A 72,089-nucleotide genomic window follows, 5' to 3' on the forward strand; every position below is an offset into this window, starting at 1 on the left:
CCAACATGATGACAAACAGGGGGCCTGGTCTCTCTGTTCTCTGGGTTGGGTAGATAGATAATATAGATGCACATGCACAATCAATCTGCTCAATTCACTTCCTGTGTGAGACACCATTAAAAAAAATACGGTCTGGACCCTGTTTGGTAGATCACACTCTTTCTCTCACAGTAACTGTCTCTGATTTACTGTCAGGTTGGCAGAGCTGTTGCTGGCCTGCAGACTGGCCGGGCTATTGTTTTCATTTCCCTTCCATTAAGCACAGCCTTGGGAGAAATGAGAGGGAAAGGAGAGGAGAGTGGAGAGGAGGGGTGGTTAACCATCTTGGGAGGATCTGTTGCTACTAAACAGTGTGTTTTTCATAACAGCTGCTGTCCACAGGGGAATCTTGGCAGGCTACATCAAAGGCTCATTCACAGCCCACCTCTACCATCTGACACACATACACAATCATGCGTACAGGCATACACAAAGTCAGAGGGACACGCTATCTTCCCATTCATTGTGCAAAATATGCTTTGAAAAAAAAGGACCCTATAAAAGGCTAATTTTCAGGTTAAAGGAAGTTGTGTTCCAGCCTTTATTACCTAAGCTGTTAGCTCTCAGCAGTGAGGGCTTTTTACGATTGTTCTGGTTTTTGTGTAAATGAATTAAAGTTCCATTTGAGTGGCGCCCCTTGTATATGCCAACACATTCTTCGGATTGAGAGCTGAGCTGGCCTTGCTTCAACACATCTCTCTCACAGACTCTTGTTAATAGGCAGCAGTCCTTTCAATCCCTCCCCACAAGAGAGAGAGAGAGAGAGAGAGAGAGAGAGAGAGAGAGAGAGAGAGAGAGAGAGAGAGAGAGAGAGAGAGAGAAAGCCAATGAGAGTGTTTTTATGCAGAATTTTTACCAGAGCCCTCAAAGGCTGAGAGGATGAGGTTACAATTTATTTCCTTGTTAAGTCTCCCACTGCTCTGTGAGATGAACACAAGCATGTCCCTCTGCTGCCATCATGAGGTCGAAAAAATCCACTACAGCCTATTTTTAAATCGATATCACAGCCATATTTCTTGAATGAACATTTTGATTTTGGGAAAGTTTTTCCCATTTAGCCGTAGTCCGATACACATGGATGCCTTTCTTATACCTCTGAATTCAGTTGGATGATGAGATTAGTTTATAGCTAAATAAATATATGTTGAAATACATGAGCTCCACATGCCAACTTTTCTACCTGGGACTATTTACCTCTTTAATTAAGAGTATAATGAGAGTAGACACACTGAGGAAAAAAGCAGCTTACCTCATTGATATATATTTTAATGTCACGGACTTGACTCGCCCACAGTGATATTGTTTTAGTAGACAAACAACAATGAAAGAAGAGGAGGAAAACATTAGTCAAGGTTTGTTTGGCCTCAGGAACATGCTGGTCTCGGGTTACATAAAGCCACTGTAAAGCAAACACAATCTTTTATTTTAAAGTAACTTATAATGTAGGGCACTGCATCTAATATTACTTATTATTATTATAACTAATAAGCCATATCACAAGTTGAAAAGACACTTATAAAAATGTTAAATGGTCCGGCCTTAACTTAAACATGAATTATAGACACCCACAATTTCAATAAGGTCTGTTTCCATGACCCACTACCTTTACTTGTTGTTGTACAATTTTTGTACATGTGTAACATGCTGTCGAAAAGTCAACCATGACTCCCAAAGAAAACACAGAGGCATATGAAAAGGCATCTATTAGTATGTGCGGCTAAGTAAATAAAGGTATTATTCTAAGATAATAACCTATATTTCTGTATTTGCAGTTAACAATGTATATGTCTCTCACACACACACACACACACACACACACACACACACACACACACACACACACACACACACACACACACACACACAAACTTGCATTACAGCTACCCTAATATAATGGGTAATGTTATGCAGTCACCCACTGTGGATAAATATGTATTACATAGTTTCCACTGTGTTGTAATCAATCTTTGAAGACTGTGGAACGCTTTTTGCCCACAGCAAGCACAAATTACCCAACATCAGTTCACTCAATTGATGTGTCACAACAGGAAAGAGCAACCTTTCAAAAGCTGGTACAATGAGAAAATAACCCTAATTTGTTTCTGTTTAAATGACTAAATAAGCTCTACTGCGAGGGAAACTGGAAACATATAATTTCAGCTAGACACCCTACACTACAATACTACAAATTCTCATCTTTATTTTGTTTCCATTGAATGACATCAATAATAAGCAGCCCAGTGGCCACTGAATATGATAACATATTGGCAAGCTGCTACTGTAGGACCTGAGACTGTACTTATACCAAGTTATAATACGGGTAGATGAAATCAAGCATTCTGATTGGTTGAGAGTGAGTCACAGGGTGTACTGTATAGAGCCATAATGTACTGTGCGCCTGTTTACATTTACCAGAGCGTTCCATATCAGTGCCCACTCAAAATAACAGGTAGATTTTGCGCGACCGTTAGTTAGTTTTCATTTCAAGCTTGACAGTGAGCAAACAAACGAGGAGAGCAGATAACACTCTGACCAAGCAGACTCATTAGCGGGGAGCAAGTGCGTAAAACCGGAAACTAAGATGAGGAATGAAAAAGGTTTGATAGCTAATCACAAAATTGTGATGATTTCCAGTGAGAGACAATTACCGTCGGTAATATACCGACTCGAGGCAAGTTCTCTAAACATCATGAGGGGAAAAAGTGACGGAGAAAAGACGAGAGCACTTCTTTACATTGGTGGCTTAGGGTCATCCTCCACCCTGCTTTCAACCGGCCTGGTCAGTAAATCACACACTCTCTCTCTCTATGGTGTGTGTGTGTGTGTGTGTGTATGAAAGCAATAAGGTACTCGAGCCAGTACTGTATCTACAATAATGTACAGTTCAAAGGTTTGCCGGCCCTCCACTACGCGTCAGGCCTAGCAACACCCTTGACCTGTACATTATTGATGAAACAGTATTGCCTCTCGTACCTTATTGCTTAATTACAACCTATGTTTCTTCCTCCTTTGTATGGATTACAATTAAACATGAATGCAAATGCTCCTGTTATCACATGTCAATGCCCCAAATACTGTATCACATGCAACCCTTTGGGGATTGTTATCCATACAGGCACACACAGAAACACACACACGCAGGCGCGCGCGCACACACACACACACACACACACACACACACACACACACACACACACACACACACACACACACACACACACACACACAAACACACCCAACTCTGGAGTACATCAAGACAAAGACAGAGCACACTGACGTCAGTGCAGCAGACTTTTTTCAGTCTGTCAAGTTTGAATGACGACATTATGGGCTTCAACACACCTGATGATGATTGTGATGAATGAAGGATGTATCATTAAAAACAGTAATTAATGATTTCACATGTACACTTTTAGATTTTCAAAGTGTCAGTAAGGATGGAGTGTTGTTTGTCAGTCAGTCTGTCTGTCCGTCTGTCTGTCGTGTGTGTTGTTGAAATCCTTCCCTCTGGATCTCTCTCTATTGTCCCAGAGGCTACTCAGCTGAAACAACACTGAGTGGAGGATACTTAAGAGCCCAGCGCTATCCTCTCTTACACATTCACACAGCGCCGCCAAAATCATAAGCCCTTCCACTCATCTCCTGCCAAAACCTTTTCCTCGTGGCACGAAAGTATCAGCTACGTTAGACAACTGCTGTGATGAATGAGCAGAGATTCTTCCACTTCGGTGTTTGTATTAACCTTTCTACTGCTATCTGTAATTTAAAAAAGAGAGGTCCGCCAGTGGGATGAATCTGCCACCTGACACATGAATTGGAAGTCTGGGTTCTCCCCTACAATGTTGCAGTATGTCACATGTTGCAGTATGGCACAATGGCAACAGTCAAGTCTTTGGAGAGATCAAAGCAAATGAGTGAGATGGAGATTAGTAAATAAATTAGCACACCTGTTGAATAACAAGAGCAGTGAACTTGCTGTTGCTGATGGGCACATAAACATGTTGGCATGTCTGTGTTAACTGTATATCACTGTGTGTGAGATTAATTTTCTGTGTGCGCATGTGGTTTGAAATACAGGAACCTGCAAATGAGGTAATCATTTAAAAACATACACAAGATTCAGAAAGTACGAGTTTTAGTTGGCCTGCACTTCATGGTGATAATGATCATGGTGACACAGCAACAGGAGAAAAGAGTCCAGATGGAGTGTGAGAGGAGCAAGAGAGTGCTGTCCTTCAGACAGATGGAGGCAGTGGTGCTGTTTCTGAAGACTGAGCCCCAGAGACAGGGTCAATAGCCTGTGACGCTCTGCTGCCAGCAGGCTCATATTCTGGGCTTTGTTCTCTGTAATCTGCTAACCTGTGGAGCATCCGGACAGATGAGACACATTGAGAGGGCTGTGAGCAAGAGCCCAAGCCTTCAGATGGGGCACCAACAAAGTCTCTTTCATTAACCTGACTTTCCTGAGGATTTACACCCTTTTAAAAGGAGTTAGCTGTGTGTGTGTGTGTGTGTGTGTGTGTGTGTGTGTGTGTGTGTGTGTGTGTGTGTGTGTGTGTGTGTATGTGTGTGTCACAATACTTAAGAATGTACATGAGAACAGATTATGAATTGTATCCCCATAGACAGTATCACTGATATGTTGATGAAGTCTGAACCTTGATGTCTCTCTGCAGCGCTTGAAGTAACACAGGTTACAGACAGACAATATTGTTAGAACACGTTTGCACAAAAGAGGGCAGCAAAGAGTGAGCTCCAAACCTCAAGAGGAAAAGTCACCATATGCAGAGTCGCAGTGCACACATGCATGAAGCACATTAGGTTGGTTCATCACACAGAAAACGTGAGCATGTGCTTAAATAACCCTATCTTTAGCCAACGTCAGGACTGGTGTGTGTGTGTGTGTGTGTGTGTGTGTGTGTGTGTGTGTGTGTGTGTGTGTGTGTGTGTATGTATGTATATATATATACATATATATATATATATATATATATATATATATATATATATATATATATATATATATATATATATATATATATATATACATAGATAGATATATAGATAGATATTATATCTATATCTATAAGTCTTTTCAGAATAGAAGTGTATAATGAGGCTGTACCAGGACACACTGCAAAAAGACAGAAAGACATGATCAAATAAAATGAAAAACTAAAATGTTTAATCAAAATGTTGAGCTTGAAAGTTCATTCATATTTAAACAATCACATTTACTGTAAAATATGCAAAGTTATTCAACTGTTTGATTTGTGTTACCTGCAAAAGGTATTCGTAGATAGTAGACACATGCACCTACAGTATGCCCAGGCACACTCCTGCACTAATGAGTGGATGTTCATGAGTGTGGAGTGTGTATCAGCGCTTGAGCTTAGGAAGACTACAATGCGTCCAGTCACACAATCGCTCCATGTGCCTACCACGGTCTGTAGGAAAGAGTCAGAGACACAAGAGAGTGCTTGGGGATAGAAGCCAGCCACACAGAGAGGTGTGTGAGAGTGCAGCAACATCATTATTTTATGAGACCTGTTGTGAGTGCTCTGCACCCAAAGACAACTTATAGAGATATAGCCACTATGGTGAAAATGATACGATTCAGGTTACCAGAAGGCAGACACGCAGAGAGAGGGCAACCTAAATATACACAGAGTGCAACCCCCCCTCTCACACACAGATGTTTATGCATAAATAAACTGACAGTAATTTCATGTTCATGCATGACCGCTTCTTTGTGCCCGATACATCTCCACCCATCTGCAGGAAGAGACGTCCCCTAACAAGCTAACAAATATTTGAACTGACAGCAGTCACGTTTTGCTGAATCACCCATGCACCCTGTCCTGCTCCTCAACAGCAGACAGGGGTTTTATTTGGAAATGAAGGCGGGGCCGAGAGTCAGTGATGTCATTCCTGGTGACAAATGGCCCATGGCACCTCTGCAGGGGAGACAATGGTGAGGAGGGAGGATTGGGGTGCTAAAGTCAACCCATTGAGCATATTCATGGACACACAGTGAGAGTCTGGCATCTTTGGCTCCTGTTACAGACACACTGGATAGATACATCAGGCTGATGTATCCTGTCTTTGTACTGATGAGTATCGTTACAGGTGACCTCCATTTGCTGCTAAGGGATTTATCTCTTTCTCTTTCTCTGGTGGGCCCCTATCACTCACAGGCAGCAGTGTTGCTAATTTATACCTGGTAGACCTTATACCCTCAGTTCTCTGAGCCGCTACAACAGGAAACAAGCAACATAACATACTGAGACGTTTTTCTTTTGCTAATAAAGGGCATGCCTAAACAAACAGTTTCACGTGCTATTTTGCCTCAATAAATGTTTCGGAGGAGAATCATAATGTCTGACACACACACACACACACACACACACACATACACACACACACACACACACACACACACACACACACACACACACACACACACACACACACACACACACACATACACACACACACACACACACACACACACACACACACCTACAATCTGACCCAGCATGCATTGAGTGCAACTACCAAAACCTGAAAAATGACATGCCTAACACGCACATGCCACCCGCCATCTCCTTCCTGGTTCACATCATCTAATCAAATAAACCTATCACTCCTATCACTTATATAAATATAAACTCAACCTTCTAACCCTGTTTACATATTTTTTTTTACCTTTGGAAAGTGGCTGTTTCTCATGGTTTTGGCCCATTAGATCCAACTAAAGGAAACCTTAATGATACAGCTTGCAACATTATTTAGACAATAGTGTGGATCCAACTTTGTGGATAGTTAAGGGAAGGCCCTGTCTTATTTTAACATGATAATATCCCTGTGCACCAGGTTCATAAATAACAAGTGATATGCGTTTGGTTTGAAAGACCTTGACTGGCCTACACAGAGCCTTGACCTTAACCCCATCCAAATCCTTCAGACCTTATCGCTCAACATCACTGATGCTCCATGCAGCCAGGTTCTTGTGGCTGCAGGACGCTGCTAAAGCAGCATATTAATTGAAAAGAGATGTTCAAAAATGTTGGTTCCGTTTTTTTTTTTGAGTGGCAGCGGCAGACCTGTCAGCTGGGAACTGATGCTAACTGTTCTGCTGATTATCTCCTCCCACCACATGGTCCTTCAGTATACATTCACTTGAATGTTTCCATTTATATATATTATAAATGCCTACCAAGTTTGTCTTTCCACCTGTTTGTGCAGAGTGACATGATGCAGAGCTGATGAGAGTGGAAGCAGTCTGGTTCAATCGATTATTTATGAGTCTTCCTCTAGCCAAGAGTTTGTCTGCCAGTGCAATAATTTACTGTGTCTGCAGTGGTCTGAATACTCATTTTGTTATTGGAATATCAGATTCAGTTCAGAAGGACATTGAGATCATAGAGAGAGGAGGGACAGTAAACAATGTGAAGAGAGAGAAGAGAGAAATACACATTGAATAATAAGTATCAGCAAATGGGTGGATAGGATGAAAAGCAGATAGGAAACTGAATTGCATTTAAAATCATTTGAGTGCTGCATTAATATGATCATGAAAAGCATGTAGTAAAACATGTAGTAAAACTGTTTATGGTTGACCTACTAATAGGGTTTCACATGAATGGGACAAAAGCTAAATCTGCATCTTCTTCAGTCTACTGCACTTCCTGCTGTATCTTGGGCTGCCACCTCCATCAATATTTCAAACACTGAATGTCTTTGTGAACTGTTCAACAACTCTAAAAACAGCACATTAAATCACAACTTTCATATGTGAATCGTTTTGGCTCACATGGGCTTTCCTAAAGAAGTCACACAATTCCAGCAAAAGACATGAAAGTGCTTTACTGTTAGATTGCAACAAAATGATGAATACGTACATAAAAAAATCAAACTTGGATGAGGCGATACACACTCATAGGATCAAATTCATTAAGACAATTCAAAAAATGATACTGATAACAAAAACCTTATGAGCAAGGAATAGTCAGTGGATATATCAGATAAGATGTGCCGTAAAGAGGGAAGAGGATGAGAGGAAGGTGGGAAAGCAGTTAGTTTGACATGGATTCACCCTGACTCCTGCCACATCTGATTTTCACCTCTTTGTGAGTAAGTGAATGTATGTGTATTTAGGAATGAATGTGTTTTGAGAGGAAGAAAAGAAATCTACATTTTAACAGGTTTAAGGTTTTGGGGAAAGCAACATGAGGCATGATTTACACTTAGGAGGAGAATAAAGAGGAAGAATGCACAAGAAACTGTTGCAATCAACGGAACAAGGAAGCCACTTTGGTGCGAGTAGACACTTAAAACAACAATAATTTTCTCAAGTTGTGAAAGACCATTTAGCCAATTCATTATTCAGGTCCAGTGCTCACTGAGACGAGGTTAAAGCTGTACCCGACACTGCTGCCCTCGATGGTGGCTGAGTCAGGATCAATGTCATGGCACAGCATTTCTCTGAATGCCTCACATGAATTTTTTAAACTAGAAATCATGAAACTTATTTGTGTGCGTCGACTCCACCACATTATTAGAGCCGCAGGACGCAATTCGGATGAGGCGAGAGAAGCTGCGCAGTTGGGATGAAAATGGCCCTGAGGTTGCAGTCTAATAAAGCCAGACGCCCGAGGGAGAGAACAATCAGAACGTCATCATCACATGCACGCAGCTGTTATATAAGCAGCTGTTGGTACAGACAGTGATAACACAATGTTTCCTGATTACCACAGTGTGGTGATTACACAGACAAGTATACATTTGCTAATGTATATTCAGTGATTGAAAACACACTGTGGGCAAAAGTCAAGTTTTCTGTAAAATGATTAGTTGATGTTTATAAAGAATATCTCATGTATCTTATGAATAGTCCAATAAAATCCAGACAAGACAAATGTGTCACACTGCTGTCTCAATCAAACTCTGCATGTCTTCATTTCCTGCTTCACCACTCTATAACATTGGATATTTGAATCTCTCTTTACCTCTATTCTAGGTGATTATGTGATTGTCCACTTAGCAAGCTGCTGAGTAGCTCTAATTATGGAATTCAATTGGAATCTCAAAGCAGGTTTTTATTGACCGGCCATATGGATTCACACTGACTGGTGAAAGCCTTGAGCCGACAGGCGGAGCAGCTACAAACTGTCAGGATGCCTTCAACATGACTATAAGTAAACAAGGTTGAACTCAACTTCCTCTGAATGTGGGTCAACACAGCTCAATCCTCACTGACATGAAGATTAAGCAGGATCATATTGCTAATCTGACACAGAGGCACCCCAATACTACAATACACCTGCTAGACATGCACAGACAAAGCTTTAAATGCAGCACACATGCATTGTTAGTTTTTTCTAAATAAAACAACTAGTATCGGACTTTACTCTCCATCAGTCAAGACCGCATTGTATTACAGTGCCATTATCTGTCATTTAATTCCTTTAATGAAGTGATGGAGGCTTTGTCGGTGGACTCTAGAATCTGTGGCTTTATTTATTATTTATGCATGCCAGGCTTATTATTTCTAATATGCTATTTAGAAAGAAAGCTGGTATGCTTGTTAGAAGTATAGATAGATAGATTAAATAACAATTTTGATATGTGTTAAACAAAATACTTTAAGCTGATTTGAGGAACAAGCAGTTGCATTATTGAATCTACAGTTAAATAGCTGAACAAACTATTTGGGCCTTGAAGACATATATTTACAAAGGTGAAAAAGATAAAACATACTATGTAAAGATTAGTTTTTATAAGATATTGTATATACTGCTTCTCCTGCATTTCCTCCTGCTTCAGACTCCAACCTCTCCCTTCCTTTCCATAAACAGAAGGGGGCGTGGTGTTAGACTGTAATCGATTCAAGGACATGTCCTCAGCCATGTCTACAATGGCGATGGCTGCAGCCCACTGCAGTGTGCTGTTATATGAATGGGGACCAGCAGCAGCTCTAACACTATTTTGCAACAGCCCATTAAAGAGATGGCTGTGGTATAGAGATAACGGTGGGCGATTTGGGAACATCTTAAGTACTGGTGGAGTATTTAGTTTCCATCACAAACGCCTTTATTAACCATTGTTTTCCCAAAACATAGGCTACATTAAATACTAAACATAAAAATAAAGTTATGTTAGACATGCAAACATGGTTCACAACAAAAGAGAAAATAAAAGACAGCCCACAATATAGATTACCACAGCCAAAAGTCTGCAGATGTTACAACACAGGGTTGCATATGATGTACAGAAACACAACTAACTGTGTGGCACTCAATTCAGTGCCATACAATGATTATTAATAAGACAAACGTGATTTAGGCTTTCCACAGTGACAGAACAGTAAAACAGGACAGAGAATGGAACACATCTTATCAATAGTTATTAACAGACTATTTCAAATATATGGTGGCTTTAAACCCTGCCCCTTTCCTTGATCTCACTAAAAGTGCATTAGACCTGCTTTGACTGAGTCTGCTCAGTATCAGCTACAATCATTAGTCGCACCTGGCATTGCCTGTCTTGCCCAGATATGTCCCCCTGTCATTGGCCAGAGTCCATGTTTTCGTCCATCAGCAATCACAGGCTTTTCTTAAATTTGGGCTCATATATTACTTTCCAACTTCCCAGGATCATCAGAAGACAACTTTTCCAATGTAGCTTTCAATTTTGCTTTGAAAATGCTTTAAAATACACACACCATAGAACAGTAACAAGATAGGAAGACATTCAAAATGAAACATTAAGACATTTATATACATAACTATATATATATCATGGAGTTCTGATGAAAAATGTCATGTATTCATTGAGGTGAAAATCGAATTAGACCAGAAGCCCTTCATTTTCTTTATGGTCGGGATGCACCAATAACCACAGCAGTGTGGGCTATGGCTAAAACTTAGCACTATATCAACTCAGTGCTGGCCATCTATCACCTCAGCAAAACTAAACAACATCAGGTACATTGACAACCATGTCAGATTTAGAGACAAGCATTACTGATGGATTCACAGTGGAACTGCTCCAAAAACTAAGTGGTTCCAGGAATAGTGTTTATCCACATCGCAACCTGATGGCCTCATTAAATGGAGAGCCTCCCTCTGAGGCCAGGATGATGTAAACAAAAGGACAAAGTGATGTTCAGACTACAGTCAGAGCACTGGAATTAAAAACATCCTGCTCGTTGTTCATCTTCTTGCTGACCTGAGTCTCAACTTTCTCAACTTTCTACATGGCCAAAACAATTTATAATATCATACCCTTACAAAAAGCATGATGAATACTTGCATTTCAATTTAAACTAATTTTCCACCGACATTTAAGCCTGTTTGCCACAAAGTACATGATCACACAGTCTGAAGCAGGTTTGGAAGACTGACCGTCAGTGGATTAAACACGTATGGATAAACTGTTGTCTGGAAATGGTAGGTTGATAATTATCAATCAAGGTTTATGGTATGAAAATTAAGTATCAAACAGCGAGGTGGCTTAAAACATTTCAGGCAGGTGTGAGGAGCAGCACTATCCATGCACAGTGGTGAATGGATATTATCTGTACAGTTAAACACATTTGTCCGTGTAATAGCTACTTTGTCAAAAACACTGCATGAAAAACCATTACACAGTGCAATCAACAATATAAATGAATACACATTGTGTTTTCAATGTATCCGTTAGAAAAGAATTACTGTGAAAATAACATCTGTTTCATAATGATCAACCTGAAGAAGAAGAGAAAAGGTCTGATCGTAATCTGAGGTAAATTTAACCTGGCAAACATTGCTACTAAATGTGTTTTCCTTGGTGGGACAGCCACCCTGCTCAAGTGGTTCCTCCCTATCACAGTGTGAGAATGTGGAAGCCCATGCTTTATAAACTCTATGATTTGAAGAATGATGCAGTTATAATTAAGCTGTTGTTTTTCTCGAGAAAACATTTTCATTGCCTTTTAATTTTGGTTCGGGAGCCTTGACTTTTGAATTTGGCAAAGTATCAAAATATTTTTTGCAATAATTCAGCAACGAAATATACAGTACAATGTGTGTTGAATAGGTGCAACTATGGCTGCATGGTTTGTGGCAAAGTATCTTGTATGGATCAAAAGCTTACAAGTGTAGAGAGACTAAGTATTTCCCAGTGCCTGTATGCTTTATTTTTTAGGTTTAAGGATGGTAGCCATCAAATGCATGTAGTCTAGTCAAGCCAAAAGAAGAACCTACTGTAATCAAAATAGTCACTGCACAACATCCCACCCCAAGGCTTTAAATAAGGCATTTCCAATGGCATGACTGTGGGAATTTGTTATATCTTTATTTAAATATTTTCATATAAAATAACCTGCCAAATATTTCTGTACGTGTGTGTGTTTCTCCCAGCCTGCAGGAGACTATTAGGAATATGCTATAGGTTCGCTTGATATCCATATCAGCCTAGATGCTTTCTGCTTCCTATCAAGACAATATATTTGCACGCATGCAAACCAAACTGATGATTTAAACATCTCTGTCCCACCAAATCATTTTACAGCATCTCCCGAAAGGAACAGTGATGCCCAAAGTCGGCAATGGTTGGCATGTTTCCCGTGGCACGTGTTTCTACATTACATAACGTGACCATGCCCTCCCAAAGGGCACCAAGCTGCACAGAGAGCCCTGACATCAAGGCAAAAATATCCAACAGGATCCTGCAGGCATCCACTGTAGTCTTCGACCCTAAATCTGTTACAACAGCGGGGCAAATATTTGAATTATTATGGCAAATTATTTTCACTGTCACAGCTTTGTGTGTAGCTGGCAATGGCAGAAAAGACATTTTTTAACAAGCTACAGTCATACTTTAGATACCCGGGGATCAGTTGCGCGCAAATTACGCACGCAGTGTGTCACTGCAGACTACAAGCACGACGAAGCTCAGATAAAGTGAATCCATCCATTCTCCCATTCCCGCGGTGGGGACATCTTGAACCGGTGACGCCGCACTTTGTAGTTGTTCCCCTTATTATTGTCCCAGAACTCTGTCCCGCCGACACAGTATTTAATTGCAAACTGAAATGTGCCTCCGTTGTCGAGGTAAGTAGGCATGACTATCTTGAAACAGAACTTATCAGTGTCACCGTCACTTGAGTCAGGAACATAGGACGCCAGACTGTCCATAAATGTTATCCAGTTGTTCAGAGAATAACGCAAAGAGACGCTCTTTTCGAAAGCTAGATTCAACACGCGCACAAACCCGGAGAGGCTGAATTCGTCCACCTCCACGGTCTCTAACATGACTTTCACCTCCCTCACTTTCTGCTCGAAGCCGGGTAGTGTGCCTGGGTTGGTGAACTGCAACTCCATGAACACAGACTGCGCAGGGGCGCGAGGGAACTTTGTGTCCAAATGATTCAGGTGGAGGTGTCCTTTGGGTAGTTTGGCCAAGATGCGCTCCGGCACCTCTGGCTCATCTGTATCATTGAAGTGCTTCACTGAAATGAGCTCCAGGCCCAGAGAGTCGGCGAACCGGACCTTTTTCTGACTGGTTGGACTTCTGCTGCGGGATATCTCTAACTTGGCTCGCTCTGTGGGTGTGGGCAGCGACTTGCACCTCCGACGCAGATTTGGACTCTGTGGCGGTTTCAGGAAGATCTCTCTGCCCCGTGGTCTCTCCTCCACCACGGGGCTCTCGATGATTTCACAAGTATTCTCAATCACATCGAAATCGTCCCCATCTTCAAGCCGCGGGTTTGCGGCTGCCAGGCTTCCGAACAGTCCGGCTATGCAGCTGTAGTTCCTCGGCAGGCAATTCTTTGGGGGCAGCATGATCACTACTGGATGCAGAGGCTCAGCTTCCATAAAACGCAGCACTGCAGAGCCGAAGCGGTCGTGATGGGGAAGACCGACGTGTAGAGAGATGCAGCCGTCAGGTGTCAGTGTCTCCCTCGCGGATAGGTGCTCCGGCTGCGTCAGAGGTTGACACTGTGCAGCTCTGGACCAATAAAACAAGCCGTTGTTTGCTCCTGGAAATCGGTCGCTTTAAGTTTCGGTGTGTGAAAAATATATCACACTGTCTAAAAATAAAATAAAAAGAGAAAAAATCACCTCTCGGCAGCGATCATCGCTGGTTTTCATTTCCATGTGGTGAACACGCAGTGTCCTCTCACAGCTGACTAGTATGACGCACACTGGAGCTCTACGTGCAGAACTGAACGTAGCAACCAACCAAAATGGTTTCCTCCTTCACAAGAGACAAACCGGTTAACTTCCTCTAATTCACATTGTGGCATGACCCTCGGTCTACTGTCAACAGGAAATACATGACTGATGTTAAACACACTTTGGTTGTATTTCGGGCATAGTCTGTAATGTGGTAATACAATTCGACTTCTTCATACCAACAGTATGATCACTAAGTCTCTAATATTTTAGATATCTGTTTTACTGTATTATATTCTACTGCTACATGCACCACAGGATTGCCGTGGCTACCGCGTCAATTAAGACGTATTGCATAACACTGATGCAATAATTCATCAGAGCTCGAGCAGCATTCGCTCCTCCCTCTTTTCTTTACGTCACATCTTCCCGGTGCAGCCTCTCCGGGTTGCTGTGGCGACGGCGTTGCAGCTCTCTGAAGGCATTCTTCTGCTTCTGTTTGGGGAAACTCTGCCAACCGGAAAGACAACTCGCAGAGATGGGTCGCAGCAGTTGTTTGTGAATGGTGCTTTCAGATAGGGGAATAGTGACAACATCCATTTAAAATGATTGTTTCCGGTGAGTAAAGATTGGTGGTTTCTAACGTTTAAAACACCACAATGTGACTTAACAATGTGCATGTCTTACAGGTTATTTTGGTATGTTATTTTTCTTCTTCTAGATATCACCATGAAGCTCACTACATAATGGCGACATTAAAAGAAGTGGATCGCACAGCTGTGGATAAATCAGACAGTGAGCTTCCAACACAGGAGGAAAGAGGGGAGCGGACACCAGAGAGGAGACATGTTGATGTCCTTCTCGATATGAGTGAGGAGGACTTCATGAAAGAGCTGGAGCCACACCAGTATCACTGCTACTCTGGCTGGGAAGAAGCTGTAAGTGAATAAATATCTTCTTACAGCAAAACCTTACCTTAATCTGATGAAGTGAAGCATAGGTTGTACCAACAATGCATGTGGATTAGTGTCTTCTATAACAGTTTGGAGTCAGCGGTTACAATAAGAACAAATGTAAAAAATATCTGTCGACATTTCTGATTCATTATATTTCCGCCCTTATCTATATAGTATTTTCCCCTGACTTACCAATATTAGTACTATTTTAACAGCGATCCGGCTCAATAAGTAATTATTTGGATGCATTTTCAGTTTAAACATATTAACATCATATTTGTTTTGAAAACAGGTTCATGGTTGGGCCAGAGTTGCTCCACTGAGCTGCATACTTTTGACTCAGAAGAGGGATAAGAAATCAAAGCATACTGACAACCCAACGCCCTTGCCTGCTGACCCAACAACGCCTGATGCTAACAGCTCCACCAGCATTGCAGAGCAGCGCTGTGAGTCTCGTGTGGGCCTGCATAACAACTGTAAAAAATCCATCCCATTAAACCTGCACACGGGATCGTGGAGTAACACTGCTGTGGCAGCTCTGCAGAAAGATGGTTCAGAAAGGCCTGTCCTCAATTCAATGCAGACAAACACGTCAAAACGTCCACTCAAAGACAAGATAGAGAAGGAAGGGACACTTGGAGAGACGTCTTTGCAGCCTCACCATCTCCCCTCAAGATACTCGGCCAACAGAGCCACTCAGCCTCAGACACACAGATATAGGGACGTATCGTTAGTTCCTATAAAAAACTTCACATTTTTCCCACCAATTATATCACCACCCCTGAGTCCTCAGAAAGTCAGTGTCCGGCCCTGCAGTGGCAAGAAGGCTCAAGAAGGAGAAACCAAAGAAGAAAAACATTTCCTTTTGGATGCGAAGAGCGGGACCAGAGGATCTAGAGTGGAACATATTGCCAACCCAGAGCTGCCCACTTACTCTGCAGTCCTGACCTCCAAGTACTGGACATGTCAGCACAACCCCCACTTGTTCTCTGCTGTGAGTGTTTCTATACCCAAGAGGTATCAAGTACCGATGTCTTCCAAACCTGACACAGCGCACCACACAAGCTACCCATCGGGCAAGAGTCTCACGCAGGCCCTCCTCTCCAGCCCTGCAACAGGGGGACAAGCCCATGCGTACCCAAGCAAGACAGTGTGTATGTAGTACGCAATCATTTGAAAGTCCCAGGTTCAACAAAGTAAAAACAACTTGTTTTATCTTTGTTTTGTTTTGTTTAATCACAAATGCCTCAGACTCACATTTTACAATGTTTCCATTAAATTAGTTGGAGAATAAATCGAGGCATGTTCATAAGAGCAGCTAACCGCTAAAGAGGTCACCATAACGGTCAAGTGAACAGATCAGTAAATGTGAAGCTATTCGTGTCCTTCGTTTTGTTCTGACCAGTTCCCACAAGTGCTTTTTCAGCTGTTCTAGTTACCTAGCAACAGTGCAGCTACCTCATGAGAAGCATGGCAGTGCGCCTGCCTCACACTCACAACTCTAATGTTTAAACCTCAGCCCTGAGCTACCGATCCGCCAGAGCTTACGTGTTGCATTGTAGCCTGTGACTCTACGTGATGACATAAACCGTTGCCAAACTACTGCATCTGCTCTGTCAAATGTAATTGTATCCAACTTCAGTAAGTAGGTGATACCTGATGATTGTGGATGTGTTCTGGGATATGCAATGTACAAAGCTATCAGAGCAGCATTATGCCGAGATCCTGAATACTGTTTGTCATGTTGGTCTCCAAAGGCCAGCTAACACTATTTACAACTGGTATGATCTGGTTACATGGCTTTATTTACGTTCGGATGATCTTGTTACATTGCTTTATTATGCTATCTCTGTTGAGCTGGCCTGATTAAATCATCCGCTTAGTGGGATTGTTCTGTAATCAAAAGAGCTGTCGCGTAAACCTAATGAGACAAAACCTTAGTCTTACCTGAACGTGTATGTAGAATAAAATGGTCCCTTAAAACAGATGTGTAAAGAGTTGCTATATCCAACACAGCCAGGATTCAGCATGTCTATATTCAGTAAGATGTCACCGCAGCAAGTTGAAAAGATGGAGACAAAATGATAGTATATGTTGTATCAGAAAAGGTACCAAAAATATTTAATTTATCTCCGTTTAGATGTTTAGGAGAACAAAATGGATTACACAGTGAAGAACGCCATTTTATTCGACTATGCTGAACCGACAGCTCAATTAAAGAATCAAGCCGACTGATTTAAATGTGAACCCTATTTGTATTTTGTGGATACCAATTGTGATCTCTCTCTCGCTCACACTGTTTTCTTCAACCTTTGTTTAACAATAAGTGACAAGGAGCACAATATACACTAAGCAGTTTATTAAGAACATTTGTAGTGCAGCTTCAACAATGAATCAAGGCAACCATCAACTCTACAGGCAACAAACTCAAATATTGCTAAAACAAATTTTGTGCTGGGAAAATATCTGCATGCAAAGAGAAAATAAAGCACTGTAACAGACACTTGAGACTGATAAGGCTTCTACATAGTTATGTTTAAAACAAATCAAATCTCTGTGCCACTCAGCAGGAAGAAGCTATGGACATATCACATTTCTTATTAAACACAGGTAAATTATCCTTCAAATGTTTGGACATGATGCAGAAAAATAGAGCATGTTATACTTGGGCAGTGTCATGTTCTGTACATTCTTAAGTTTCTACAAACATCTCTAAACTTCAACAGCATCAACCACCATTTAATGAAACCCTGCAAACTAATTCTCTTCAACAAAATGCTGCATAGCATTATTTTCATGTGACATATAACATACATCTTTCCATATAAACTATGGAGGACAGTCCAATATTTCAATCAAACATGATGAATGCCAAAGTTTGTGTTTTGTTTTCCATAATCTTGTGTAATTTAGATAATTATGAAGTATTTTAAAGCAGCACATTGTCACAGAACTAAAGCTAATACTTGGATTAAGGCACCAACATAACAAAATGAACACGTAATCAAGGCCTTGAGCTCAAGGAGAACTCGGTCCGAGTGTGGTGCCTGTGTTTAATGAGGTAACTCAGTGTAACAATATAATAAAATCAAAACATTAGGGTAAGTTACTTGGAGAGGAGATTTTAAAAGAAATAAATTAAAATACGGCGTCCGGTAAGGTTGGAAAATCTGATGATTTCAGCAAAAGATACTCAACAGGACTCCTTTCAGTCAAAATAAGGTGGTGAATGCATACGATGGTTCTGTGCTACTCCTTGCTCTAATCCACTATGTGTTTCTGTACAGTAACATTACTGGATCCTCAGCACAGAGTATGTGACTGTCTACACTTACACCCAGCTAATGAATAAGTCAAACACAATTACAGCGTAGTCTTACTGATTTGAACTGACTGCTTAGCTATAGAGGCACAGACACACACAAAAGTGTTTTACGCAACATCAAACTTCACAATCACATTTCAATGACAAGACAAACAATACATTTTTACTTGTGCCACATCTGTATGAGTAACGCTACGTTTCAGAGACACATCCTAACGCATCCTAATCCGGCAAAGTCTTGTTCACTGTTAAAGGCTTTATGGGGTTCTATTTTGGAAAACAAAGCCGATAGTATTTCCCTGGTCAAGTTTTCCACTGGCAGCAAAGCTTGCAGGATGTTATGAGAGTTTATAGTCTTGCTGCCGCTGACAAGGCAACATCAACAAGACAGCCATTAGATGCACAAGCTATTATGTTTCTGTTCTGCTGACCAAATGAATGCTTCATGCACATTTCCAAACATATACGTAAACTAAATGTACACAGTTATTTGTTGTACAGCTGAGATTACATTGTTTTCATGCAGAATATGCATATATGAGAGCTGTCATACAGACCAACACATGTATAAGCATTTTCTTGACAAGACACACAGCTAAACATGTCATCCCTTTTAAGTGCAGATCTTACATTGAAGAAATGTTGAGTCATTTTTGAGTCAGCCCAAAACAGTCAGAACCAGTTATCGTGGTTATACACTGAAATATTAAAAAGGAAACTGGCATTTCAGACAAGATACAAATACAATGTTACTTTATGTGCAAATAAATATGTAAACTTTCACAAGAGCTGATGAATCATGCCCATTGAGCAAATAAAGTGCAGCCGAGCTGTCGGGATAAGTACCTGGAAAGGCTCTGGACATGATGTCTCCAGTGGAATGTTCAAAGACATTTTCGCAGACCTCTTACTGCTAAGACTGCGGTCCGCTGGAGGACAGTGTTGACCGATTCCTCTTACAGGACCATGAGAAAGAAACCTGTACTGCAAAAGCTAAGGCATATTCACTAAGAGGGCCTCAGCTGTTGGGTTTCTCCGGGTGCTGAAGGAGAGCACAAAGTTCCTCACATGTCTGGGTTTCCACAGAGCTGAAATGGGACTCCATATTCCACGCCAGGTCTGCTGACAAGAAATCATCCATGACAGTCTGTGTTTCGTTGCTCGTTAGGAAGAGGTGACCCAGGCCCTCTGCCTGGCTGGTCACAGTCTGTGTCTCTGTGCTGTTCAGCAGTCTGGCATGCTCACCCTGACTCACAGGAGTCTGAGCAGAGAGACCTGTGGCAAATAAAGGGAGATCTGTCTGTGTTTCTGTATCCGAAGACTCTGTGCTCATAGAAAAGCTTGAATGTCGTAGAATGCTGCTCAGGGGCATGTGGCTTCCGGCGTTCAGCAGGAAATTTAGGTCAGTCTGAGTTTGAGTATCAAATAGCTCCAGGACGCTGGCTTGGGTTCGACTTGGTCCCTCACTTTGGTCCAGTTCATCCATCAAAAGGAAGTCTGTCTGGGTCTGGATGTCCAGGGACTCCAGCGGCATGTCACCACCCAGTCCTCCCAGCTCACTCTCCTCTGTCTGTGTCTGGATGTGCACAGCATTGAGAAACTCTTCAAAGTCAAAGTCAATGCCATTGTGTTGCTCCTGAACAGATCCTAGAACTGACCCACAGCCTTCAGATGCCACTGTTAGCACCTGGTGGCCTGACATGCTGTCAGACAGAATGTTTTCCAGGTCATTTAACAAGGTCATTGTTTGGGTTTGATTATCTGCCATGTTGTTTGAGTTGAGCTCATCTGTCTGCACCCCAAAACACATACCACCAGCTGACTTTGAGTCCTCATATATACTGCTTCCGGTGAGAGTGTCATTTATGTCCAGAGCGGTCTGAGTGGAGACACTGAGGGAGTCACTGCCGAATAGGTCAGAGCACAGGATAGCCTGTTGCTGAGCCTTATCATCTGATTGTGGCAGGGCAACATATGTCTGTGTCTGCCTGGTTTTGTATGGGGGTACAGACGAAGAGGAACAAGGAAGTTGACCCATGCACTGGCTCTCTGTCTGAGCTCCAATAGAGGATGTGGCTTTTGCCCAGGAAGAGAATGTCTGGGTTTCAACACTGACTGGCAGGAGGACTTGGGAACTCACGCTTATGTCCGTTTGGGAGCAAGACGACACTGAGGACTCGCCCACTGAGCACAACCCCATTCCCTCCCCAACCCCCATTCCGGGGGGCATTTTTGACAAGTACGATTTGTCTGTCTGAATGTTGGTGGAGGTGCTTCTTCCCCGTTGTTCTACCATGCTGGCCAAGTCATCTGTGCTGACAGGGTCCAGACTGACCTGCACCCCAGTGCTAATGGGCCCCAGGCTAGAGCGTGACGTAGGCATGCTCTCCTTGAAACATAAACTTTTAGCATCAAGTTGGGGTACCACAGCTCCATGTGGCAGGAGGTGAAGGGTGCTGACGGAGCCTTGGCTGTCCACAGCCAGCACTACAGACCTCAAAGTCCCTGTTTCTGTAGATGGAAGGAGGACAGGCAAGTGGGCCAGCTGCATCACAGGAACACTGACCAAAGCCATCTTGGGTTTTGGGAGTAGCAACTTTTGGAGGCTCTTACGGGGGTTGGAGTTCTGATTCACTGAGTCTGGGATATGAACAGTTGTGTCAGAAGGGAGCACAGTCTCTGTCAGCTCTTTAGTAGCAGGCATGATCTGAAAGGTTGACTCATTGGTCTTGACCTTTTCAGGACCACTTAACAATTTCTCCATCTTTCGCTTTTTTACTGGAGGAATTCTGGAAAAGAAACAAAACAGACAGAGAAAGACAGACAAATTAATGTTTAGCCAACCTAAAGCCAAGTTTCAAGACTTGGGGCTATGCAGGTACATGCCTGTGTTCTGTAGGAATCTCGTGACCTGTCCTGTAGATATGCGAGAGTAGAGCAGCCCTACTAGCATAGGGGCAGCCACATGTGCAGTGGTAGGTCTTCCCACAGTCTTCAATGTGTCTCTTTAGGTCCCACTCTGTGCTGTAGCCATTGTTGCACTTGAAGCACTTGTGTTTTTTCTCTGCATGCATCTTCATGAAGTGCTACAATGAAATAGATCAAAGACCACAAAATATATTGCATACAATTTGAAACATATTTGGTGCCGAGTTATTCATTAGGAGCTATGCCACAGAACCGAGACCTCATACTTATATTTCATTGATCACATGGATAAGATTGCATATCATTGGAGGAAAAGCTTACTTGTTTAACCAGGGAAAACTGGGAGAAGGGTCTGTTTGGCCCCCTGGGACAACCCTCAATGGGACAGCAGTAAAGCTTCTGGGAGCCCTTCATGTCCTTTCTGACTGTAGGATTCACAATACCATCCTGAGGGTGACAATACCAGCGAAAGACAAAAGAGAGAGAGGACAAAGCAGAGAAAAATTAGCATTTTTGGTTGTTTACATCATACCATTCCTAAGCTGTAATGGCTTACAGTAAGTGTTAAAGAATACTGCAAATTCCTAGATCACCAAGTCGAGAAAGGCCGGAAAACCGGTCGGACTTTCCAAGATGCAAGCTGAACTGAGATTTTACTTGACCCACAACATTTTTTACACCGACTGCTGTAAAAGGCATTCAATGTCAACTATGCTGAACAACTACAACATGTTGTCTTTTTTATCCCAGTTTCCATTCAAATGTCACTATGACTCTTGAAAATAAATTGATGGTTGTACATTTCCTTACTATCGTTATTCAGTGGGTAAATATGATAGTGTATTAAAAATGTTACCTTATTCCAGAAACCATATTTCTAGGCTCTGCTTTACATGACTGAAAAACTAATTAATGAGCTTGCTTGGCAGCACATGGGATATAACAGTTTGCTAGACCACTGCTTCTCTTGTAGTCCTGAGGCAGACTTGCTAAAGCAGCACGCTGTATATTTAAAAAGGTGCTCAATACGGAATCCCATATAGAACCTTTAAAGTTAATGGACAGCATACTTAATACTTAATACTTAATACTTAATGTAGTAACAGCACCTGTGCTGAATGTACGTTGAATGGTGAAAACAGACAACCCATCACCCTCCATAACAGTCATTAATACTGTAGCCTTCCAGTGGCCACCTCCATCTGCTGGAGCACTAGAGGGAGCAGAACAGCTAAAGCTGACAAACACCCTCTGGTTTATCATAAGGGGTTAGCTTAAACAGACAATTTGCTTGAAGTTGGCTCTAGTGACATCATCTGGTCGTAGGCTGAAGCCTGAGTCATGTCAAGACATTATTCGTCACCAGTAAGTAGCTGGCTGTGGCTCAAAAGAAGGAGCAACTCAAGATGCACGGTCCTCGCCCCACCAGGTTCAGTCCACAGCCTTTTAAGTGGACATTGACGAGGTTATTTCCTTTTTCTGGGATACCGTTCAATACAGTAATCAGAGTAACAGTCTAATTCTGCCTCTCCTGGTGCTGAGGTCAGTGATATAGTTATACAGTGATATAATATATAGTTATACAGTGATATAATATATAGAGCTATACAGTGATATATAGAGAAAGATCACTGAAAGCCCTAAACAGTTATTTTAAACTTACGAGGAGTCTGAACTGAGATGAGTGAATTCAACTTCGTCAAATAGAATGCCTAAGTCTTCACAACCAATCAGAACCAGGTTGTGAGTGATATAATACATTAATGCTGTGCATTGATCCAGTGAAGCAGATGTATTAAAAACACATATGGTGCCCAAGAACACGCAACATGCTTGTAGTCAGACTTTATGAATAATGCAGAGAAAGCATACAGAGTGAGCTTTTTCAGCAATTAAGAACTCTGTCATCATGTCAAACAGGATATCATTACCGCAGCGGACATCTCTTTTACATAGCTGTAAATTAAAAATAATATGCTGCTCCCTTCCTTTTCTGTCTTCAATTAAAAAAGGTACAATCTGGGATGCAAGTGCAGTTGGGCAATGAAAAATCAAAATACAGGATTGGATATCTGCCGTTACTCTTAAAGTAATAGACATGTCATTTAGTAGGTCTACAAGGATTAATGAACAGCAACTAAACAGACCATCAAAGTTACATTTAGATCATGACAGACTCAAACTTTAAAATACAGCTGATTGTACCTGTAGTTTATGTAGTCGAACCCCTGACCGGGCCTTTTAACACTCATCAAGCTGCGCTACATGAACTACTTCGAAGACCTAATTAAAATTCTTAAATTCACCTATTTTAAACAAAGAACGTAGTCTGTTGCAGGACAAAAGGCAGCCTTTCCCAGCAAAGGACTTCATTCATGGAGGGGAAACAGTGCATTCCTGCCTCCCACGAAAAGCCCAGTCCCAGTGAGGACAGAAGACCCAGGGTCAAAAGTAAACTTTGGTCCAAACGCTGTGCCTCCCTCCTCTTTGCTGACTGTTCAGTATTGGTAGTAGACTGCCTGTTAGAGTCAGACTCTCCATCGTGATGGCGTGGTCGTATTCCAAATAGGTGAAGAGGCCCTTACCATTACTTTAGAGCCAAACACAGAATTAACTCATCAATTTGCACAGCTAGGATCAGAAACTGCTCACGTTCCCGTCCTCGGCTACAAACAGTTCACAAGGCGAATGAAAGAGTGGAGCTCTTGCCGAGAAAACAAAATGATGATCACGTGCATCCCAATCATCACGTGCGATACAGATCGTTGGCGTTCATTGATTACGTTAGCTAGTCACGATGCAGCTAGCTCGATAACAGCAAACGTACGTCACGGAGCTCCTCGCAGAAAAAAAACACTAACTTTTATCAAACGTTAAACATAACAACGCGTTTGTTCAGCAGCACCCGTGCGTGTGACGTTAGCTAAAACGAAATTGTTATGGATGACTTGCGTTTTCGAGTTTATTTTTTCATGATAATTAACTAGTTAGCCAAGTTAGCATCGCAGTTACGGGAAAAGCATGAATTATATGAGCATGAACCAGGTTTAGTAGGCGTTTACCTTTATTCTGTGGGATTTAACGAGATGCATGTTCAACGCAGGTGTGTTGGGGAGTATCTTGCCACATCCTTCCACGGTGCAGAGGATGTTCGTCCTCGCTTCTTTGGTCAGCTCCGTGATGGTGGGTTTGATTATGTCCCGAGACTGCGACAGAAGCTCTTCGTGACATATTGGACTGCCAGTAGTTGCGCTGTCTCTGTTGTGTGCCTTGCTCGTCGCAGAGGCAGCCATGTTTCTATGTTGACAGTCCAATTTGTGTTTGGTGGAGAACCCCAGTAGCAGCATTGAATGACATGGAGATTATGTCCCTCAGCTTTGTCTGAAAGGCTGCTTCGCCAAGAGGGCTGGGAAATTGGAACAGCTGAGTGTACGTCATATCCGGTATCATTTTTATAATGTTATTGCTTTTATTGTTTATTTCTTTGCCATGTAATGTGTCTTGAGTACCTTTTTAAAGCGTTATACTACTACTAATAATAATAATAACGTTGTACTTCCGTTTAGTCTCTAATTTAGCTGCTTTCCTAATAAAGATGTGCATGTGGAGTATTTGTGTCTGGAGTATTTTTTATTTAATTGTTTACGTTAAACACAACACATTTCTTCTTACTGAAGAGTTTCATCTCACACCTAGGCTTTAATTGTGAAAACTGATACACAGGCTATTATGGGCTGTAGCTGATGACAAAACAAGTAATAAACTGGATCCAGTTTATCTATTCCATAGCGAAGCTCTAAAAGAGGAACTGAAGAGTTATAAAAAGAGCCTGACTAACACTACCTGAGCTTAAATTATTAGTCAATATTTGCTAGTCACAGACATATTAGTTATGCCTCAAAGTAATAAGAAATAGTTACAGAGATGCCAGGAGTAATTTAGAAACTGTATCGCCATTATATAGCTTGAACACCACAAAGTGCCCAACTTTTTTAATATATGACATTTTCTTTTAAATGTAAATTTATGGTAAAACGTTTTTATTGTGCGTTTCCTCTTTTGTGTGGTATCACATTCACATATTGACTGGATAGCCCATGCAGGGGTCATAGTGGGTGGAAAAGAAGGACTATTGCACTACAAAGACTAAATTTCTGAAAGATACCCATTTTATTTGGCTAACTGACTGCTGAAGTCTCATATTAGCTTGGGCTGAATTCTACAAATACATTTTAAAGTAGACTGGACTGTACAGTGGTGTTGGGAAGGGATCACTTCACTGGCAGTATTGACAGGAGAAACCATAAACTCTTTAAATGTATGTATGGGCATCGGAGTATTGTTTTAAGACAGACTTGTAAAATGTGCATCTGTTCTTCAAATGGTTTGCGCACAAACCAGTGTTTAAATTAACCCTGAAACGAGCAATGCAAATGCCAACTTGAAAAGCTGGTTTACTAAAGTTCACTTCTAGCAGACTTTTATACAAAGCCAACACTCCACAACACATTTTTGTAACACTATAGCTGTTGAAAGATAGTCAAAACCTATATATATATATATATATATATATATATATATATATATATATATATATATATATATATATAATATGACGAGTGTGGGGGATGAAATTACATGAAGACACACAATAATACTAAAAATATTGTTTATATATTCAATTTGTCCAAATAAAACATTTCATGGAAGTAACATTCTGACAACTAAACACTAACAAAAGATAATAAAATGTCAGTTATCTATTGCCAACTAATAACAGGTTTGCAATTGTAAGCACATAGGCATGGTCTTGAACAAGGAATGGAATTAAATGATAAAAGCAAACCATGGGTGGACTAGACATGGCGGTGCCACACTGTGAATCCTTTAAATCAAGGGCAGGTCTGCCATCAGTTCTGTGGTTGGCGCATTTGTGAGGAGGGACCAGGGCCGTTGTCTGTGATAACAAAATAATTTCTTCCTTTTTGGGGAATACACGAGAGCAGAGGTGTGACAGGGGTGGAGGCAATTCCTGTAAAATACATTAAAAAAGCAAACCTTAAAATTAGTAGAACACACTTCAAAATAAAAATTACAAGTGTTTATGATTTGGTTGGCATGGTTAAAAATGTCACACACAAAAAAATACAGGGACAGTAGGGTAAAACACTTTAAATGCACTGACTGGCATATTCATGATGGATAATTACATAAGAGCATTACAGAGGGGATATTTCCTCTAGTGTAGAGTGAATATGTGAATATGTGTGTGTGTGTGTGTGTGCGCCCTCCGGTGGTCATTTATGGGAATGCCAGGAAACACAAAATATTGCTTCCCTGTTTTTGATATTATTGATACCTGCAGATGCACAGTGTCTGAGTGACTCCAGAAGGTTAGTGCTTGCAAATTTGACAACACATCTGAAGGGTTCCTCCCGCTCTGTCATGGTCTTGTTAGAGTTGTCTCTGAATTTTGTCTCCAGCTGAGGAAAGAACACAAAACATAAGATGATCACAGCACAGAGTGATACTGACCTTTTTTTATTATTATCTTTGAACTGATATAGCAACTTATGCTCTTTGGCTTTGATACCCAACTGTTAAAACTAAAAGGCTGAGACTCAGTATTATCAAAACACAAGCATGCCTCTGGATACCTTGTAAACTGCCGACTGTAGTTGAGGTAACGTCCCACCACCAAAGGCCTCACAGGCCATCTGAAGTCTGTTGGCTGCAGGCTCAGCTTGTTCTTCTTCTATGTGCGGGTCTGTAAAGAGGACGAAAGCCAAATATGCAGAATCACAATGCAGAGTTCTTCCAGAGGAACACATGAAGGCCAAATACATTAGGGTAAAAACAAGCAATGTTTCACTATGTGTGATCATATACAAAATATTATATATAATATACTTGAGATAGTTTGATTATTTTCTGGAAGAGGACTTGGATACTTGGTGGGAAACACCTGGAAAACAAAAAGTAAAAACAAAATTCATCAATATAAATCATCAGATCAATCTTTTTGTAAACTATCGTCAACAGTTGGGCTTTTTATAATAAAACTCTTATGGGTTAAAATAAGTTAGGCTCAGAGTTCCTCTTTGTTCAGTGGATCCAGAGACACGAACTGTGACATTATGTAATCAAATATTTTTTGCATGTGCAATCCTGAACCAGAAAGTAGTTTGGCAACATGATTTAGGTTTATATATAACACCTTTGACTCATATTTAATGTCCAACAGGGATGACATTGTAAACTTTGTGAACAAATCAAGCTTCTACTACAAAAATGTAAATATGTAAGTATAGTTATACTTCATAAAAGGGTGAACCTGGCAACTTACATTTTTCCTCAACATGTGGACATTGAAGTCAATAAGATTATAACGATAAGTTTACTTCAAAATCAGAAAATCTTCGATAAATGATGGCAGAGTTCAGTACGAGGACAATTATGAACACTTCGATGCCGATCAGCAATCTTTGATTAAGTGGGTGAGACAAGGCATACAGAGCATTGTATGGTGGTTGTAGTTAGAAACAGCCTACCTGTTGATATTTCCTCATCAGAAGGTCCCTAATGGCTGTGAGTTTCCGTCCACTAAGGTTAGCATCCTTGATAGCTTGATATCTGGTGGACAGAACCAAGGCCTGCAAAGTACATCACATACTTAAAATGAAAAAACGGCGACCTGGCAACTGTACAAACAATGTCATGGATTGAACATGAAACTCAATCTTCACCTGGGATAACAGGGGCTTTTGCTTTGAAGTCAGGCTGGTCACAAAGACATATGGGCTTTGGAGATAGTGAACGACATATGTTGGTTTCAGGTGGTTGGGTCGAGAGAAGGTGTCTCCCCATGCAATACGAATCCATACAGCGTCATCTGTGTCCTTCTTTATTTTGACAGATACCTTGAATGCAATGTCAAAAGTATACTTTTAATACCGGATGTTAAACACAGAGGAGCCCAAACAATGTGTATCAATGATGCAACTATATCATTTATAACGTGTGTGTGTGTGTGGGGGTGGGGAGGATGGCTTACATGTATCACAAGCTCTCTGAGGTGGGATTTAAATTGTTCCTTGAACTGCGTCAGCTCTACAGAGTTAGCATCATCTGGAAAAAAGAGACATGAAAAGGGACAATAAGCAATAATAAGCAATAGTAAACTCAACTTTCTCATGACAGTTTGCAATTACCAGGAACAAACAGATTGTGACAAGACCATACGAAGTGCAACAATGTTAACCTTATTTTAAAACTGTAAAAAGAAGAAAACATGATGATCAGACGCCAGCAGGATATTTGACTGATTGAAGTTACCAAACGTTCAATCAGAAAGAAAGAAAACCCTGATCCCACCACCAGCAGCAGTGTTCAGCTGCCCATGGTCCAAGTATTTTAACATACCTTGAGGGTCCATGAGCTGGAAGGCATACCACATCCCCTTGTTTGGATTGTCGATTATAGCTAAGAGACAATGGGACACGAGAAGCGTTATTGATTGGCATGGCATGGTTAAAGTTATTAGTCTTGCCCAAATGAGCAGATCATTTCACATGACTTACATATCATCTCGAGCTCTGTGAGGTGTTTGATTGTCAACTCGTTTTCCTGAAACGTATCAAATAACAATGTTTAAAAGCAGAAGAAACCCAGATGCTAGCTAAATACACATTGATAGCTATTGCAAAGTATTGAGGAGCGTCTGTTAATCTCCAGTGAAGTTACATTAAACGTCATGTACAACAATGGATTTCACGGCCTACTTAAGGAAGCATTTTAAATAAGAAACATGCTGTCATTTAGCGTCTTCACACTGTATTTTATTGACTACAACAAGCCATACTTCAGGTAAGACGCCGTTTACCTCGCAAACTGCCAGCATCTTTTCCGTTAACGCCCATTTTGACTGAGTAAAATCCATGGATTTCTGCTGATCCCCGGTCAGACGGCCCCACTTGTCCAGCGTTGTTCTGAGCATTTGAGCCGGTATCCGCTTTATGAGTCGCTGCAGTAAACGTTTCGTAGAGTCGTCCATTCCAACCCCGGGAGTTATGATGTCTAGCTTCGCAGTTGTATTGGAGGATTTAAATTAAACCGCGTCCAGTTTGCACGGAAGCAGCAAGAGCACGATCCAAACAAACCGCCGACAGAAGAGCGCACACGAAATAGACCAATCAGATGTTGGCATAAACTCTGACGCTGCCTTTAGCGCCCTCTGTTGCGTTGGAGTGGTACTACCTCTGTCGCTGCTGATACTACAATCATTTAAAGGTATTTACTACTATAAAATGCATGCCTTTCAAATCCTACTTATAGTACAAATGTATTGTAAGTGAATCTAGGCTATAATATACGTTTATTCAGCAACATTTCCCCTATGTCACAAGATTGTTAAAACGAATGTATGAAAGCATTGTACTGCTATAGCTGGTCGAGATGGAGCTAATTTTAACTACTTTATATAGAGTTAGGTAAGTAGTTCCACAACTTGGGGTCGGCTCCCCTCCAAAAGGTGACGAGATAAATCTGAGGGATTGTGACATGGAATGGAAGTCTGAATGGGACAGGAAAGGAGGAAAAACACAGGCCTGATGCACAAATCGGTTTTCACTTTTTTGACTTTCAGTAACCTTTCTTGTAAAACATTCAAATATTTTGTATTATTATTTTGAATTAAACCATGTAAGAAGTTTCGAGGGGACACTACTTTTCTGTATCAATCGCAATAAAACGTAAATAGGAACTATATAATAAATTAAAGTAGTTGAGAATATATCCTTCCCTTTATATGTAACCATTGTCAAGATACATTTAAAATATTACTGCTGCTTTTCTTTGTCTCTGATGTTCACAGGATCCACACACTCCAGTCACCATGAATTCCATTAGGTTAAGTAAGTAAGGTCACACTGGACCCTTTGTCCAAAGGACTGAAACACTGCTGCCGTATCATATCTCAAAAGCTCTTGAGACGCAAAAGCAGCATATAGTGGAATCATGCAAATCAAGTATTACTGTCCATAACTGACATCGGCCATTATATGGCCTTTGAACAAAATAAGACAAGATGCACACTGTGTAAAGTGGTCACAACAGCACTGAACGATTGTAACAAGAGTCTAAAGTTAAGCGTATCCATAAGCAAAACCAGAAGTACGTTACGAGGAACTATCTTGCGTCTTCCGTAAACTTCCGTCATCAACTGCCCCGCCATTGGTGGATAAGTAAAAAGGCGGATGGTGATTCGCTGTTTACCTCTGTCACTCACTTCGCCAAACACTTACGAAAGCAGGCAGCGTGTCCTGTTGGTTCCTGCTGCTATTGTAGGTTACATTCATGTCAGTACAAGGCCAGCAGATTTAGTCTAAATTGTTGAGGAGTTATAGTAACCTGCGTCGTTATTCTACAGGGACGTCGATGAAATCGTAGTTCTTCAGTTACATGAATTGAACCTGCTGTGTTGTAAACGAGCGTCATCGTAGCAGTCCGCTAGCTAACGTGACGTTTGACCGAGGCTTGCTGAAAAACTTCCCAAATGACATAACCTTTCAACTGGTAAGGGCTTCACAGTGCACACTGTTATCAGATGGCGTATTGTGAACTAGTAGATTGACTGCACGTTTCGCTCGGTTTTGAGCAACTTGACAGTATTAATCCGTGTCAAAACAATGGTCACAACCTCATGGTCCCAGTGTCTTCTCGTGAAGACTGTCGTGTTTCCATTATTCCAGAGGGTTCAAGGTGAATGCAGGTAACATTGGATTTTCACACTGTTGTATACTCTTCCTCTCATGCTGCCTCTCTGTGTTTGCAGGTAAGTGTCCACCGGAGAAAAAAAAACAATCCCTATCGTCTCAATGACAGCTCAGGAAGGAGAGGGATGGGGAGGCATGAGTATCCTTTAGGAAACATGTCCTTTGCCTAAGTGTAGCAATGCTCAGTTGACATGGTGTGTATATAAAGCAGCGCTGAGGAAAAACAGTCAACCAATCAATTCATTAACTGTTTTAAAACAATTTTTTATAAAAAAAAAAACTCTGGTCCAGATCTGAGAATATATGCTTCTTTTCTTTGTTGTTATATCATTGTTGGGATTTTGGACTAATAGCCAGGCAAAACAAGCAATTTGAAGAAATTGTGAAGATAAATAAAAAATTATAAAAATAACGATTTGTTGCAGCCTCAATATGTTCTGCATATTCCAATGTAACGGAAAAGACCAGCACAGGAAAACTTCTGAATATGTTGCCACCAAATAACACCTCTTCAAGTAATATTCAACAGTAACTGTCAACTCAATCCCCCTCAATCGGTGCTCTTCTCGTTTGTATATTTTCAGTATTGCCGCAGTGGTTCAGTAAACCCTTAACTCAGCATGCACCCTGACCTGTCACCTCACCTCCACACAGCTGAGTGTAATGAATTCATAACTCGCCTGATGCAGTGCCACACGGAGGTATGTCACGCTCTAAATAATTGTGTTGCTGCGTTCTTCATATACACAAAGGACAAAGCAATGTAAACCTTGTTTCATCTCTCTTGCAGCACAATGTCATGAAGTTCTTTGGAACGTGTAACGATATGGACCGCGATATGCGTCACTGCCTAAAGAAAGAGGTGTGTCAGTTGTTGTTTTTTGCACTTTATGAATGGCTTGCAACAATGTCTCTGACTTTTGAACTTTGGTTTTCTTTTCAAAATATATATTTTTTCAATTTCCTTGTTTCTTCACTATTCAACAGAGACTGGAAAAGCGGGAGCGCAGCAAGCAGCATGCACAAGAGATGAGACAGAGGCTGAAAAGACCGCCCAAGGAGCAGCTCTGAAGGACAATTTTACTGCAACTATGCCACTAATCAGACAATGGAACATTGAATTAAGAATGACACGGTGTAACATGCCTCCTCTGGTGTTGTTATGTCAAGACAGAGGAATGGTTAGGACTTCTGTGTCGTGAATTCAAAGCAGTGTGAATTGTATTAGCATTGAAAGATCTCAAGTGGCCTGGTCTGTTAGTAGTACAAGTACTTTAAATGTTGAGGTCAATTACCACTATGGTTAAGATGCATAGCTTACTGCTACGTGAGTCCTCCTTTTATCACCTGCAAGGACTAAAACTTGCAGTGTTACGAGAACCTTTTAGGATTACATAAAAACAACAGCATCTAATACATTGGATCAAAGATTGCTGTTGGGGATCATCATTTATTCACCCTCTGCAGTACGCCAGTCTTGCAGTCATCAAAAGAGATAAGTGTAGCTGCTGGCAGAATCTTTTCATTAAACATTATTTATGTTGGCAGGACACACCAGGAATATTCTGGTAGTGGTTTTATTCATGGAACAGGGAGAGTCAATTTCAGGGTATCAGAGATGCATGTAAAAAAAGACCCAAAACAGGAAGGCCAGAGGCTGTGTTTCACTCTCAAAGTACACATACACCCATGGACATGCATATTGAACACACTCATTTATGTTTGGAAGTTTATTTGAATGGGGAATTGTATTAAATTGCTTTTTAATAAAGTAAAATAATCAGTAAGTCTAAAAAAAACCCATCCTTTTGATGTAATGTCTCATTTTTGTAAAAAACAAACGATCAATTGGTATCTGCAAGTCTGGATAAGGTCCTAAAAGTAAGCGCTGATCATGGTGTAAAAATAAATCTAAGGTCACAAGTCCAGTTAATATTTTAGAGATTTCTACTTCATCGAATGGTCTTTATTCAGCAACTGGAGCTGATATAGGTGTCATGTTGTCTAAACGGGATCCTGTGGTCACATGTGAAGTAGTTGCACTGCTCGCTCATGGGAGAGTGTTTAGTCTCTGGAAATCGAGTATGGGATAAACCTGCTCTATATGAAAAGTGTGGCGGTAAGTTGGCACTATACAAATGTACTTGTTTACTAGTCACATGACCCCTCTTCGTCTAAGGATTGCCTCCTCGATCTTGGTCAATGATCGAGACATTCACGTGACTGAAAGTTCACATTTAGGTCATGAAATGACACCTGAGCCATCTCCAATTACTAAGTGAATACCAGGAGACTGTTGAGGGCTCAACATCCTTAGTAGTTGGATCTTTAAGCTTGGACCCTCTTCCTACATTATTAGGTATTGTTTCCAAAAAGTTTTGTTGCTATTTTAGAGTAGGCTACAATACCAACAATTGATTGTCGCAGACCTGTTGTATCAATTGGTGAAGGACTCTTACTTCCTCACAACCAACACATAAAGTACCTCTGAGGCAACTGAGGTAAGAGACATATATTACCAGAAAACAAGTTATTTATGTGAATAATCAGTATCACATTCAGAGACAGACTATGAACATGCATTTTATTGATAGAATTATTTTTGTGAATATTTGCTTGATAATTATTCCTAAGAGGTATCGTAGGGGCTCGGTATGTGACCTCACTCTTCTAAATCAAAGTCATGTTGGGTAAGGTTAGACTGGAAATTAATATAAATGTAACGACAGACGCCCAGATAGTGAAACGTTAAGTCAAAAACAAATGGTGAAAGCATGTTTTCTTTATTGAAGCAGCTCACTCTACCCATCACAATGTGTGGATCAGTCTTTGACATATTTAAATTGTAAGGCACAACAAGGTGTGCTTTGAGACAATGTGGGAAAAATCATGAATTATGAAACACGCATACACAAGACAACACACAATATTGTGGTTATAAAAGACAAAACACAGAAACCTGTCAAAACCACAGTCATTTGCAATAAATAATGGAGCAAATATCAGTAGTTCTTGTTTTTTGTAACCTATTTACTTACACTTCAAACATGCTCAGGTGGGATTTTGGATTCAATGCGTATTCCAGAAATTAAGGTAAAAACAAGTTAAAAAAACAACATTTTATATCTCAGATGACACACTGAAAATAATTTGAATATTTTACACTACTAAATAAAATGAATAAATACATAAAGATCCATGTGTTAAAGGATCAGCGAAGGATCAGCGATTCTGTGGCCACATTAGAGAGGTCTTTCTCACCTCTTCTTCTGCATTAAGTGTTATTTACCAACAGAAAAGGAATATAGTTGAACAAGCAAATGTGGGTTCCCTCTTGTAAAAAATAAAAATCCCAACAACTACTGAGAAATGATTTAAACCTATATATACTCTTTGGTCACCAAACTGCATGTTAGTTTCTTTCGATGATTATCTGGCAAGTTAGGATAAATGGCAACGTCAAGTGCACAAAAATGCAACCAGAAATTATCTTATTTTTCATAAACTTGTTAAGTGAATGTTTGTTTTTTAAGTATTCAATGACTTAATGTCATACATACTTAATCAAACCATTGCAACCATTCCTTGCAGCCAAAAAATAAATAATCATTAAACAACCCGATGGGGCATTAATGATCCAATATGCTTGAAATGGTCAATTCGTAAATACAATAACGAACATTTCATTGATCATCTGTTCAACTTCTAAAGCTCAGTAAAATACAATATTATATGTTAAATTATCTGACATGGCTTTGATAATTTACAACATCTGAAAATGTCAGATAAAAAAGGTAAACATTTAAGTGACAGTACTGTTTACACATTTGGGTTTTTAAATTATATAGGTATAAATTACCCATTTTATCTATCAAAGTTTTTATGGGATAATTTAGAAAGAGTGATTGAGAGCCAGAGGCTTCTGGAGCAAAGGAAACCACGTGGCACTGCACATCCAAACAGTTATCTCTAATAAATACAAAAATACACTGCACCATTTCTAACAATACTTACAATGTTTATACAAAGCACACCCTGGTATTGAGGCAGGCAACACATTTATATGTACAGTATGTTACATGCAATTAGTAACACATGAGAGTCTACATTATATATTATTCTGTGCTGCATGTGTACCACTGCAAAAATTGACAAATGTCTTCTGATTTTTACAAAACAATTTTCACAGACCTACATTTTTTTGGGTAAAAAAAATAGATCCCTACATATAATGCACATTGCAGTACACAATTTCTTGAAATCTTGACTCATCACATGCAGATAAGGACAAAGTCGTCTCCAGCTACATGACTGGACTGTTGCATTTGCACAATATAGAACACTAATAAATAGTGTAGTCACAATGTGGATAACTTGAGGACCAAGCAATTATCACTTTTGAGTACTGTAAAAATAATAATAATAATAATCACAACTAAGAAATAACTGTCAGGTAATATCAACATGATGATCACACAATAACTATCTGCATTGATAACTAGAAGCCATGTTAAACATATATGAAACACCACAGTACTGCATGTGCAGCTACTATATGTAGCCGAAACTATACGAGATAAAATACATGATTAATCCTTCCATATTATAAGTGTCAAACCTTAGTTGAATCCTCTTACGTAATTCTGTACTCAACCCAAAATGCCATTTGATTAAGAATGGACACAATTGGTGCGAGCATTCCCATGAGGCTTCCAGTGATCTCCATTTCCACTTAGTGTTCTGATTTGCATTTCAATTCAAACAAGTCTCCCTTGAAATAAAAGTCCTCACCTAAATTATATTTAATTTGTAGAACTAAAAGATGAATCAAACTCTTGTAGTTTTTGTTGAAGTTGATAACTAAAGACAGAGAGATGTTGACAACAGGAGGATGATATGGCATACACCTATGCACTAATCACCAGACGGTCTCATGTATATGAGCATTAATCTTGGTTTCATATAACAGAAGCAAATGTATGGTGATTTTGATAATGATAACAAATTTACTGGCAAACAAGATGTCTGTCATGTGTAATACAGACTTTAACACGTTGAACAACGAATCATGTGACAAAAAAGAGCTTTTGTTCAATTATCCAGTGTTTCGTGAGATTTCAAACAGTCACTGAATGTGATCCACTGACATGTATGAGCATCTGTGGCCAGTTTTTTTCTGTCCGTACAGAGGATGGAATGTGCATGAAAGAAGAAAGAAACGGTGTCCTCATGCACACTTTGATTTACACTTCAGCTAAAAACCAAAAGCAAATGCAAGAAAACCCTTATATTCAAAAAGTTACTCTTTTACACACTTGAAATAAATATATATCAATATATATATATTATCACATGCTATCAGACATACATTGACTTCATACCTTTTTGATCATTTCATAAACACATAAGTCTTGCATATATACTGAAACATGTACCTCCCTGAAGAACCTCTGCCAGTGTTCATTTAAGCAATGCACATTTGGCCCTTTGCTCTTAGACTCCTAGAGAATAAACATCTGGACAGCTCTGGTTCCAATAACTATGAAACACAAGTTGATGACAAAAGAAAAATACATTGAAGTTGTTGTTGGTAGACATGTCAGCAAACAGAACTCCAGAGAATCCCATTTGGCGATGGATAGAAACAAAGACCCTTAATGCAACTATTCCTACAGTATGGGATCACGCCGTTGTCATCCTGGACATTCCTCTGTAGATAACCTTAGTCCCACATCGATTCAGTGTTCTGGGTGTGGATGATCACTTCTCATACGCCTTGTTCTGCAGGTAACTGAAGAGTGCTTCGAGTCCTTTGGTTGAACACCACAGCTGCTTCAGCATCTGACACTCTTTCTCATTCACTTCCTCCAGGACTGACATGAGGATACTCCTCACCAGGCATTTGGATTCTTCCAAAACCTTTTAAAAACATAGAAAGGAGAGAGTTATTTGGTTACATATATTAAAAAAAGTGCCCTCTGGGTCGTCTAAATCCGGACCTACCACTGCATTGCATGATGCCATTTCCTTCACACGCAGCATCACTTCTTGGTTAAATGTGGTCGGCCAGAAGACCTGTGACACCAAACCTCGACTGCATGCTTCTTGTGCTGTGAGTTTTCTTCCACAGAACAACATCTCGTTAGCCTGTCATTGGGGACAGGAGGGTGATTTCAATATGGCATGCAATCCAAATGTTTGATTTGGGTAAACTAATACAGGCTAATCAGGTGGTTATAGAAATAATCTGATTAGATCAAATGGAGTTTGCCAGATGCCTTTATATTGCTGTGACCCACCAGAGCTACACCCAGGATCTGGGGGAAGGTGTAAGAGGAGCATCCAGAGGGGGTGAGATGGAGGGCTGCACATGGAGTTTGGAACCAGGCCCTCTCACTAGCCCACACCACATCACACAGGGGCAGGATGGAGGCGCCTAAACCCAGAGCAGGTCCGTTTATTGCCGCCACAATGGGTTTCTTGAAGTGGATGAATGCCAACACAAACTCCCTAAAGGGGCCACAGAACAATCAGTACCAACTCTGTCAGGTCAAATGGCAAGTGAAAAGAGAGTCAGTGTTCATAGCGGAGAGATTCTTTTTACCGTACGGCATCTGCGATGCGGCTGCTCTCTTTTCTGCGGTCAGTGGACAGACGGCCAATCAGGTACGAGGGCTCCAGGCCACTACAGAAAACGGTCCCTACGGAGCTGAGCAATAATAATTTACTGTCATCAGCAGCTGCATTACCCAGGGCTCGACACACTTCCTTCATGATCTGAAAAGAAATAGGAGGAGATGCATATCATATTCTAAACTCGCCTTACACATGAAGCAACATTTAGAAAAGATTATATCGATATTCAACCCTTGAAATAAGGCTCGACATTCACTCAAAAATAAAAATCCCCAGACAGGACTAGAAATAAAGACAAACACCAGGGATGCATGCATGCGTATAGCTGAATGCTGGTGACTTTGTTTCTAGCATGTTAACGTAACTTTCTGAGCAGCTGTAACTGCAGATGAGATGTTTACATGACGTGTAAGCTTTAGCATGAGACCAATTAGAGTGAGTAAGAAAAGTTGTTAATCAGATGCAATATATGACTCCAATTACTTTTTCTCTTAATTAATTCTGAGGAAATAATCAAAGAAAATCAATCAATGGCCAGCACTTGCAGTATGATACCTAAACAAAATAGCATTATGTGCAGAGAGAGACAATTCAGCAGTGCATCTTTCAGCAATAAGAAACAAGTTTGGCCTTTGTCTCATGTGAAGGAAGAAGAGCAAGCCTACATTGTCAGACAGCCGACCCGATAGGAAGTCTGGAAACCCACACCACCACATCACTGTCTGCAGTCAATCTGCCCACACTCTTGCTGCATTTTAATCAGATTATCACCCTTCACCCAAATTAACCATTCAACCTTAAAGTGAATTTAATTATATATCTCTCACAAAGCACATAATCTGTTCCCAGTTTTAACTGGATGTGGTATGTGCGTGCCTGCGCGCGTGTGTGTGAGAGACTAAGAGTGACATTATTCTAGCAAGGGGAATTTAAAATCCTGCTCAGATACAAGAAGCAGAGATGGGCAGATGCTGGTTCCAGTCTCAGAAACAGAGAGGATGAAGAGAGCAGTCAAAGTGACATTCATGCGCAGTGAGCAGATGCCTCGAGGACATTCATAGACAAACAAAAGGTGGTATCCACAACAAAGAAAGCATCAGCTCCCTAGAAAAGAAATCATTATCTTAAGTGGTGGGTATAAGTCAATCAATCATGTTTTTATTTTATTTTTTCAGTTCTTCACAGTTTCCTGAATGCCTTATGATATTGCAAGCTAATTTATTAATTCATTTATTTATTTTCTGTAGGATAGTCTTTGAGTTCTTCAAGCAGAATTAGCTTGCCTTTCTCCGGTGCTATACCCATAACTACTCCCTCGTTCACTTATTCACCGCTCCCTATAGAACAGACAGTAGTCTACTCTAGAGAGCAGTAGAGTGCCATGGAGATGCTTGAACTCAAATAAAATAATAATAATAATACAATGACATACAGTGCATCATACTACACAGTGAATGGGGAATGATTTAGGACACAGCCCAGTAGTCTCCGAGAGATCTGAGCAATTTCCAATTTGATTTAGATCATTTCCCTATAAAATAAATAGTCAAATACTTCTCTGTTCACTCACATGCCAAAATATAATGAATGGCAGGTTATTCTAGTCATTGTCTCGCTTGCTAGAATTATCAGAAAGTCATACAACAGAGGATTGTGTGTTAAGCCGGAAAGGTGACAGAAAGAGGACCAGTTAAGAGCTCAGGGCAGTGAGTGTTTGGATAAAAAAATGTTCAGGGATATTTTTGAAGATTTTGGAAAGCCATTCACATCGGCAGCCTCTCTTGTTCCTGTAGCTTCAAAGACTGAGCGACAGAGAGGGAGCTATCAGACCTGCTTGATAAGCCCACAGTTTACGGGGTTTACTGTCACACATGAGAGTACACACACATGCACACACAGACACAGTTTAGGCCACTTCAGTGCCTGTGAAGTACAGCCTGCCATGCACACGTCACTGTATCAAAGCAAAAACCACCCTCTAGAAGATCTAAGACACATCCTGCAATCTGAGGGGAGGAAAATCCTGTTTACTTAGATTTATGATCCAGAGGTGGATGATAATGACACATATCTGTGGCTACTAGATTATTAAGACCTCAAAGGAATCTGTATAAAACAAACTAACCAACGTCAACTCGCAATAGAATACATTTTTGAATGTTTATTAAATTTACACACTAGAATTTTCTTTATGACATGCTTCATTATTAAATCATGTAAATTGTAAATATCGACATGAATGGCATATGGCCTCTCCACTTTGCAGGGTCAATATCAGTTAGTGCAGAGGAAATGCAACACAAAGAGCTGTTGATCAAAGTCAAAATTCATAAATCATATCTTTATCAAATTTAACAGAAGAATACAAAATGTTGCAATAGTTACTATAAAGAGTCCAAAAGCGAGCAGACTGGAGAAAGCCTCTACTGAACTGTGAAAGCAAGTGACTGAACACTTCAAGGGGGAATTTTAATGGAGCAGCTTGTTGTTGATTGAGTGTGGAAATGAGCAACCAATCATAGGCTGGTAGTTTCCTGCAGAGCCTCTACAAGTGGATCCTCACAATGCAAGAAGCCACGGCATCAGAGCAGAGAGTCATTCAACCACATTCCATGTTGCAGACATCCCAGCATGGCTCATCTAAAGCAGCACAATGTGACAGTGGCAATCATACGTCTACAAATAAACACTACAAAACAGCAATAGTGTTAGATCCTATGTTTAAACTATAGTCTTTGATAGAACTGGTACCCCTAATTACTCTACTAGTTTTGAGGACATTCTGTGTCAGTATTAAGGACAGAGCCCAGAAGCTATTTCCTAACCTTCTTTTGCCGACTACACACACTCTTTTTCAACAATGCCCTGTGTAGGATTCCTGCAGCTCAACAAATTCACACCTGGCAGCTGTCAAATAAAACCACAGTTTTCAAAGATTGTCTCTTGAAAAGCTTCCCTGGAGCAGTTGAAGTGCATAGCTCCAGGGCATACCTAGAACCCTCAAGGAGGAAACTTTTCTCATTTACATTTCCCAAACCGAGCTCTATGGCAATGATAGATACTCTTGATACATTGATGCATACAAAAACACAAAAACATAGGGGACCAAGGAACATTCCGGATCTCACCTCTGGTGTCAGAGCGTTGTTGTCTGTCGTTTGGCTGGAGAGGAGGATGTGAGTGAAGCCTTGCTCCTTCCTGACCACAATATCCCGAAATCGACAGTTGCTCTCATTTTGTCGCACGTTGTACCTGAGGCGCTTGTCGAACACGTAGCCTTTCTCTTCGGCCAATTTCCGCTTTACGGAGCTGTGTAGATGCATCTTGCCATTGGCCAGAGGGGAGCCTGACACAGGGGGAATGGCAAAACAGGTCCATGAGTCTTTTCGGTCGTGTGTAGCTATTAGAGTTGAAAAGTACCCCATGACAGAAGCATTGTCTGAAATATTCATTTAAAAAACTGTGTAAAATGTTTTGTATTTTTCAACCTGGTTGGTTAGGGTAAGGTTTTAATTAAAACTACTGCATACTGTTTTTGCAATGAATACTTTAGAAGATATTCCTAGATAAGATTTTCTGAATTTGTGACATTATTGCAGCATGAAACATATGCAACTTTTATCCTAAAACATAATCAGAACTTCAGAATAACATGAAGTTTGGATCTTTCATTTGCAACTAAAGTTCATATATGTGCATGTACACCAAGTATACACTGTTGTTTGTAGGAATTCAGTTGTCTGTTGTTTTGTCAGGAATGTTGATTAATTTGAATTTGATAGTTATTTTCAATGTTAAATTATTTGTTTTAGGACATTTACAGCTAGCAGACATATCACTAATTTACTAAAATAGCAATCACTTATTTCTGAGTCATGCGACAGTATTTTCTCTGCATGCCATCTCAGTTGTAACTGCGGGATTTGTTGAATTTAGACTTTTGTTAAGCTTGGATACCACACATAGAGCTGAATGTATTTTGCTGTTTTGTAAAAACTTTCACATTTAAAGTCATTACTTTTCACCATTTTCAGGCGTTTTCACACTTTAACTTACGGGTGCAGTGCAATCTTTAGAGGACCATCATGAATCCAAAAACTATTGTGATTCACAACATTCAAGAAAAGCTTCCTGTGAAAGCTGAGTAACCCAATCTCAGGTCTGCACTATCATCAGCTGAATGGATGAAAGACTAAAGAACCATGAGTTATGTAGTGTGCAAGTCTTTTATCTAAGATATAACCTAGTAAAAAATAAAGATCCAAAAATAAGCTATTCATCACTCATCACTTTTTTTAAACAGTTCTGCAAACGCCAAATTATGAGAAAACTAATAGAAAAGCTGGGGTTTTAACACAAAGGTGGGTCTGATATGTATGAAAAAATTCAGTGGAGACTTTAAACTCACAAAAAGCCCTCAATGGAAGCCTCAATCCATGTTTTTAAACCATGCATGATTTCAAAATAAATAATGCAGTGAAGCTTTAGTCGGCCCTTCAAAAATTAGTAGAACTTGACTTTGGAGACGTCATATTCTTCTATAAGATATGAGAAATTGTTAATAGATGTTCAAATTCTCAATAAAAAGGTCTGCAATGTATCATTCCTCTTTCTCAAACACAACATATAATAATCAAAAAGTCCAGTTAAACTTAATACATCTGAGTTAGTTCCTCTAACAAACTGAATTATCTGGAGTTTGACTCTGCATTACTACATTTATTCTAAAAGTGAATTTCAGATGAAGATTCCATTTCAATTAAATTCTACAAAAGAAGACCATGAACAGAGATTATGAGATTCACAGCGGTTGTAGGACAAGATGATGTGGCTTTGGTCTCACTGACAGTGCTCCAGACACGTGAAAACACCAGGCTTGACATTTCTGGACAATTAAGAGGTGCTTTTGAAAATTGTGCTACCGCTAGCTCAGTGATTGTCACGGAGATCTCAATCATTGTTGTAAAAGGAATGACATTTACAACATCCATGTGTGAGCTTCCAAAGTTTATTGAACGATAATAGTATAATGCCAGTATGAATTGATACCCCCCTTAGGTTATGGAAATTATTTTTTCTGTCGTAAGACTTAATTAAATCGGCATTGAGAATTATACCTGCATGTTGCTGTGATGCAAGCAAATGTATTGCACTCCTTTTCTTACAATCCATTGCAACAAATATATAAATTTTGTATGACCAAAAATCACAGAAAGAAAAAACAATCACAGAAAATAATGAAATAACAATAACAAACAGCATAACTAAAAATCATAGAGAGAGCATCATAGACACAACATTCATACCAATATACACATACTCTGTATCTAAAAAGAACAATAACATATTTCCTGACACCAATAGGACAAAACATTGCTTTAACGCCGGCATGGGCAAACTACGGCCAGCGGATCGTATACGGCCCGTTGGGCTTTTTAATCCGGCCCATTGAGTATTGGTACAAAATTGTCCAAATTATAGTAAAGACCACTGTAGCGCTTCTCCTTGAGTTTCCAGAAGCACAATGCCGGCAACAGACCAGAATTGAGGTTTCTTGATGCTTATTGCACTCTTTCAGGCTGTTTGTGTGTGCGCTCTCCTGTCGTGCCTCTGAGTGCACTAGCCGTGTGTGTCCTCTGATTGCTACGTGCCGTGCTTTCTGCTAGCGTAAAGGCTGCGATTCCTGCTCACGCTCTCCATCCGTTCTCCTCGCTGAGGGTATATATTGGGGAGATACACAATCAAAACATCTGTTGCAGAAGAGGTTAATTACACCTCCTTCCAGCACCGTTCCTTGACCCACTCTGTCCCCTCTGCAGCTGAGTCTAACCACGTCCACCACCACAACCACATTCATTTGGCCTTTTTCCTGCAATACCCGGCGTTTCAGTGGATCCCACTCCCCAGTTCGAACACTCTAATAGCCCTTATTTAAAAAAAAAAGTTAAACTAATAGCTGAATCCAGAGGTATTTTCCTCGGTATAATGAACGCACATCAGACCCACAAAAACCCCTTCAGCTGGTGTCATGTCCCCTGTCATAAGACTATGAAACATTGCAGCAGGAGTTGCAATTGGAAGTGATTGATTTTCAATGTGACTCCGTCTTAAAGGAGAAGTTCAACTCCCTTAAACTGGATGAGTTTGATGCTTCACTAAGCCAAGTTTACAAACATCAGGAGGATGGCACAGAGGATGCTGTTGTTTGGCTCTACCTATGTGTGTGAGCAGATGTTCAGCGTGATGGACATCAACAAATCACGCCACAGATCCCAGTTATCTGATGAACACCTCAGATCTGTCCTGAGAATGGCCACAACCAAACTGACGCCAAACTTTGATGCACTGGCAAAAAAGGGTCACCAACGACACTGTTCCCACTGAAATTAAATGTAGGTTTTCCTTACTTTTTAGTTAATGGCTTTTACCTGTAATTTATATCAGTTCACACGAGAAACAATATGCATCAAATCTGCGTAAATAAAATAAAAAAGCAACCTCTCCATCCATCCAATACTGGCCCGGCCCATCTGTCAAATTTTTAAACTCATTGTGGCCCCTGAGCCAAAAGGTTTGCCCATCCCTGCTTAAACGGGTATTATGGACAATGAGAATTGACAAACTCCATATTAATTTGACTGCTGAGGGTGTATTGTTATTCGGATATGAATGAATCTGGATTTTTTGTTAAGCAAGCTGTGAATGACTTCTAAAAACGCATGTAATGATTAACTATAGTGGTGTAGGCCATGGACTGTGACCCAGAAGATAAATGTAAGCGTGTTATCAGCTGCTCCTGTAGTAAAGAACCTTAGCAGAAGCTTTTAAGAGTGTCAGCACAAGCCTCTATAAAAGTGTTCTTGCTAAAATGTACTGAATTTATCTATCATGAAATAGGAAATACTCGCCATGGAAATTGTAATTTATTTAAAAATGTCTATGCATGTAGCTGCCTTATATATGAGGAACTGTATCATTCATATCCATATAGAAAGATCCATCCCCCACTACATTTTCCATTAGGAACGAGCCGGTACATCTGCATGGTTGATGTTAGCCATTAGCTGTTTTTAGCTTACCCGAGATAAATCAAGATGGTTAATGGATCCGTATTTGTACAGCGCTTTTCTAGTCTTCCGACCACTCAAAGCGCTTTAACGCTACATGACATCATTCACCCATTCACACACTGATGAGAGGAGCTACCATGCAAGGTGCCACATCAGGATTATCAACCATTCATACACTGTAGGCGCAGCTACGGGAGCAATTTAGGGTTAAGTGTCTTGCTCAAGGACACATCGACATGGGCTAGCGGAGCCAGGGATCAAACCGCCGATCCTCTGATTGAAGGACGACCCTGCTCACCACTGAGCACTAGATGTGCCTAGAAATGTGCCTAGAAATGTACGACAGCTAATAAGCAACAATATATTGCAGAACAGACAGGTTAAAGATGTATTTGAGGTAATTTAGAAACCAGACCCCATTACATAGATTGCTCACAGTTTCACTTTAATATAACAATTGCTGAAATGTTGTTAGAAGGTGGGAGAGAGTCAGAGTTATGAAATCAGACTGGGAGGACACTGGCAATTGCTCTATGTTATTATCGTAAAAAATGACCCCTCAAATCTTCACAATTCCTAGTTCTTTATTTACTAAATTTAAGTCCACATTTAAAATAAAAAATATGTTTCTATAATTGTAATTACTGGTGTTTACTTTCCATTTTATAAGACAAACTGGCAACTACAGCAGTTGCTATTTGAAATTGAAACCTTTGGGATTTGATTATTTCATGAGAATGCAAAAAAAGTCCTAAGAAAATGTACCAGCACTACTAAACCAGGGTATTTTTGTCATTGTTTTTAAATATTCACCAACACTCTCTTCTTGTGTAATTTTATCAACTCTTATATCATTTTATCAATGTTTTAACTGTAATCTCTGATTTCTACCAACTACCCCCATTCAGTCATCTTTGTCATGCTGTTATTACAGAAATGAACTAATCGTGGACATTAGACACGCCTCTTTTGTCAAGACGGGGCCTCGACAAAAGGGAGACTGTGTCACTTTTAAAAGAAGAAAAACATATTTTCTTAAGGAAAAGTTTAATTCTTGAGCAAAGAAACCAAAACAAACACATAGCCTCAACCTTGTTCAACTCCCAGATTTTGAGTTCAGCCTTGCGTGGTCTGCTATGTAGCTATACCAGTAGCTTATGGTGGCTCACGTTAACACACTTTAGGTAGATATTGTTGTGTAACTGACACTAATGCATCAGTTTGCTGATTTTATGACTCCTCTGTACTTGTGCTACTGTTACATCACATTTTAGCATTTACCATTCTCCTGTACTAATAATGTCACTTTCCTGTACTGTAATTGTGACTTAGTCTCATTTCAATTTGTGATGGTTATGGGAGATGGTGTCTGTTAAAGGCTGCTAAAATACAAATATTGAATAAATACAAAAGCAGATAGCTTAAATTATCATCCTTATCTAAACATGGGGAGTAAACTACTTGACTGTTGAGTAAGGTTTTGTTCCAGAGCTTGATTAGTAGTAATTTGCATTATTACAAATATTAATGGAGTTCTGAATTAAATAGTTTTAATTTGGCTCGCTATATTTTTATTAAAAATTAACCATCAGATGAAAATGTCAATATCTGTCAAAAAACATCCAGCACCACCTAAGCTGTATTTTTCATATTTCAATTAATAAGTTATTAACAACTTACCTAGCTCAGCAGTGAACTTGTGTCTAGTGGTATCCATGCCTCCTAGTTCTCTATCCACTCTGTCAGAGGGCAGTCGATGGGACCTTGCTGCTGTCCGGTACATGAGAGCATCCATCTCTCCATTCTGGAGTCCGTTATGAGGAACCCTCACTGGAGGAACAAAGTGAGGCTCTCCAGGTGGAGGAGCCTTATACGTCATGACTTTGATTCTGTCCCCTGAAGCATGTTTCCCAGGTCCAACACCCACCTTCCTCTGCTTCTGAGTGGGTCCTGACCCTCCACTTCCAATCCCTAGAACGGTTCCTACTCTCACGCCAACAGCCGGGCCACAAGTCCTTTTCTTCTTTCGGGCCTCAGAACGAGCTCTGGAGCTTTCTGTAGCAAATGGCTGGCTGGTGATGAGGAGCTCTTGACGATTCTTTGGAACCTTGTGCCGTTTGTGCGAGTGCAGTCTCAAGCTGTTGAACTGGTCAATGAATTCCTCACAGTGCAGTAGGTGGTGCTCTGGCTCCCATGTGTCTTCCTTACTTCCATAACCTTTCCACCTTATCAGGTACTCCCACTTACCCTTCTTGTTCCGCCTCTTGTCCACGATCCGCTCCACCTGAACGCAGAACATCAAAAGGTAGAAAAGAAAGACAGTATTTCATTACTATACTGCATTACAAGTTTTTTTGTAAAAACAGGAAATGCCATTAATATAGTGTATAAAGAATGTCTACGGCAGTTTGGACACATATGAAGGCTTTAAAGTTAATCTATCAAAAACCGAGGACGTGCCCATTGGCGCTATGGCAGGCTTTACGCCACCTAGTGGATTCCATTTTCACTGGTCACTCAGGGAGATAACATACCTTGGAATTAGAATTGGCCCCTCCCTTCAAGGACTGGTTAAACACAATCTTAAACCAAATTTACAACACGCATTAAGGAAGACCTGAATAGGTGGGGAACTTTACTAGGCTTCCTAGTTTGGCAGGATAAGCGTGCTCATAATGAATATATTGCCCAGGTTACTGTACCCCCTACAGATGCAGCCAAACTCAATTCCCAACAGAAAAGGGCTACAAAAGAGCAAAGTTGGAGGTCCAAAATAACTTTATTGTACGAAACACATTGAACACCTGGAACAAGACCATGGTCTACTTTAGATTTCAGAATAATTTTTCACTTTTGGTTCCCATATGGAGAAACCTGGATTATCCTCAATGTGTTTTGGTAGCTAAACTGAGCAGTGCAAGGAGGAGGAGCAACACGAAACTCATTGGAATTCTACTGTATATAGCACAAAAGACTATTTTTAAATTCTGGATTTATAGGATACTCCTTCTACCGACGATTGGTATAAGGGGATTTTGAAAGTTCTTCCTCTGGAAAAGTTGACCCACACCCTCCATGACAATGTCAAGTGATTTGTCAAGATATGGAAAACGGTCTTAGACATGGTGGACCCTCCTGACAGGACTTTGCTCTGCCAAATTAAAAACACTTGTACCGATGCTGACTTGTTGTTGCTTTCTCTTTCCATCTTTCTTTTGTATTGTATCCTTAAAGTTCTAGAGTTCTGTCTTGTAAAGTTGTAAAATCAAAATAAATATATATAAAAAATATATAGTGTATAAAATGAAACAACTCATACAACAGCTCTGTGGGAGTGTGTGGCCTCCTTGTGGGTGTATTTTCATTGCACCACACACGGCTGCATTGTGGATCTGCCATTCACAACATTGAAGTTTGCTGTGAATGTTCATGATCCCCTGAGGAGGATTCCTTCAATTTTGTGTGTGTATGTGTATATATATATATATATATATATATATATATATATATATATATATATATATATATATATATATATATATATACACACACACAGTAAATAATGATGTATTGTTGAATGTGGAATTGTATTTTTGCGTTGAATCACAGACATTGCACATCTTACAAAAAGTAAATTTTGTGACCAACGTCAAGTTTAAGATAATAGCTAATTCCCTGCAGAAGAAAGATAAGTGACCAGAGCCAAGATGAGCTGCAGGCTGCTATCATGAAGAAACCTTAAACATCAACTTTTCGAGGTAAAACACAAACTGGAAATGCCTTTGTATTTTATAACTACATTAGGCCCGTAGAAACCACAACACATCAGCACATGTTACCATTTCACACAATCTCTTAAAAGGGATGGGATAACATAAGTGACTTGAAAAAGATGTCTTTCTCTACCATGATAGCGAGAGAGAGAGAGAGAGAGAGAGAGAGAGAGAGAGAGAGAGAGAGAGAGAGAGAGAGAGAGAGAGAGAGAGAGAGAGAGAGAGAGAGCACTGGTCGAACGAGCTAGAGAGTGAATAAAGAGAGCAAGAGGTGCTGGTTATTTCACTGTGGTTATTCTACAGCAGAAATAAACACAACTCACACCTCCACACAAATCTGCACGATCTTCACCCTGTCAGCGTGCGTATGAGAGAGAGTGTGTGTGTGTTACAGAAACACAACCCCACTGCTCACATCCATGGCACAGAGAGAGAGCAGAGGGAGACGGAGACAGCGCTGTGACCTGATCGCTATGCTTTGATTAATTCCTCACCTGCGCACTGCTATTGGCAGGGGGCTTCACACCCACGGCCCAAAGGCTGATGTCCAGAAACAAAAAACACAGCAAAATAAGAAGGAAAGAGAAACTACTTGCAGTCTATACTATACATTGTTTGGACATTTAGAGCTTACATTTAGATTTTAGCTGCATAATATAAATGTACAGGCGTTATCGTGTAAGAAAGATCAGAATCGCAATTTAAAAAAAGTATTCTTTATTCATGCATGGAGACTTGTTATTACCTTATTTAATTTGATTGCTTGTTTTTCACAATAAAAGGATGTTCTCTACAAAAAGATGTCTCCCATGCAATAAAAAGAAAACAAGTTTCTTAAGAAATTATAAAGCTAAAGTGATTGCTGTATGTTTTGTCCATTTCAAGAGTTTTAAGCATATTTTCATGTATTTTGGTCAATAACCAAATAACAGGATAACAGTGATATCATAATGTCCAAGCATGAAATAAGAATAGAAAGTCTCCCTCCGTTTTATTTTTACTATGATAGTGTCATCGACAAACATCTTTGTCTTATCACTCAAACAATCAGGTATTCAATTTGATTGAGTTTACCTGGTTAGATTTGCATATCAGAACGTTCACTTCAGAAGACTCTGGATGGAAGATTTCTGGATGTTAAAACTCCATAATTTGATGAAGTACAGACATCCCTCTTTTATAGAGACAGGATTTGGATTTTTGCAAACAAAACTTGAGGCTTTAAAATCAGTGAATAATGTTAATTTAATTTGACTGGTTGGAAGTCAACTCCAAATGTTAGGTTTCTATTGAGTGGTAATTGATATAGACGGTATTGTGACTGGATATGTTAACCCAATTAAATTTTTTTCAATTTACCAGATACAATATGATCCTCAAATTTAACCTTGGCATTCTAATGTTTGATTTCTTGATTATTTTTTAAATAAAACTCAAAACATCTGCTAATAAATGCAATTATCATCAAAACACTGACTACAGCATGTGCAATGAGAGCAGCCAAAAAAGGTTGAGGGGACAAAAAAAAAAAAGAACAGGCCCAACTGAAGTCTTTAGTCAATGTAAATTGTACAACCAAATTCAAACATCACAAACAGCCACACACACACACACACACACACACCATCACATCAAAAATTAACATTTAACACACGGGACACACCAAACACAGTCATACATACACATCACAATGAACCATCACAATAGACGGTCAGCATCACCCATTCTCAAAATGAGAAAATTTATAACTTAGAAACTTGCACCATTGTTGATACATCTCTCTACCCCTCTGCAGCTGAGCATAACCACGACCCAACACCACAATCTCATACATATTGCACACAGGTTTATGGTGGACAGCTATACATAAGTTTTCTTAACATTACCTCACATGGTGGCACATTTACGCTGACAAACATATGGCATTTTTAAAAATCACAGGCAATAACATCCTCCGACTTAATGTTAGGCTCTTCTGATTTTACAGCAGTCGTTGACAATTACTCTGAAGATAAATGGGGAATACAGCTTTCTGGTCTTTAAGACTCAGGCAAGTTTCAGTAAGGTTGTGTTGAACAATTCTCAGCGGACATTTATACATTTGGGCCCTGAGTCAGATGGATAATGGTTGGAAGATTTCATCAGAGGCTTAAGTGCAGCTGTGGTAATAACTGCTCATCATGTTCTCAGATGTGCTGCGCACATTAACAGGAGTAAACAGCCTTTGATGGGTAAGCCGCAGGGCTGTCACAGAAATGAACAGATGATCGGGTTGCTCACAGTCCCAAACAGTGTTACACAAAACAGCATTGCAGAGAGAGACACATGCAGAGTAAGAAGTAAAGAGAAGGAAGGAAAAAGCTTGGGGTAAACTTGTGTACACAGACCGAAGAGGTTTAGAAACACTTGATGCTTCAAGCAGCAATGTTGACATGAGGACCAAACTGAAAGGGTCCTTTTACATTAAGCCGTCTAAGTTATCAAACACTATTAACGTGTTAAACGACTTGCGTCAGTACGAGAGATTCCAGGTCATTTTCGTAGAGACCTCTGCCCATAGGGAAAAGCCTGAACAATCGAAAGTGTTTCTTCTTCTTCCTCTTTTCAATTGGCAAACAACAACACCGACCATCACAGCCAACATATGGTAAGTGGGACAGACGCTACAATTCCAACTGGAGGAAATCACTATTCAAAGATGGAACAGACTTCGACAGCACATTAAGAAATTGTTATTTTATGGTTGTTACATCAACGGACAAAATTAGCAAAATTAAGAAATGAAATGGAGAGAAAGAGATGCATTTACAGATTTAACCGCCTATGTGTAGACGTACGCTTCTAGCACCCACCCCAACAAGCTCCAGTCAAATGACCAACACCAAAGCCACACCAACAACCTGCATTATGACCAGAACCTCTGAAAACATTCAGACAAATGTCATGACCATCATATGTAACATAACAAATGAACATTTTAAATAACGGGGTTCAACTGGGGACTTCATTAAAACCTGTTTGTATATGTAATGCCCCCTCATAATGATGAGCCTGTACCTCTTTTTAGTCTTTCTTTGTTTTGTTTAACCACCTGCAACTTATTAGTACACGTAGGTAGACTTGGTTTGCAGTAGAAAATGTCATGACCATCTGGTTCTGCGTTACCATTCTCGTAGTGTTCTTTTCAGTACAGCAAGCAGGATAAAAGCTCTGATAAACTGACTGTACGCTACCTGTTCAGCACCAAATGACAGCTGAAGCTAGTGACAACTATCTGGTGAACACGGTGGAGAATCTAGCTGCTGAGGAGCCAGCTATTTCCCTCAGGAGTATTGAACTTAAACGGCCAGATGGCCAGAAACACCAAATTGAAGCTAATGTTGCCTCGTTGCTGAATGAGTAAATGGGCAACACATTTACCATAAGAACTTCATATGGTCATAATATAGTAATGTTGTATTTAAAGAGTATTTTATATTTATTTATATGTTTTTTAAGATTGTTGAGTCAATCTTAAATGACAAAAACTAAATCATTAATCACTAAATCATCATTGTTATATACAATATATATATATATATTGTATATATTGTTATAACATGTTGTGACTGACCAATGAATACCCTTTTAGACACAATCTTTTTTTCTTCTCTCTTATGTTCATACTGAAATGTCCGATGCCCCTTTATATTAAGATCAACGCTTCTTTTCTTTGCAGCAAGGCACACATTTGCATAGAGATTAAATTAAGGTTGCTATACATCAAGGTTGTACATAGTACAGTAATATTTACAGGTTGCCACTTTACAATTACAGGCCAGTTCAGAAATAAGGATGTGTTTAGTCCTGTTTGGTGAAAAATTGGTGCTTTAGTTCAGTGGTTCTCAAATAGAAAAATCCTTTAAAAAATGTTATTTAATAAATATTCAATGAAATATAAGTGTAAGTTCATAAAGAGAATGTTCTATATTGTATATTAAATCAGACACTGATTTTGACTTTTTTTCAACCAAAAATGGTTTGCGCTGGTTAGGGGGTACATCACTGAAAAAAGGTTGAGAACCACTGCACTAGTTTATACACTCATTGTAATTCGTAAGGTTAACAGAAGGTTAGCCAAGGAGTCACCCATATAAGTCCAATGTGCAGCAGCATTGAACAAGTGAAGAGTCAGGTGGTCAGTTTTAGCACTCTCTCTCTCTGGGGCAGTGAGGATAAGTAGAAACACGGGCTGCCGCTAGTGCTGTCCATGGTGCTATTGCCTGTTTTACTGGTGGCATGTCTTCGAGTCCACTTTTCGCTGGGTAACGGGCATTAGCTAACTGTCTGCAGTCCTGCACTGAATTGAGGCTTTTGAAATGTTTTTGTCCATTCTAAAATATAATGGAAAGAAAGTCAAGCAAACAGCAGCTAACCTGCGAGCTCAACAATCGTATGTTTGCTGTCCGAACAAAACACGAGAAAATGCCTCACTAACAGCTACGAGGTAGCTCAGGGGGATCCCCAGTCCCCCCATAGCTCACATGTCAAAGTGTCCCTGAGCAAGACACTGAACCCCCAACTGCTCCCCGGGCGCCCCACAGGGCTGCTCACCGCTCCCCATCCAGGGATGGGTCAAATGCAGAGAAGAATTTCCCCAAGGGAATTAATAAAGGATAATTTCTTCTTCTTTTCTTTTTCTTCAGCTCACAGTGCGACACAGGGAACCTTCTCAGATGGCGACTACATAACACAGAGCATGAAGACTTGTCAGCTAACTTAAAGCATCAGGTGTCAGATGAAGCTTGTGATGAGAGCTCGCAGACGCCGCTCAGCTGTTAATGCTTTTGCAGGGAGTTGGCGATAACTTTTGCATTACGGAGGAGATCAGATCCACCACAGAGAAGTTCAAGCTTTCCTGTCTGATGTTGAAGCTGAATACGGGACCTCCTCTTTCACTCTGAGGTGCGCTGCTCAGTCGCGGCTCCGTGTTGCAGCGGATTTATTCGACCTCTTCATGAGCTGAGTGACCCTCTATGGTTGGCAGACCTGGCCTCTAGTTGACCTTATCATCATCTCAACACACTGAACAAGAGCCAGAGCAGGTAGCACAACACATAAAAGTGTGCAGTGTGAAGCTCCGTCTCTTTGAGACACAACTACGTAACTTCCACGCTGTGCACTTCCCCAAGCTGTCTGAAATCAAAGCAGCTTTTCCAGAGGTCATCCTTTCTGCTAAAATGAGGAAATATGTGTCTGTCATCTCATGACAGAATTCATGAGATGTGATGAAGAATCAGCATCAGCTTCTCTCCCTACCCGACTTCTACCGACTTCTACCGGAGCTTGGAAAAGGCCAAGTTTCCTCTGATGCGATTTTTTAAATATTAAATATAATATATAAAAAAAAAAATATATATATATTTATATACTATTATATTATATATTTAAATAGCATAATTTACCTCATTTGATTCATTTTGCGATATACCTCACCTGAGTGGCCCAGACTTTCGCATATTTTTCTGTTTGTGGCCCTGGGTGAAAAAAGTTTGGACACCCCTGATGTAGAGATTTTCTGCTGTCTTGATGTCAACGTGGAGCTCATTCCACCATCTAGGAGCCAGGACAGCAAACAGTTGTGACTTTGTTGAGTGTTTAGCTCGCAGTGACGAAGCTACAAGCCGGTTGGCCTGGGTGTAGATTGGACCCGATCTGTTCGCAGCACGGTACGCAAGTACCAATGTTTTGAAGTGGATGCGGGCAACCACCGGTAGGTAACCAGTGAAGGGCGCGGAGGAGCGGAGTAGTGTGGGTGAATTTGGGAAGGTTAAAGACCTGCTGAATTCTGGATGAGCTGCAGAGGTTGGATGGCACTAGCAGGTAGACCTACAAGGAGGGAGTTACAGTAGTCAGGGCGCGAGATGATCAGAGCCTGGACGAGAACCTGTGCCGCCTTCTGAGTAATACGAGTATTTGTGGAAAACTCCCCCACTAGGGCCGATTCCTCATCCACTTGTGCAGTACCTGAATGGGGATCCCCTCTACAGATTGATGTACACTATCAAAGAGAGATGTAAGCAAAAAGTGACAGCACATCAGCTTCATCCCTGGCATCTTCCTCAGCATGGCACACTTTCTCCTTACCCTAACCCAGTGATTGTCAACCACTGTGCCGTGGCACACCAGTGTGCCATGAGAGATCGTCAGGTGTGCTGTGAGAAAATTTCCAATTTCACTTAATTGGTCCAAAAAAATATTATTTAGCTGCCGCAAATAATTTGCCATTGTTGAGCGTCTGAGTCTGCAATATAGTGGCCGGCCTAGTAATTTCCTATAGAACAGGTCTGCACCTTGTTCTGCTATTAAACAAACTAAACGGCCGTATGTTATTGATCGTACACGACAGTATGTCATGTCTGGGTCGCGTCTACAACTCTTCTCTGCTCTCTGTATCGTGCACAGTGGAGTTCTGCCCCGATGTGCTGCACACAGGAGAGCACACAGCGGATAGAGAGAGAGAGCGGCGAAAAATATGTCGCGTGCTTTTCACAATGGGATTTGCTGCTGAAGCCATCACTATTTTAAGCTATGAGCACTCACTTTTAAAGCCCAACAGTTCATGTATTTGCAGGTCAAGACAAACATCCAACAGGCTGCAGCCTGGAGCTCCATCAATGACGTTTCTGACTTTGCATATTGAGAGGCTCTGGAAATATTCTTCCAAAAGCCCGAAAAATACACTGCAGTGACAAAGCCTGGACACTTTGTGGTTGTCATTAAAATCAATAAACACCATGTTTCCTTAAGTCAGTATTTATCAAACTGGGGCTGTATTTAGTACAGGTGGGGCTGTACTAAATACAGCCCCAAGAGGAAATGCTGATTTTACCTGTACGCCGTTAATAGGTCGCTTGCGCGACTCGGCGATTCTTGTCATTTCGCCAAAAGCCGATCTTTATGAGATCTCCCTCCGTGAGGTCGTCTTTCCTGCTGTTGCGTCTCTCAACATGGAGCATGAATTGAGAGCGGCTGTATCAAATCTACAACCTCGTTTTAAAGAGTTGTAGAGGAAAGCAGCTCACTGCAGCCACTAATACTGATACAACCTGATGCTCACATATCTGCACTCATTCTGTTTAGCAAAAAAAATAGCTTGTTGTTTTCCACAACAAGCTATTTAGTAGTAACTAAATATTAGTTATTTTTTGCACGGATATAACTTTATTTTCATTTTTCTAACAAAGTGATAACACATTTTTTTTGTCTGATGGAGCAATCTGGTTTAATTGAAAGTGATTGCAATGTTCTTTATTCTCTTATTCATAAAAGCACAGATGGAGTCACTAGTACTGTGAAGTATTACTTTGTAGAACTGTGAGGTACCACGATGTAGTATGTCCGTCTGTCAGTCGCTCCCCCCCCTAAAGCTGTAAACCAGGGAAAACACTGAATACTCTTCCATGCCAGTAGGTAGCACACTAATTACCTACCACATATGCTGTATTATGCTACAATGTGACATTCTATAACTTTTTGTGTTGTTGGTGTGCCGCGGGATATTTTTATTGTAGAAAATGTGCCGTGGCTCAAAAAAGGTTAAAAAACACTGCCCTAGCCCATCACTACTTGCCATAATGAATCCATATTAAATGTAGTCAGCGTCCTATTTCCACACAAAATGCTCAGCCTTTTCTGACGCAGGGTTGTCTCCCACATCACTTTTTCTAAAACCATTCCTTTATCTGAGGGAACGTTAGCTAGCCAACAGTGGCAAAACCATCTTCATTTATTGTCGATGGGCAAAACGTGATTGTCTCTAACTGATGATGCGTCATGATTAGCATGGTAACATTCAAATGCAACTGATCATTAAAAATACACATTTCGATTTATTTTTCTTTATTATATAACTAGCTTTGAATATTAACAATAAAAATGTGTTTTATCTAACAATAATTTGGTTGAGAATGACTGCCCTGAGGAAAAACTCTTAAAAGAATTCAGAATATGACGTTGTGTGTCTGACCTGCCGCCCTCTGCTGGGAGAGCAGGGGTTGGCATCTAGAAGATTTAAGCACCTCTTCATAGCTTAACCTGTGAAGGGATTCATTATGATGCTCACGCGAGTGACCAATCCTGTCTGGAGAGCGTTCCCTCTCTCGAACCCACTCAGGCACAGAGCTGCTTCAAACCCTGGTAGCGTGCCGGTGTCACTCCTCCCTAGACAGCTGCACTGCAGGGATTATCTATGTGCTCTTTCAGATGAGCGAAAACCAATATGGCAACGGCCAAAATGCCAAAATCAAGGCTTTAAAACGACACACACCAGTATGCAACGTCATGGTGATTATGTCTACTTCTTACATACAGTGGAGGAACATCTCCTTCATACAACTGTGTTTATTAACGTTTCTGGCCCAAAACTACATTTTACAAGTTTACATTTGAACACATAATTATAATTTTTTGAATTTACCTTGACCCAATAGTCATTTTTACTTCATAGAGCTTGAGTGTGTCATGTAAATCAAAATCCGTGGAGGACTGTGCTTTGTTAACTCGTTCACTGCGTCCCAAACACATTTTCAGACTACCGGCAGTATCATTCTCATAATGTTGGCATCGACTTGAATCCTGAAGTATCAGTTATTGTGACATCACTAAGCCTAATTGTTAAATCTTTTTTTCTAATAAACATGTGTTAGTTACATAAATGCCTACATTACACATATATTTTTGCCACGACAACCCTTCGTGTGGCTCTTGTAAATCCCATTTGTGCAATTTCTTACCACTGGTTTACAGAGTTGGAGATTTTTCCACACATAACTGATGGTCGCAATCTACGTAACCTTAGTAAATCATGTCTTCTCCTTTCTTGTGCAATCCTCCCTTATAGGCATACTCTATACAATGAGGAGAAAGGAGCACCCTGCAGACACTTTGCTAAATGACCCGCAAACTCTGACTCCAACCTGGTGCATCTGTGTGACAAATACAGCATTTGTTGTAATTAGTCAATTTAGTAATTGTTTTTACACTTTATTGAAGCATATGCAGACAATACTTTCTTTGTAATTGTAAAATACCACACTGATATCAACTGTCATTGTCTGAATGTTTCCAGGGAGTATGTTTGTTGGTTGCCCATGTAGCTAGGGTCTTACTTCCTGTGAGTTTCACCACATTTAAGTGGTGCAAATTAGCATGACTGAGTGTGGTCATACCTGTGCTCTGTTGCACCTGTAAGCACACCCAGAAGTGATGTCAGGGTGTCATTACACACCTATCCCGACATCCCTAACAGACCATTGTATGTTCCTCTCACTATGCTTTGGGCCTATTTTAGGCTACATGTATTAAACAAGTAGTTAGGCTCGCTATGTGTTCATCCATGTTCAAGTACTGAATGTGCTTAGTAAACAAAAGGCATCTCCGAACAGCAACTGATCCCAGCAACTGTTGTCTTCTTAACTATATTGTGGATTTGACAATGACATTGTTCCGTTTATTCACCGTGCTTCAGCTGCCTCAATGCATTTTACAAAGTCAGCAGAAAACCTTACCTGTATCCACAATTTTGCAAAACTACTTTTATACATAAGCCTACTTATCAGTTTGATGTCAGGATATCTGTTCAACACAACTTACTACCCTTTAGAGAACAATGACCTAGTTTACTGATAAGGCATGCAAAAGATCAGAGTGACCGTACATTTTACGAACGCCCAAAACTGAAGCTCTTACAAACTGAATACTGAATTCGGACAAAACCAAAGAAAGTCATCCCAACGCATTTCAAGCCCAGGCTTCACCTCCTTGAATATCTTCTTCATAAAATATGTATCTTGTAGCTTTTTAAACACTCTCTTACAGCTCCATCAAACAACTACCTCTACATAACCTCATTAGCTAGTTTATTGGTGCTGGCATTCCCTTCACATACTCTTCAAAATGCTTACTTGCCATAGAATCCAAAAATAAGAAACACCGTTTTCTGTATTTCAAATGTTGTTTTTAAATAAAAGCTGTATGGTAGCAAAGTGGTCACCTTAACGATGTTGGTCATCCTAAACAGAACTATCACCGATGGAGCTGTTGTCATGTCAGTAGGGAAACAATTCAAAGACTCAACAGACTGTTGATGCGCTCTGCCTGCAAACACATTGTTACCAACGAAAATCATATTTTGTGAGCAATACACCTGTTCAACAATGATCAAACCACCAGCGCCACAGAACATTAGTCAATGTAAGTACCATATAGCTACTACTTCAAGGCTCACACAACTCCATAGTTCAAGTTTGAGGCTGACGTTATGTTTTTTTTTCACTTAGCTGCTCGTAATTACTGAATAATATGACTTGCACAAGGCACAAATCCAAACAGGTTGTTTTTACTCAACTGAAAAAAAAACACTAATTAATCAAGCTAAGAATATGCAGTTAAAATCCATTTTGTAAAATACTGTGAAGGAAAATAAATTGACAGTAAATAAAACTGTCAATAGCAAAACCCCATGAACTCAAAGGCCCGGGGGATGTATTAATATACTTCTGTTAAATCAATAGATTTTATTTCTTTAGTCCACAGATCCCCTCTTTGGCAGCACTGTGGTCCTTTTCCAAATTAAATGGGTCTCTTGGATATAGAGCAATAATGACTGTAATGAAACAGTTCATGAAAATGCACAAACTGCTTCTCACTTATTCAACCTATTGTCTAATCTAAAAGATGTCCTGCTTGATTCATCAGTCTATATTTATCTTAATTAACTTTAAAACATAGAAAACTTGTTTTGTCTAACTATATTGGTTTGGCTCTCTCTGTGTCACCATGACCTGAAACATTTGACACCATGTCAGCATAACAAACACTATAATGACAGTGAGAGCTTAATTCAGTGAGTCTGATGTGGAAATCAGGCTCCACGCACATTCCTGCACCGGGTCCTGAGTGATGTTGCGCACGAGGGCAGCGTGACCTTCCAGCCGCCCATTTGTGTAACTTTTACGCCAAAAACTGTCGGAGTCATAATTTAACAAATTCGCACATCAGCCGTGAAAGAAGCTCACGTAGACTTGTTTCTACCGCTCGATAGAAATAAACTGTTGTCTCGCCGTATGTGCCACCCAGCCTGCGAACCAGTCACACCGCTGGACATGCGGAGATGACCAAATGTCTTTTGGCATGCATGCGCACCTTGAGAACCATCACTCCGTCTGGAGCTATTCACCATGTCCGTCCGCTCAGCGCCGCTGTCACTTTACCACGACTTTCAACTCGGCGACAGCTTTAGGAGTTCAGCCCGTAAAGGACACATTATCTATTTACTACAGCCGTGAAGAATTATGTCAAAGTATATCAGAAGCGACACAAAGTAGAAGCGGAAATTAACGAACCTCGTCTTCGCAAAGCACGATAAGGGTTAGTTTCGCCTGTTAAAGGGCTTAGTACACCGCTTTTTACATACGCGACGCCCTCCCCTTTACTTCCTAATTCCATTATTCGTCAATATTACAGAGCATTTCCCCTGGACGTGGGGTTATCCTACCTCGTAAAGGTCTCCTGAAGCCATTCTGGGGTGCGGACTCCGGCGGCGCGGCGTTCTTGCCTGCCTTGTTGGCTTTTTTTTGGACCCTATACGCTCTCGGTGTTTCGGCGAAAGCCCCGGTAGACGGGAATTAGCGAGCAGCCGTGTTATTCTGAGCAATCCGCAGTAGCAGATCAGCAGACAGTGTCAATCGAGCCCGGCGCTCTGCGATGGATCGTTCCACACTTCAAAACAAACAAGCATCGGGGCGGTGCTGTTTACCCAGAGCCAAGTGGAGGACAGAACATTAGTCCCCAGCTAAGAATGCACAGCCCGATGGTCTGCATGCGCCCTCTGTTGCAAGCCAACCACTCAACGGGAGATGATACGCAAGATGTCTCGTGTTCAGAAAGACGCCAACTGAGACATGCGGCTCACTCTACCTGTCCACGTTACTGTCAGCGGAAGGCTTGATTTCACCTTGATTCAGGAACAAATTCATTGGAACTATTTATAATGAATGATTCTTACTGGAAGCTATACAAACTACGCTTATTAATATTCATGCATAGGCCTACCCCTTTTATTGACCTGACAGAATTGCAATCATTTTGACTATATTTATATAGACCTGGATTAATCATTAAAATATAAAAATATGCTGACATACAAAAGTACGAGATTATAAAATTTAAAATTTTACAACCCTGTTACAATCATCCTGTTGCACCTACTCAACTGACCTCAAGGACAAATGGCTTCTCATCAACAACTTGTCTGTGTTGTAGTCCAAAGCTAAAGATTCATGTGGTAAGATACCACGTGAATACCATGTCATCATGACTTATTGGTTAGCCTATTTGTGATTTGTGATTTTAAAATTATGTTGCTCAAACTGAAATGTTGAGAAGTTCTTCATCGGTGAACAATAAGTAGACTGATACTTAATGTAAATCTACTACACATTATTATGAGCTGACTTGCTGACTGTATGTCTTGTTACTATTAAAATAAAACAAATGTAAAAGACCAACTGATTTATGAAAAGCCATTTTTATTGACTTTCTTTCTGTCATTCATTCATTCATTTTAAATTGTAAATGTTGACCAAACATGCCTCGACACACATGACCGACCACAAAATCAACAAACTGATTCTGTGTCTTGGAGCATAAGTGAAAACTAATTCGGCCTGCTTCACACTATGAATACTGAGGTCTTGGGCTCAGGGCAGATGATGTGCAACTGCTCTCCAGGCCACAGAGCACAACTGTTTCTGTGAGTGTGATGCAGAGTAAAAATATCTCACCATGCTGTTTTAATATTATATACTGTATATCCCATCTTTGTAAAAACAAATGTTGATAAAAATGAGCTCTTAACTTTTCAATGCTAAACAGGCCATGATGATGTCAGGTGTAAACTGTTGCCTTATTTTTGCCCTTCATTTAATATTAATGTGAACTTTGCTTGTTTTGGAAGGATTTGAATGACTGCTCAGAAAGACTTTTAGCATAATGAAAGATGTGAATTACCTTTATATTTTCTGAAATATTGGAAGTTCAAGGACACTTCATTAAGCTGCTGAACCTAAAGATATTTTTTAGAATATAACATTACCAACATGAATTGAGTGGTGAGATGCTGTAAAAAAAAATAGATATACATATATATATATATATATATATATATATATATATATATATATATATATATATATATATATATATTATATGACTCAGGTATACCCTGTGATATGATGGAATACCAATATATAGATATATAAGAAACAGGACTTTCCTCAATGGATTCACATTTACAAACAAAAAAAAACAGTTGGAGAAGGCGAGCTCATGCTGATTCAGGCAATACAAGAACATATTGTTGTGTTTTCAGGACAGCATGACCAGAATTTTGTCTTGTTTTGTAAAATAAAAGCAGTTTTGACTGTATATATGTGAGAAGGATGAAGAAACGGCAAACCAGGAAGTGTTGCCTGCATAGATTTCAGTAAGTTGTTTATCAGGAGACAGTTTGTTAAAACTTTATCCATCTGGGAAAAATAAGCTATTTATAATAAAATAACACAACAGTTGGATTGAAATTCTCCAGATCATGTTTGTCAATACAGACCAAATGCTCCATTTTGCCGTATATATTTGTAGTTGACACATTTATCTGTTGTTGCCGCCTTATTTCAAATGATGAAGGTAGCCTACCATACGTCTTTGAAAAAAGGAAATGAATGCTTCCGTTTCCTATAGTCACAGAGATCCTCTTTCCTTCGTCAATACTGTTGAGTCAGTTGCTATTTTCAGTTGTGACAGGTGGGATTGTGACTTGTCGGTCATGTTTAGCTGGCCTGACGGTACAGTAGGGACACTAAGAATTTCACTTGCATCCATTTGCTTACAATATATCCCTATTATTGATACTCAACACTTTAACTTTAACCTGAACGTTCACCTTACATCTAATGACATGGCAATTATCAAGCAAGGAATATTTGTCGTTTCTGGCTTTCAATTTTACTTTTAAATCATCATCGGTGATGAATATTGAATTAACTTAATGTTGTTAGCCATTGCGAAATGCCAATTCATGCTCATGTTACAATCAAGAGTTCAGATGTTCTGTTCTCGTCTAAAAGTAGCAGTGTGTATTTGTGTATTTGTGTGTACTCTGAAGCAGTGCGTTTCTGAAAATAACATCTTCATGAATAAATCATAATGTGAAATGCAATTCATTATTTACAATGTGTTTACATTTTATTGATTGTTGAGTTTTCTAGAGATTCTTACAAATCCAATTGAATGTTATGGTGCCTTCATGGTAACCAAACAATGTACCTGTTTGTTGTACTTGTTTGATAATCATCAGTTTCAAATGAGTTAAACTTACACCTTTAAGTTATGGTCATTTAAAGGTATTCTGCATTTAACAGGACTTTCATCATTACTGTTATAATAATTAACACTTCGGGAGAAATCATGTTTACAGTGAGAAGAAACTAACGTTGACTGTTTTACAATCACTCATTTAAATGTCTAAAATTGCTTCTATGTGTAACACACTTACTGCTACTACTACTAAAAAACGAAATAACGACATACATTCATGAACTCCTTAATATAATATCATAAAGTGATTATTATTGAATAATACTTGAATAGTTGGATCAAGTTGCCCTGAGTGGACGTATGTTGCTGTAATGACCAGCTTCTTGTTCATCACATTGCTTATTTTTGCTTACATCTTAAGAAAGAAACATCCTCAGTGCATCTAAGAGTATTGCTGCTTTGACATCCTCCCGCTAAATACCTCCAGTTGGACGACCACCCCTCTGCCTTCAAACAGTCCACACTGCCAGCTTTGTGCTGCTTGCTGTCACTGTAGTGCTTCACACTGCTACAGCTGCGTGTTTCTCACGCGTTCTTCTCTTCAACATTTTTTGCCACCATAGATGACGAGAAGGACATCTGGACTCCTGTGGTTTACCTCCCATGCTGCTAACCATTCTCTCCAGGTGGTGGAATAAAGTCTCTGTGTTTTCTGTGCACACTGTTCAGTTACTTAAAAGTAATTCTTGGGTGTGTCCATTTAGATGTTTGCATGTAATGTTGATTTTATCGTCGCCAACCTACAATCAGACCAATCACAGTGAGAACATTACACTGTACATTTCCACTCAGAAACATGAGGGTGAACCCGTTCTTTCCCTTGTATGTCAACTAGCATTTACCCAGCACTTGGAAGCTTATATGTACCTCAGTACCCATGAACAACTACTGTATACTGTTGTTTAAGGCTACACCTTGAGAATGTAATGGAATTACTGACATAGTATTTTTTTTTGTGATGGCTTATTTATAGGAGAGAAGATATCTTGCGATGGAACAAAGCTTTCAGACTGCTGTCAATCAAAAACATTATGGAAGTTCACTCTATCAGTCAAACTGTCAAAATCCGGTCCAGTCATATAAAATTGAAATGAAATTGCTAATGAATGCTGTATTTATAGGAATCAGTGCTCATCAACCAATGAAAACCCCCTTCCCTGTCATTGTGACAACAATGCTTTAAATCAACATTTGAATTCTGCACACTTGTCCAACCACCATCTCTGTCGATAGTTGTCCAAGTTTTGCTAATAGCCACTAGTTAGTTTTCTTCTATCCCTTGACACGTTTTACCAACGAAAATACCATGCTTTCAATGTGAAGTTGTGTTTGAGTGTAAGAGTACAGGGAAGTCGACACGGTCATTGAGAGGACACTCTCTCAATATGGACGGGGACTTTAGGGCAGGTGGCTATTTTTTAATCTCTTTAAAATATAACTTTATTCTCAAAATATAAAAACTTTTAACTTGATTATTCAAGGAAATATTTGGAATGTGCAGAAAGTTTGGAACATGATCAGAAATGTGTCTGTACTCCATAAATGAGCCATTTCTTTGTGATCCTTGACTTTTTTATGCTCACTGTTCCAAATGCCAGAATGGAAATGGGAAAAAGGCTTTTGGGTACTTTGCCCCCTCATCATGGAATATGTTGCAGAATGTTTTAAAGCTCAGGGAACTAATATCACTGACTGCTTTTAAATCTCGAATGAAAGAAATAGAGGCAGGTTCCCAAAAATATAAATGTTTCTGTCTTGGCCAGGTCTCCCTCGAAAAAGAGATTTTTAATCTCAATGGGACTTCCTGGTTAAATAAAGGTTATAAATAAATACAAAATTTAAGTCCAGGGAGTTATAAATGAACTATGATGAATTAATGTATCATTGACAAGAATAGGTGCCACATGCACATTTAAAATGGTTACTTCCTCAAATAATTGACCCTAGAGATGAGGAAAGTCTACCTAGATGTGCGTTGATAGCAGAGATTATAATAAGGGAGAAAAGTTGATCTACAGGCAAATAAATATTTGAAAGCCTTCCTGAATTCCATTCCATTATATTTTATTATATTTTCAATCATCACCAACAACCTTTTTCCTTCAACATAAGTAAACACAACTATACCATAAATGTATGGACACAAATTCACCAAAATGCAGGAAAGGAAGTGTTCGAAAGTGTTCGCTCAATAGGTTCTGGGGGGGGTTACTTTTTATATGTAGGCCTTAAAAATGGACTGCACACATAAACATGTTTTTAAGTTGTTAACTGAATAACATTAGTGTTTAATGAAACACATGGTTCATGGTTAGAAATGGCTCCAAACACCATCTACTGCTTTAAATAAGTCCCAATCTTGCAAGACCAATTCTAAAATAGAGTGGAGCGCCGTGTGGAGGGGTTTGGGCTGAATGGCTCAGAGCTGCGCTGTTCTCCTTCATTTGTTGTCTTTGACACTGGGGAGGTGGGATTTCTTATTGAGCTGTTGACTCCAGTTGTCTCGCACTTGTACAAAGAGGGGAGAAGGGATTTGCTGCTGCGCCTGTTGATTTAAAGATTACTCCAGGTTTATTACTGATAGGCCCGAGCTTTGCTTTTGAGAAATCTCTATGACGTTTAGATGGTTACCCAGAATCAAAATACATCCATGTGCACAAAGCACCTTAGCAGTTATACCCAAGTCAAGTTTTGATTCTAATTAAGCAAGTTCTTGAGTACATTTTAGATGAAGTATTTTAATTTGACTCATTTAGCAGCTGGCTAGTGAGTTAGCTGATGTTAGCTTGACAATTACACCATGTTATCATGCTAACGTTACACTGGTTACTTAAAACTAGCTAATAATAAACTTAGCTAGATCTTGTATGAAGAGCAACACTAGCATGGAGATGAGCATGGACCATGGACCAGTGAGCTCCCCCCACTAAGAGGCTATAGTCGGGGGAGAACAGATGCTGAATTCAAGGTGCTACAGCTGCAACGCTCTGTCTCCAAAACTGGTGTCCGCTCTTTTCTCCGCAAATTAGTCTCCCGGCGGGGTGTAATTGTTGTCTAATTGCCACTGCCTTTATAGTTCTATTAATAATTGGTCAAGTCAATTACAAGTGCTTTACAAACCAAAAAACACCAGTTCAAATGTAAAACAGAATACGTCCAGACCTGTTATTTGCATGGTTGTCCGTTGCCCCTCCAAGAATTCATTCATTAGCTTTAATCGTTTATCCTGGCTGGAGCCAATCCCAGCTGATATTGGGGGTAGGCAGGGTATATCCTGGACAGTTCACCAGATTATCACAGGGCTGACATATAAACAGACAACCATTCATTCTCACCTATTGCTAGCAATTTAGCAATTTGGAGTTATCAATTAACCTAAACTGCATGTCTTTGGACTGTGGGAGGAAGCCAGAGAACCTGGAAAAAACACACACTGCCACTGTAAACTCAACACGGGCACATCTAGCCTGGGAATATAACCCTGGCCCCTCTTGCTGTGAGGCGACCACCACACCACTAGCCACCACACCACTGTGTGTTCTTTTCAAATCTACCACTGTTATTGCAAATAGTGGTAATGCAAATTCTTGACTGAATATCAAAGTGTTTTGGTTACTGTGACTGCAAGGACTGCTAGCTCCCACAGTTTATCCTTACAACTCAACCCAGTCCATGTCTTGCCACAGTGCATAAGCACGATAGTGCAGCACCCACGTTCCTGCAATATGGATAAAGGTCTAGATCGTGTTCAATGCAGGCCCTTTGATAGGTGTACATAGAGCATTAACAATGGCACTGTTGTATTCAAGTGCAGGTCATGACAGCATGCACAATACCGGGACCAAGGTATACCAGCTGCATGGCATTTAGCTATCACTCGCTTTTCCTGCTGTGACATCTAAAAATGACTTACAGGAGAGTGACTGGGATGTAAATCAAACAGTCTGTCTAATTAGCCAGTGAAAACACCTGTGTGGAAGTCCCATGGGTGTGCATGACCTTTTCATATGAACTAAATAGTTATAATGATTAACAATCATTAATTTATGAGTATTACATTCAAGATAAAAACATGTTTATGTGTCATAATATGTCAAAAAGCTCCATTAGCCTGGACTTTGGTCAGAGTCAAAATGCAGCTGCATCAACTGCAGTCAGACCCACTGAAGCTGCAGCTAGAGACCCTGGGTGAAGACAACATCAAAGGCGATCATCAGTCTTCAGATAAATACTCTCAATCATTCATCACTAACATAACCCAAGCAAGCCATGTCCATGTCACCACAAATTATACAATGGCATGTCACTTTCTGCTTTGGAGCTGACGAAGGGCAGCTGAGAAGAACTGGAATCTGAGGCAACAACAAAGAGAAAATTATTTGGATCAGGATTTTCTAAATTTGCCAAATCCGATCATTACTGACATTAAAGTACTATAGGCTATTTGCCTGGACAAAATAGATAACCGACACCTACATAATTCCATTAAATTTGTGTGGTGCTCATTGGAATGACTGCATCACGTTATTTGTATGATAATTCTTACATGTTTGATAAAATAATATTGGCTTATACGCAGGCCCTTTTCATGGCAGCCATCTTGACCTGTCACACCAGGAAAAACGCACAGGTGGAAGTTAATAAGGACCCCGTCTTTTGTAATGTCACGCTAAGCAAAGCAAGTTTTAAGACATGCAAAATGACCAACAGTTCTTATCGTATTATATGTCTAAATATAATACGACATATTATATTCTAACCAATAGTTTTCACTGCTGCAAGCACGCGAAAACAGAACTTTAGGTTGCACAGCTTGAGAGGGAAACAAACTCCTACGCAGCACCTCCAATGCTCCAAGCATTTGGGCCCTGCCTGCTAGTGACAGCGCCCAAAGGTGCCAACTAGCACGTGCAAGCAGCTCGCTAACTAACAAGCGCACCGTGCCGGTGTACCTTTTCAAGTTTGGACATGTGGTTTGAAGACTGAACTGAATGATCTCATGTGGCGGTGACTGCGTGGAGGACAGCAAGAAACACCTGACAGGTAAGACCGCTGGCTTTGGTCACGTGAATCGCTGATTTGATGAGCGGTGCAGAGGTTTCAGGCTCAATGCTCTGCTCACTGGTACAAGTTCAGTTGTTGTAATTCAGGTTCGTTAGCGCTCGAGGTGGCAGACTGAAGACTTTGGGTGGAGTTAGGAGCAGTTGTATTTCTTCAACAGGTGTTTTTTCCTGATGTACATAGAGGAATTTGCTGTCTCTCTTTTGAAAACCTGCAGCTTATTTGATTTTTACAAATCGGCATGAATGCATATACTACGGGTGCTTGGGTAGTGTTCTTTGTCTTTGTGTTGTTTGGCAAACAGCATACGTTTCCCATGTGTCCATGTTCTTCAATAACCTATGGTTGTGTTTTCTCAAATTGACCATGCTGCAGAATTGCATGATCCAAAGTTAAATCTTTTGAAATCAGCATTGAACATTGGTGCGTTGTCTAGACAAGTTAATCTATCGTTTTAAAAACCTTGATTCAATTGTGAGTGATGAAAAGTTTTGAAATATTGTCTTTCAAGTGTGACGTTTTCCTGAGTTCTGAGTGTTTATTTACTTTAGAAATGACTGAATGCATTGATGTAATTGCTGCAGTATATCGTACAGTTCCATCTTAATATGTTGCTATTTTCTCTGCTCCTTCTCTTGCTCGATATTTATTTATTGCAACCATTACCATTAAAACTTAAAAAACCCTTAATAAACCAGACAAGGGCAGTGATGAGTGTCTGTGGATGTCTGGCAGGTCAGCAAGTACCTTCAAAGAAATGCTGGTATTTATTAATATATTTTTTTAGTGTCTAGTCAGGATGCCTCCTGGACGCCTCCCATTAGAGGTTTTCCAGGCACGTCCAACTGGTAGGAGACCCCGGGGAAGACCGAGGACACGCTGGAGGGATTATATCTCCCGGCTGGCCTTGGAACGCCTCGGGGTCCCCCAGAATGAGCTAGAAAGTGTTGCAGGTGAGAGAGAAGCCTGGGTCGGCCTGCTGAACCTGCTGCCACCCCGACCCGACCCCGGATAAGCGGCTGATAATGGATGGATGGGTGTCTATTCCTCCTTGAAAGCATCAATACACTCATCGCTGATGCAGAAAAGGTAGCATCATGAACACAAGCATCCTCTTCAACCAGAGACTCACCACAACACATGATGTTCAACTCAATTTGTTTGGGAAAGTTCACCATCAAAGCACAATATAACCTGAAATGATTGCAAGATGAGTTTTAGTTAAACAAAACATATTTTATTATTTTACATTACATACAAAATTCGAAGCAATGTCAGATTTTAGTTCCATGAATTAGGAAAAAGGCTACTTTTGCCAATGACATGTGCACCTAAAACTCTAAGGCACAAATCACATTTGCACACTGTCCAAACAAATATTGTATGTATCTTCTTAAGGCAACATTTCTATGTACAAGACCTTCATCCCACTACCTAAAAATACCATCATTACTGAATGAATTCCATCCCATGTTGCGGTTAGCATACCATTACACAGTTTGTCCTCTAGATAGTGTTCTAAGCATTTATCAATTTAGAAAAAAATGGAGATAGTCCTATTTACACTGTCTGTGTGTTGTCTACTAAAACAGTCAGGGCCAAATTAACTTGGTACTAACTATGTATTTATTTGTACTCGGTTAAGTGTGTTTTTATGATCAGCCATGTTGTGTAAGTGTTTGTTCTTCTATAGAGAATGTCTTTATCTAACAAGTATATAACATGCATGTGTCTGAATATGGGCATCCGTTTGAAATGTAAATTTTGACGGCAATGTTCTTCTATCCATTGGTGCTAAAATCATGTAAAATTCATCTCAGAACTAGAATGGAACGCCTCATCTATCCTATCAAAAGCAATATGAATCCTTTTTTAAATAAGCTTTTATGAACTTGTTGGTATTATTAACTTGCATTGATGATAACACAAAGCAAGTTATTGTCATTAGGTGCCACAATACAGATATTTCAAACAATCATTTTGCTATTTGAGAGATATTTAGAAATGTTTGAGTAATAATAACCTTATAAAATGATGTTGAACAATTATTAGTGAAGTCTGCAACACAGCTACTTTTGAATATAACTTATTACAGATGTAGAAATGTAAAATGTACATTCAAGTGATGGATTCTGGCCGTGACACTATATTGCAATGTATTGTAGCAAGAGAAACCTTAAACGGGCTATGCACTTAAAACAAGAATGAAACAATGCTAGATTGAAATACTGTAGAATACTTTGGGGGCTCATTTGCAGTACAGGTGCAATTGACAATGATGGAAACATTAATTGTGTGCAAAGAGAAACAAGTTTGCTGATGTTAATGTGGAGAGAGGTCGGAGGAAGTGTTTGAAGCTATAATAAGAGCTTTATAAGAGCTACATGACAGGAAGGCCAGCGATCACATTATTGCTCGACATCTAATATATGCTCATCGAAACATATTTCCCCCTATTGTAGTTCATAATATTCTATCTGACTCTCACGCCTAATTATTAATATATTTATTATACATGATCACATTACTTGCCCTGAATATTATGTTTATAGAACTTAGAATTGCCTGAATCCCATTTAAAAATTATGATGATAGATTTGAACTTAACTTACACACATATAGATATACCAAACTGATGGTCATAAAAGTTTGTGTACATAATTATTGTATTTTAAAGTTATTGGACACCAGCAGGTTTGCAGTGGATAGTTAGCAGTTTCCCAGGTGACGTAATCTGCAGGGCAATTCAGCCCAATGACACTTTAAAGCACTTTTGTGTGAAACAAAGCACGACAACCAACTTTATTACTTCTATTCTTTCTGTGCCTTGATTACCTTCTTTAAAGTGCAATACAAATAAAATGTATTATTATTTAGAAAATTAAAATACCACAAGATAAATATTGGAATATCTCTTTCACTAAAGGTAAGAATAAATACAAAATATTCCTAGATAGAAAATGTCCCTTTCACAATACGTTTAAAAAAAAAGGATTTTGTTGTGTTGCTCACTAGATGGCAACATTGTCTTATGATAGAATGAAGCCATGCGGGTCCCATTTGTGTTAAATGTGAAAGGAGGTTTGGCTACTCTCAAAATGTTAACTAGTACTCTTGTTTCTTTAGTGAGTAAAAGGAAATGTATTTGTACTTTTCACTTGCAGCCGATGTTCGTCTCATATGTACATTAGTGACTCATTAGGAAATAATGTGATGAGTCAACTTTCCACGACTAATGAAACGGCAAGAGGTTGTATGGCACCGTTCTGGATTAGTATGAGAAGATAATGGACATGGATTACAGAGCTGTATCGCACATCGGTCTTGTGCAGGATGAATCACCTTCCGCTGTCGTACGTCAAACGACATTTTCACTTGTACATTTTGTTCGGCTGTATCCTGCTTAATGATCAGATGTGTCGTGCCCTTTCAAACCATATTAGACTTTACCTCCCTTCATTTCCTGTGTCAGTGTCTTTTGAAAAGAGCTAATCAGATGTAGTAAATTAATGAAAGTTTGAGCACCTATGTCTGATTTAATATAAATATAAAAATGGCTGTACATTTTCTCATGTTAGAAAACAACAACAACATGCCTTGGAAAAAGTATGATTGCTACACTTTATTAAAAGGTAAACTATGTACAATACATTTTAAATGTGTTTCTCTCAAAGAGAACAATACTGCTACATATATTATCGGTCTCAATACATTGTCCCACGTGTCTTATAGAAATCCATGAGAATATACAACATACATTATTATTTAGTATTTATGTTTAGTTGTTAAATTCAAGTCAAATCATTCAATAATATTTAAAAAAACGGTATGGTGAAAGTTACTTTTTATCACAATACATACAAAGAATGATATCTTGGTCATTCTTTTTGAGACATTTATTTGCACCTTCAGGCAGATCAGAGAGTCACACTGGAGAATAAAGGAAATATT

The 72,089-nt window shown here is 39.9% G+C and overlaps 5 protein-coding genes across 6 annotated transcripts; 1 reads left to right on the forward strand and 4 right to left on the reverse strand.

Annotated features, from left to right (window-relative positions):
* Positions 1-12,410: 12,410 nt before the first annotated feature.
* LOC306735295 (protein phosphatase 1 regulatory subunit 3E) lies at positions 12,411-13,916 on the reverse strand. Its single transcript, XM_079216754.1, has one exon. The coding sequence runs from the start codon at positions 13,899-13,901 to the stop codon at positions 12,978-12,980; it is 924 nt and encodes a 307-aa protein (XP_079072880.1). The 5' UTR covers positions 13,902-13,916; the 3' UTR covers positions 12,411-12,977.
* A 5,584-nt stretch (positions 13,917-19,500) lies between these two features.
* atmin (ATM interactor) lies at positions 19,501-21,568 on the reverse strand (the record flags this gene model as incomplete). Its single annotated transcript, XM_079216637.1, has 2 exons — positions 21,369-21,568; positions 19,501-21,271 (listed from the first exon to the last, which is right to left on the reverse strand). Exons 1-2 carry the CDS (start codon positions 21,560-21,562, stop codon positions 19,501-19,503), a joined length of 1,965 nt encoding a protein of 654 aa, XP_079072763.1. The 5' UTR covers positions 21,563-21,568.
* A 4,708-nt stretch (positions 21,569-26,276) lies between these two features.
* cenpn (centromere protein N) lies at positions 26,277-29,463 on the reverse strand (the record flags this gene model as incomplete). Its single annotated transcript, XM_079217194.1, has 10 exons — positions 26,277-26,442; positions 26,770-26,893; positions 27,068-27,177; positions 27,321-27,375; positions 27,962-28,063; positions 28,157-28,330; positions 28,465-28,538; positions 28,833-28,892; positions 28,991-29,036; positions 29,293-29,463. The coding sequence occupies 10 exons, from the start codon at positions 29,461-29,463 to the stop codon at positions 26,321-26,323; spliced, it is 1,038 nt and encodes a 345-aa protein (XP_079073320.1). The 3' UTR covers positions 26,277-26,320.
* Positions 29,464-30,782: 1,319 nt separating this feature from the next.
* cmc2 (C-x(9)-C motif containing 2) lies at positions 30,783-33,018 on the forward strand. 2 transcript variants are annotated; one of them, XM_079216753.1, is made up of 5 exons: positions 30,783-30,983; positions 31,243-31,377; positions 31,768-31,884; positions 31,974-32,045; positions 32,171-33,018. In XM_079216753.1, the coding sequence occupies exons 3-5, from the start codon at positions 31,804-31,806 to the stop codon at positions 32,252-32,254; spliced, it is 237 nt and encodes a 78-aa protein (XP_079072879.1). In that variant the 5' UTR covers positions 30,783-30,983; positions 31,243-31,377; positions 31,768-31,803; the 3' UTR covers positions 32,255-33,018. The 2 variants fall into 2 exon arrangements, with proteins under 2 accessions (XP_079072879.1, XP_079072878.1); XM_079216752.1 differs by lacking the exon at positions 31,243-31,377.
* Positions 33,019-36,943: 3,925 nt separating this feature from the next.
* On the reverse strand, positions 36,944-60,228 carry LOC306735069 (chromodomain Y-like protein 2; the record flags this gene model as incomplete). Its single annotated transcript, XM_079216504.1, has 7 exons — positions 60,199-60,228; positions 46,570-47,173; positions 40,948-41,165; positions 37,788-37,960; positions 37,483-37,693; positions 37,187-37,330; positions 36,944-37,102 (listed from the first exon to the last, which is right to left on the reverse strand). The coding sequence occupies exons 1-7, from the start codon at positions 60,220-60,222 to the stop codon at positions 36,944-36,946; spliced, it is 1,533 nt and encodes a 510-aa protein (XP_079072630.1). The 5' UTR covers positions 60,223-60,228.
* Between the last annotated feature and the right edge of the window lie 11,861 nt (positions 60,229-72,089).

This window comes from Taurulus bubalis, assembly GCF_910589615.1.
Source record: "Taurulus bubalis genome assembly, chromosome: 4".
Taxonomy (NCBI): domain Eukaryota; kingdom Metazoa; phylum Chordata; class Actinopteri; order Perciformes; family Cottidae; genus Taurulus; species Taurulus bubalis.

What these genes read in the sequence shown, in the direction of transcription:
- LOC306735295 (XM_079216754.1), bottom strand. Translation starts at nt 13,901, where the DNA reads ATGGAAGCTGAGCCTCTGCATCCAGTAGTGATCATGCTGCCCCCAAAG.
- cmc2 (XM_079216753.1), top strand. Translation starts at nt 31,804, where the DNA reads ATGCACCCTGACCTGTCACCTCACCTCCACACAGCTGAGTGTAATGAA. An exon ending in TGATGCAGTGCCACACGGAG is followed by an intron (nt 31,885 to 31,973) that starts GTATGTCACGCT and finishes TCTCTCTTGCAG; the next exon opens with CACAATGTCATGAAGTTCTT. An exon ending in GTCACTGCCTAAAGAAAGAG is followed by an intron (nt 32,046 to 32,170) that starts GTGTGTCAGTTG and finishes ACTATTCAACAG; the next exon opens with AGACTGGAAAAGCGGGAGCG.